A 72,089-nucleotide genomic window follows, 5' to 3' on the forward strand; every position below is an offset into this window, starting at 1 on the left:
CTATTTAAGTTTCCCCCAAGTCTAAGTAGTCGGGGCTTGGGCTTGGATGAGGGTTGTCGGTGTCAGACACACCTCCCCTTTTTCCTCCCCACTCCCGGGTGACCTCGTCTCATCTGGGCCATGCAGTCCGTAGTGTCTCCTGTGACCAAGGCCATCTTCGTGGCTTTGTTCCTCTTTGCCATCCTGCTCATCCTCTACGTGATCCTGTGGTACATCTGCAGAGACGTGGACAACGACTACATCTGAGATACGCAGGCTAGATGGCTGCTGTCTCCAGCACGAACAGGTAGGAGGACAGCGGGCCACCTCCTCCAGGTACCGTAGCACACCCCCTGCCCCCTTGCCCTTTGCCCCACGCCTGCCCTCCATGGTAATGCCCTCTGCCCCCTCCCCTGCAGCCCCGCGCCGTGCCCCTCCCCTTGGAGCAGAGCTTATCACCTGTTCCCCTCCCCATACACCACACCGAACCTGCCCCCTTATACTTCCCTTTCCATTTTTCTTCCCCACCTGCAACACTTCTGTCCTCCCTCCCCCCCCCACCGCCCCACCCCCGCCCCCTCCCCAGTTTACTGTTGGGGGAGTTGACAGCTCATTCATTCCTGTTGGTTCGGGAGGGTTTTCCCGTGGCCACGGGCATCAACTGCTCCTCTCCTTCTCCTGGCTTGGGTACCTCGTTGTGGGCTACTCCTGCGGCTGCTGGCCCGAAAGAGACTGCGCTGGAAGCTGGACAAATGTGGCTTGGAGCGGGAGGGGTGCCAAGGACGAGCGCGGACTGCATCTGCAATCAGGACCTGGGGTTCAATTCGGTTTCTGTCACTTAACTCCCTTTGTGACCTAAGACAAGTCTCTTCTCTCTGGGCCTCAGTTTCCTCATCTGCAAAATGAGAGGATTAGACTAAATCATATCTGTGAGATAGATCTCTTCCAGCTCTAAATCACTGACCCCTGCCTGCAACTGGAAGGCTTATCTCGGAAGCTGAATACAGTTTCTTCCTTGCCCTTCCCCCACAAATCCCCTAGAGCAGTCTGTTCAAATGTTATGATAGGCAGGCAAATCCACTTTACAGAATATACAGTAGTAATTCATGTCCATTTTATAACCAGTCTGGTTGGTTGTCTTTCTTTTTCAGTATCCGTTAAGTTCAGATAGAAGGTGACACTGAAAGAGTGTGTGGGTGTGTGTAAGGTTTAATTTATTGGGGGGGGAGGGGGGAAAATGTTCCAAACCTGTGACTTCATCTTAATGGGAAACTCCCTCTACTAACTGGCAATACCTCGGTAACTTAGTGTTAAAGAATTGCCAGGAATATTGAGAAGTGAAGAGACCTGACATGGTTACATAGCCAGTATTCGCAAGAGGCAGGACATGAACCCAGATCTTACTGAGCCTAAGGCAAGACCTCCATCCAATAGGCACTGCTGCTTGCCCTGTCAGTATAGATATGTCAAGATATATAGAGACATCTCAGAACCACACATTAACATTTTCTGTAACTTATTTTCTAAAGCTTGTTCTACTAGTCTAGTCAGAAATGAAATTAAGAAAAGGAGAAAATCAGTGATTAAATATCTAATACAATATAGACATTTCCTTTTCTCCATGCTTAGGTTCCTGTTTTCTGTGTCCTATCCATCCGTTGGAGGAGTAGCATTCTGATCCAGTAAGTACTTCCCCAGCTCAGATGTTTATAGTTGTCATTGTTATTCAGTCATTTCAGTCATGTCTGACTCTATGTAACCCCATTTGGGATTTTCTTGGCAAAGATACTGGAGTGGGTTGCCAATTCCTTCTCCAGCTCATTTGACAGATGAAGAAACTGAGGCAAACAGAATGAAATGACTTGCCCAGGATCACACAGCTAGTGTCTGAGGCTAGATTTGAACTCAGGAAGATGAGACTGATTCCAAGCCCAGTGCTCTATCCATTGTGCCACCTGTTTGTAGCACTTTGTCATATTGCTGCTATTTCTGTCACATTTGATAAAGAAATAGGAGATTTTACATATCTCTAATCATGAGCTTAATAATCGGTGGCTCATCTGAATGCTCACAATGAAGGATACATGCTAGACTTCTGGTTAGGAAAAAAAATAGAACACATACCTGGAGAGTATCAAGTAAAATCCATTCAGAAGTGGTAGCGAGGGAGATAGTACAAACTGATGATTGGAAATGTTAAGAGTTTGCTAGTCTCTTAAGAATTTTTCTCATGTAGAATTTCTCTACATTCTTAGGAATTGTTTCTGTATAGAAATCCTTTCTGGGATTCAGGGGCAAAAAGAATGGTAGAGCTACCTCTTATCTTTTGGAGGCTAACCAGAATAGTGCTAAAGATGATCAGTATCTGACTATATATGACCTTGGGCCATTCCTTTCCTTTCTCCAGACCTCACTTTCCCCTTGGTTAAAATGGTGAGATTGGACTTTTTCATCTAATGTACCCTTCTACCCCTTTTCCCAATCCCAACTCATCACTTTAAGGAAGCACTGTCTACTTTGGAAAGAGGACAGAACTTATTTGTGTTTCAGGAGTGTTGTAAAGGTTATGTGTTTTGAGATCCTCTTAATAAAGGTGCTATATGAAGTGCAAAGATATTCTAAAATTTCTAGCAGTAAGTACCATGCATATGTACAGGAGAAGGTCTGCCTAAGGTGAGAGGCTTCAGTTTCTGGGTGTCCCAATTGTCTCCTTGACGTGCCAATGACACACCCTCCCAAGGCACAGAGCAGAAGAAACCTTCCCTCTCTGTGTGGCTGCTAGCTCTCCCCTGCTGCTGCCACCTATACCCCCCCCCCACCATTTTGACTGCTTAATTAGAGTTATCTTGAGGCGCAGGACCACCACTATATCACAGCACTCCAAATGTGAGTTACTTTAGTAGGTTTTCACAGCACCAGAGGGGAGCAGAAAGCTTCTTCTCTGTCCCTTCATCTGAGTCTAACTCCATAGTGCCTTAAATATTTCAGCAAAACAGAGCAAAATCAAGTGTGGGATTCAGTTACACAGCTTGATTTGTTAAAACATTTATTAATGAAATTGTGACAGGCTTGCTAAAATATGCTAAATTTAATAAGTGTAATATAGTAATCCCTGGATAACTCGAGGTGCTAGATGAAAAGTCTCTGGTTACAGCATGGTACTAATTAGGCCCCAGCAGGGTCTCTCCTCATGTGTCCCAATTAGTTTATTCTAGCCTAAACAAAAACTGACTGTAGCATTTCCCTCAAACATGAAAGGCAGATTCTAAAAAAAAAAACCTTCTATTTTAAAGAGACAGGACAGCTATCCACAGTATCACTGTTTGTTTAATGAGACACTCCCCCTCCCACCCCCATCCCCTAGCACTTTCCCAAGCCCCGGTTATTTAGGGAATAGCTGTGAGACCAGAATAAGCTGTGAGACTCTATGTTGCCCAGAAATAGAATATATAACAATTTCACTTCCTAATTGATATCATTCACTGAGAAGAATGAAGTCATGTTTTGTCACATTGAACAAGGAAACTTCATTCCACAGTGGGACAGTGTGAACAAGTGGTTGTCTGACCTTGGACAACCAACTTGATTATCTGCATGCAAATTACTCACTTTGTGGATTGCCTTTGGCCATCAGTGGGTGTGTGCTCAGAGAATGTAAATTAATTTGAATCTTTGCCCCAGTGAGATGCATTTATAATTCAGATGCTTTAAAAAGATCTGTGATTTAACCAGTCTGAGTGTTCTGTCCACCAATGCAGATTTTAATCCCTTCACAACATAATATGCAGTTTCATGCTTCTCTGTGGCAAAAAAAAAAAAAAATTCACCTAGAGTCATACTTACTGATGGTGAGGTCACAGATTTCTGAAGGCAAATTGGTTGCTGCTGCTACCAAAGTCATCTAATGCATTTGTAAACTCAGTATGTGTGAGTTCTAGAATGGAAAGAAAGGCAAGAGATTTTGTAGAATTAAAATCAACAGGGCCAGTTGATCGAACTAGATGTGTTGGGTGGTGGAGTGGTGTAGAGGGCCAAGAGAGTGGTTTCAAAGATGACTCCAGTGTTTCATGGAGCCCATGACCTCAGTTACAAGTCCAACATATACCTGAATAAGAATCTGCTCTACAGCTTACTTAACAAGTGGTCATCCAGACTTTGCTTGGAAATCTATAGTACAGGAAATTCTGCTATTCCTTGAGGAAGCCCATTGCACTTTGGGTTAGTTCCCTCGATTAGGAAGTTTTTTTCTTCCATCAAGCCGAAATCTGCCTCTTTTTCAACTTCTACCCCTTGTTCATAGTTCTAACCTCTGGGGCCAAGCAGAATAGGTGTAACCCATCTACATGACAGGCCTTCCATTACTTGAAAACAGTGACTTCACTAAGTCAACAAGGTGCATGGAAGAAGCTATGGATTGGAGACAGGCTATGGACTGGATGGTCTGTCAAGATCCTTTCTAGCCCTCTTCCTACCTTAAATCTCTCTCCACTCCTATCAATCCTCTATATGGCTGTCACAATGACTTTCCTAAATCATAGGTCTGACAGCCTTCTACCTTTTCAGCCCTCTTACATATCACTCCTCCCATGTGCTCTGTGATCCCTTGATATTGGCTTCCATGCTGTTCCTTGCCCAAGACTCTCCATCTTCTGCCTTCAGGCATTTTCTCTGGCTGGCCTCCCTGCCTGGAATGCTCTCCGTCCAAATCTCTGTCTCTGTCTTCCCTGGCTGCTCTCAAGTCCCATATCCTGTTTGTATGTAATTGTCTTCACATCTCCCCCATTAGACTGTGGGCTCCTTAAGAAGAGGCACTGTCTTTTGGCTTTCTTTGTATCTGCAGCACTTAGTATTGTGCCTAGCATATTCGTTGTTCATTTGTCTCCTACTCTTTGAGACCTCATTTGGGGTTTTCTTAATAAAGATGCTGAGAGGTTTTCCATTTTCTTCTCCAGCTCATTTTACAGATGAGGAAACTGAGGCAAATAAGAGTCCAGTGACTTGCCCAAGGTCACATAGCTAGTAGTGTCTGAGGCTGGATTTGAACTCAGGTCATCCTAACTCCAGATCCAGCATGTAGTAGGCGCATGATAAAATCTTGTTGATTATCAGTTGTCAGACTGATCACGTGCATGCACATCTTCCACATACTCTATAATCTAGTTATACTGGCCTATTTGCTGTTCCTCACACTTGACAATCCATCTCCTAATTATATTCCCTTTTGTACTCTCTCACTTCTCCCTCTTAATGTCTCTGAAGACTTAGCTTAAATGCCAATTTTTGCATTCCAAATTCTTCCCATCCCTCCACCTCCCCAGTTTCTAGAACTTTCCCCACTAAGATCGCCTTGCAGCCACTTTGTGGATATCTTGTATAGACTTACTTATGTACATGTTGTCTCCCTATTAGAATCTAAGCTCCCCGACGGCAAATTCCTGTCCTTTTTACCTTTCTTTGTATGTCTAGAACTTAGCACAGCTACTGGTATATAGTAAGCATTTAATAAATGCTTGTTGATTGATTGTCTTTTGTAAAGAACTCCAAGTATGAAGGTTGCACCTGAATATGACTCAATAGCTAACTCTTAGGAAGTTTGTCCAGCACCTTATCCACTTCACCATGCTGCATCTCTTATGGTATAGTAGGTTTCAAACCATTCCTTGGAGTATCTCTAGGGAATTGCTAGTCATAGTTACCATATTCAATCCATGTCTGTTTCAGCAGTCCTTGGCTCCACCCCTTCATGAAATCAATATTTTCGAAGATAGCATTTGGTAAAGGATTATTGTTCTTATACCTAGATTTCTACCTAATCTCATTGACCATGCAGGAAATGATATGAAAATTTATCATCCGAAATAATGTAATCTTGGCTGCATTGTTGGAATTTTGCTTTTTTTTTTCTAGAATGGAAACTTCCCATCACACTCCTTTCCAGTCTTTTATGGTGACTCTGAAACAACACTGGAAGGATATGTGGAAGAATCTTGTCGATATCTTTAACTCAATGCTGTCAGAGACCCACATAAAGTCTTTTTTGAGGGGAACAAATCAGGAAGGGAAAACAACAGTCAAAAATGAAGAGGTGAGAGAACCCTCTCAAAATTGTTCCTTGTCTAGAATGCTTCTTACTAGCTGGGAAGAGCTGGTTGCTGGGATGGAAATGATGGGAACCCTAGAGGGAATCAACAACTCTATCCTAGAGTTGGTAATAGAGGAAAGGATAACTGGGCACATAGTCTGTCATTCATCCTAGATTTTGAAAAAGAAGAGATTGTGAAGGAAGGGTTCAGAGGAAAGATAGGTAGGATCTCATGGAGTAAAATGCCTCAGGGAAAGCCAGTTCCCAGGGTTGGGAAATGCTCAAGAATGAAATTCTGAAAACACAAGGTAAACAATTCTAATGAGGAGGAAGAATGGAATTCATCTAAATAGATTAATTTGGAGATGCACAGAACTCATCAACCAACTTAGATTTCACAAAACAAATGAAGAGAAGATGGAAACAGGGCCAAGTAACAGAAGATGACTTAAAGAAAACAGCATGGTACTATAAAAATACTGTCAGTAATGCTAAAGCTTAAAATGAGCTGAGGCTGGTGAGTGAAGCTAAGGACAACAAAAAGAGTTTTGTCTTTATTTGTTTTAATTGTACTGGGAGAAAAATAAGGATCAAAGGAGGTATAGGACTTTAGCTTAGGCTGGATGGGATGCTGAGAACTGACAACAGAGAAAACATAGAGCTGCTTCATTCTCATTTTGTTTCCATTTTCTCTGCAAAGGAGAATAACCTTTACGTTAGAAATGAGAGAATGCAAATGACTGACAGAGAGTTGATACCTAAGATAAGTAAGGAGAGGAGACAGTGAGAGAGCACCTAGCTGTTCTTGATGAATTCCGGCCACCTGGTCCAGGTAAATGCCATCCTGAGGTCCTGAAAGACTTGTCAGTTGTGATTGATGAGTCACTGTCAGGGATAGTTGAAAGACTATGGAGAACAGGAAAGGTTCCACAAGATCAGAAAAGGGCAAATATCCCAATTTAAAAAAATCCCCAATCCCCCCAAAGTCTTCAAGCTATAGACAAGTGGGCCTAATTTTGATTCCTGGGAACATTCTAAAGTTGATCATTAAACAGTTGGTCAGTGAATGTCTATAAAGGGAAGCAGTCATTACAAAGGGCCAACATGGCAGCTTCATCAAGGACAGATCATGTCAGACTAATCTCATTTCCTTTCTTTGACAGGATAACTAAACGTGTAGATGGAGAAATGTAGTGGCTATAGTTTGCCTACATTTTAGAAATACTTTTGATAAAATATCTCATCCTATTCTTATTGAAAAAAATAAAGAGATGTGGATTATATGATTATACAAGCAAATGGATTCAGAACTGGTTGGATGGGCAGATTCAAAGCATGCTTGTGATGGATCAATATCAATGTGGCAAGAGGTTTCCAGGGGAGTACCCTTGAAATCTGCCCTTGGCTCTGTACTGTTGAACATTTTTATCATTGATTTTTGTAAAGGCATAGATTGTATGCTCATCAGGTTTGTGGATGGCACAAAGCTGGGAAGGATAACTAACAACACGGAGTAATAAGGTCAGGATCCAAAAAGATCTTGACAGGCTAAAGTATTGGTGACAATTCAATATGATTAAACTTAAGAAGTGTAAATATAGTTTTGTGCTTGGGGACCAAAGAATCAACTTTACAATTATAAGAAAAAGGAGGCATGGATAGATAGCAATTGTTCTGAAAAAAATGGGGGGGGTGGAGTTTGTGGCCTTGAAGCTTGTATTACAAGCTCAATATGAGTCAGTGGTGTAATGGTGCAGCAAAAAAAAAAACAAAACCTACTGTGATCTTGGGCTGAACTAATACAAGTATCACTTCCAGGAAGGGGGAAGTGATAGTGCCACCTTTCTCTGCCCTCATCAGACCTCATCTGGATTGTGTTCAGTTCCAGGCAACACCGTTTAAGAAGGACATTTCTAACCTGGAGTGTCCAGAGGAGGGCAACTGGGATGACTGAAGATCCTTGAATCCAAGACATATGAGGATCATTTGAAGGAACTGGGCAGGTTTAGCCTGGAGAAGGGAAGACTCAGGGGAGGAAAGAATATCTATCTTCAAACTTTTGAAAGGGTGTCATGTGGGGGAGGGATTAGGTGTCATTCTGTTTGGCTCCAGAGGACAAAATCAAGAACAATGGGGGGATGTACAAAGGGGCAGGCTTGACTTCAGAAAAGCCTTCCTCAGCATTAGAACTGTTTAAATGTAGAATGGCATTTCTCAAGAGGGTTTTTGGGGGAGGCAAGACAACCACTTGTCCAGTAAATTACAGTGGAGATTCCTTCTGTGTGGGGGTTGATCCAGATGGCTTCTGAAATCCCTGCTGCCTCTCAAATTTGATTTGTGCTTATGTGAAGAGAGATGCAGGGTGGGGTGAGGGCCAAAAAGGCAAGTCATAATGTCAGTTTGCTGGTGTTAGGTCATGAGTTTTGGGCTGTGAAAGTGACAGTTTAATGTGATGGCACCTTCTGTAGTTTTGTTAATTAGATGGGGGGGAGAATATCACTTTTGACTTCCTTTTGAACTTTTTGTTCCCTTTTTATGAAATGAGAATGTCAGGGTATTAACAAATGCTTGAATATTTTAAAATGAATACTATACAAATACTAGTCATATTTCTTATGATACTGAGAAATTTCCATATATTTTCTTAATTGTTTATTAATTATCAGTAAGGGTTTACTGCATACTCCAAAAAGAGGACCCAAAAGAGCAGTACGGTACCTGGCATATATAATGTTTATTTACTTGGCAGCTTTTGAAAGACTTCCGGTACTACTTTTCACTAGTATTCTAGTAATAGGAACTCAAGGCACTTATTATATTAGTAAAAGTTCCTAACTTTTCACATGGAAGTGGAGTCAGAAGACTTAGGCTATGTGCTTCCAGATCTGCTAGCAAGCCACTTATCTGCTCTGAGCTTCATTTTCCTCAGCTGTAAAATGGCGATAATATTTGTTATGATGATCAAATGAGAGTGTTGCAAATTATAAAAAGCTGTATGAAGGTCAGCTTTTGTTTTTATTTTTCATTTCCCAGGTTATTTGTGAAGCATTATATTGCGATAAGGACAGCTAGGTGGCACTGCAGTAGACAGAGCTCTGGACCTGGAGACAGGAAGACTCATTTTCCTGTGTTCAAATCCAGCATCAGACACTTACTAGTTGTGTGACCCTAGGCAAGTCACTTAACTCTGCCCCAGTTTCCTCATCTGTAAAATGAGCCAGAGAAGGAAATAGCAAACTGCTCCAGGATCTTTGCCAAGAAAACCCCAAACAGGCTTACAGAGTCTTACATGACTGAAATGACTCAACAACAAATATTGAGAGAAGTAGGAGTCTTCCACTAAGGACATATTCAGTATGGGGCCTGATGTGGGGAAGAAGGGAATTTGCTTATTTCTGTTTTCCCTTCAGCCCTGATCACACTCATAAATCTTGATACTCACTCCCACTGCTTTGAGATTTCGGAGCCTGGAGAAGAAGTAAAAAAAGTAAGGAGGGCTAAGTGGGACCCATTCAATGGAAGGAGTGATTAGGAAAGGAAAATAGGAAGAGTGCTCTGAAGCAGTTTGTACTAGCTCTGAAAAAAATGAAATCACCTATGTTTTTATAAACTGATGAAAAGCAGAGTAAGTCTGACTGCATCACTCAGTCCTGTGCTCAAGAAGGTTCAATGGCTCTCTATTGCCTCTAGGATAAAATACAATCTCCTCTGGCACTGAAAACCCTTCACAAAATGGTTCTAACTTATCCTTCCTGACTGATAGCATATTACTTTTTGACATACTTTATATCCCAGCCAAATTGTTCTAAGTATGTGATGTTCATCTCATACACAAGTTGTTTCCCATGTGTGGGATGCTCTCCTGCTTCATTTCCACCTCTTGGAATCCCTAGCTTCTTTCAAGGCTTAGCTCAATTGCTACCTCCTAGCCAAGCAAATCAATACTGATATCCTCACTTATTAGTGTCTTCTCACCAATTACTTTGTATTTTATGTATATATGTATATAATTTAATTATTTCATTAAAAGCTTAACATTGACTATGAGTACATCCAACTAAACTTGACTAAATAACTATTTACACTGAAATTAATAACTGTAACATATGAAGTATCTTAAGAAATTTTCAGTTACTCTAAGGCCTTATCAGGATTGTTAGTCAATTCTTTCTAATTTGCTTTTCCTCTTATATTTAATGTGTGCTCCATTCTTCTGGGTCTGTTCTTATCACTTCACTATTTATGTAAGTCTTTCTAGATTTCTTTGTATTCCTCATACTTGGCAGTCTTAATGGCGATATAATATTCCATTACATCCATGTACCGTATTTCATTTAACCATTTCTCTATTATTCAACATCTAGTCTTTGGGTTTTTTTCAATAACAAGTAATATTCCTACAAAAATCTTAGAACAGGTAGATTTTTTTAAATAATGCTTTCAGGGTATATCCTCAACAGTAGAATTATTGAGTCAAAGGATTTGATTATTTTTGTAGCTTTTACCGCAGAGTTGTTCTCCAAAATAACCACAAGTTTGCCGTTTCAATGGATGAATCTATCTCTTCTTTACAATTCTACCAGCTTTGAGTTTGGTTGCCTTCATTTGTTGGCAAATAAATTGAGGGGGGACTTCAAAGTTGTTATAGATTGCATCTCCTTGATTCTTAGTGAAGCTGAGCATTTTCCCAAGTAATTATTAATAATTCTCATTGTCTCTTTTGAAAACTGCCTGTTTATATCCTTTGACCATTTATGCACTATGGACTAGGAATTACTTTTGTAACTTTTTAACAGTTCAATATATATTTTAGATGTCTAGCTTTTATCTGTCATATTTTCTGTAGATATGTTTGCCAATCTATGATTATTTTTCCTTTTAACTACATTGCTTTTGGCTAGAGAGAAATTTTTAAATTTCACATTAAGTCAGTCCGTTTCTTTCAAATAATTCTCTCTGTTTTTCAATTGAAAAATAATCTCATTTCCACAATTATTACAAATACCTTATTCTGCTTTCTTCCATATTATTCTAGTTTTTATGTTTGTCTCATCTAGTCAGCATTTTAATAGGCTGTACATTGTAAGATGTGGGTCTAAATTCCTTTTCCATCTCATTGCCAAGTAATTTTCCTGCATACATATATTAAAAAATAAATCTTTTCCAGTCTATTGAGTTGCATGTCTGTTGTACCTATTCTATTTCATTTGTATACTTTCCTCTAAATGTTTTTTTCCTCCAATGCTAGTTTTGATAATTAGTTTCTGCAGCTTCTCTCTCTGGTGTGGCCCTTAATATTCCTGCCTACTTGTTTATATAAATTTTCTTATGATTTTGTCTGGCTCTATAAAGAAGCATTTTGATATTTTTATTGTTCCATTAAATATGTAAAATCATTTAGGGAGTGTTATCATGTTTGTTGTCTTAATCAGGCCCATCTATGAACATCACTAATCCCTCTAGTTATTTAGGTCCTCCTTTATTTAGCTGCCCTTCTACAGGTCCTGTGTGTTCCTAGGTAGGTGGATTTCTACATATTTGATAGTCTCTGTTATTGTAAGAGAGATTTCTTTTTATTATGTTTTCTTAATCTCTACTATTAATAAATAAGAATGCAGATGACTTTATGCATTAATCTTGTATTTTTCAGCTTCGCTGAACTCATTTATTGTTTCAACTACTTTTTTGACTGAAGGGGTTTATTTGATTTTTCTAGATACTTTATCATGTTATCTACACATGATGATATTTTGATCTTTTCAATTCCAATGTTAATCCTTCTAGTTACCCTTTTCTCTCTTGTTACAGTTGCTAGACTTTTTAGTACCATTGCTATAATTTTTTTATATGTTCTATTGTTTTGATAGCTTTCCTTAGGTTAAGCCAGCCCTCCCTGCCTAGTCATGATGAACAGAGTGCTTAATGAATTGCTGTAGTCTCTTGACTAATATTTTATTTAGTATTTTTACATCTGCATTCATTAGAGGAATTAGCCTATAATTGTCTTTTTCGATGTTATCTTTACCTGGTTTTAAAATTGATACTATATTTGCCTCATGAAAGGAGTTTAATAATCTTTCTTTATATTTATGGATAAGTTATGTAACATAGCAATTATTTGTCCTTGGAATGTTAGACAGAATTCTGCTATGAATCTGTCTGGGCATTTCATTGCAAACTAACTTTTTAACATCTTACCTTTTTTATCCAAGAATGGTTTTCTGAAATTATTAATTTCCTATTTGGCCAGTTTCCACAGTTTTTATCTTTGTAGATATTAATTTGTCACCATATAGCTGTATATAATATATCTAAAAGTACTTTTGATTTCATTTGTATTATTATCATTCCTCCTTTTTCAGTTGTAATTTTGCTGATTTGCATTTTCTCTCTTTTTTTCTTTAAATTAAGTTTTCTAATGGTTTTTAAAATATTGTTGATATTTTTAAAAACAGCTCTTGGTTTTAGTTATCAATTAAATTGTCATTCTCTTATATTTCTGATCTTACAGGCTGATTCCTATAAGTAGTAGTATATATGTAGTAATTGTTGTCCTTGTCTTTTTAATATTCTTTTACTTTTTCTAATTTCTTCTTTAACCCAATCATTGTTTATTATGTTATTTTTCAATTTCCATATAGTTTTGTAGCTATTACTCCTGCTTTGCACCACTAGGATGTAAGATGCTTGAGGGCAGGAACTCTTGGTTTTGCCCTCTTATCACTGGCACAGCGCTTAAAGCCCTTGTCTGGCCATGTCACTTCTTTTTCAGTGTCTTCTTATTGCCCCTAGGGTAAAAGAAAGATTCCTTGGACACTTAACCCTTTCCAGTCTGCTTCCACCCGCCTTTCCGGGTTTATTACTCTTCTTCATGCACTCTGCATTTAGCTAGTTAGCAAATATTTCTTACATACAACATCCCACCTCATATTTCTGTGCTTTTGCACAGTACTCAATGCCCAGAATGCACTTGTTCTCCATAGAATCCCTAGCCCCTTCCAAGGTTCAGTTCATGGGCCACCTCCTACAGGAGTTGTCTCCTGATCCCTTAGTTGTTAGTACCCTCCCTCATCCCAATTACTTTGTATTTACTTTATAAATATGTTGTATTATTTATCCATGTACATTTTTTTCTACCTAATATAATGTAAGCTCCTTGAACACAGGGACTATGTTATTTTTGGTTTTGTACCTCCAGTGCCTACCATGTATTAGGCACTTACTAATGAAGTGCTAAATAAATGCTTAACAAATCAAATGTTGTAGTTATTTAATTCTGTTTATTGCATTATGATCTGAAAATACAGTATGTATGATTCCAGCCTTTTGAAATTTTGCAGGGCTAATTTGTAAGCCATCTTGTGAGTATTTGATAATATACTTAAAAGAATGTATATCCATCTTTATTCCTCCCCCTGCCCTCCCCTGTCCTCTCTCTCTCTCTCTCTCTCTCTCTTTCTCTCTCTCTCTCTCTCTCTCTCCCTCCCTCCCTCTCTCTCTTTCCCTCTTTCTCTCTCTCTCTCTCTCTCTCTCTCTCTCTCTCTTTCCTCTCATTGGTAGGGATCTCCCAGGATAAAATCTCTCCCTACCAGAGCAGAATGCAGATTGGCAACTGTTCTACAAACTTAAAGTCTTAGAAAATTGCCTGGAGCATGAGAGTTTAATTGACTTGCCCAGGGCCACACAGCCAATATGTGCAAGAAGTGGAACTTGAATTCACAGTATCCTGACAATGAAACTGGCTCTCTAACCACTATGAAACGCTGCTTCTCATGTTCTCTCTAAATATCTATTAATGCCACATTATGTAAGCAGTTCAAATATGTGATTTCTTTATTTTTCCTTCATATGTATTTTGTGTATCTGTTAAGAATTTCTGCCCGATAGAATGTAAGCTGCTATAGGGCAGAGACCATTTGATTTTTGCTTTGGTATCTCCAGCCCTAGCACAGTGCCTTACACGTGGGTGGCTCTTAATAAATGCTTGTTGTTGAGCTGAATTGATTGAACTGAGTATTCATTTCTTGGGTATGTTATGATGGGGAGTCATTCTTGAGGTGTGGGGATGGACTACATGATCTCTGAGGCAACTTTCAGTTTTGATTTTACATCATGGAGGGGATTCCAGCACAATGTGGAAGATGAGGTGAGGCAATATCTGGGTTCCTGTCAAGTTCCTGGATTCTGTGATTGATTTTCTAACCAACCTTCTCCAGGTGCACAGTGGTCCTGAAGGCCACAATTGATTGGCTCAGAAGAATGAGCATAACGAATGCAAAACTCCTCTATCTTTCTTCTCTCCCTTCCAGTTGCTCCATTCACACCAGATGCTCCCTTTTGTGATTTCTGTCAAAAGGGATATCCTGTGTGAAAGGGGCTGCTGGGACTGAATCCCTGAGCAGGAAAACTAAAAAGAAGCAATGACCCTACTGGGAGGAGAATCCCAGATTTTCTTTCACAACCTCACCAATGAGTATTCACAACATCCTGACAATTTCACCAGCCTATGCTTGAAGACTTCCAATGAGAGTTGGCTCCTTTCAGAATTGTCAGCAGTCTAGAGTCAACATTGGCTGTGGTATTTCTGCTAAATTCCATTATACTTTAGTATCGTATTAATTTCCATTATTGTGTTCATTGTGTATATTCTTTTAATTTTGCTTATTCAATCTGTAGTGGATCCTGTATTTCTTTTAATTGTTGATACTTATTCCTTATAACACAACACTATTTCATTTAACACAATTTGTTCAGCCATTTCCCAAGTAATAAGCATGTAATTTGTTTCCAAATTTTGCTATCACAAATAGTGCTGCTTTGAACATTTTGGTACACGAGTCCTTTATAGATCTCTTAGTTCTAAGGTTATGGTTCTAAGGTTATGACCAGTTTAGTAACTTTTCTTTCATATTTTCAAATTGTTTTCCAGAATGGTTAGAGTAATTCCTATTTCTGCTGAGAGTGAATTAATGTGTCCATCTTTCCATAGTCCCTCTAGCCCTGACTTTTTCTTTTTTTAATAATTTTTTTTCAAACAAATATCTGCCTTCTCTTGCTCCCATCCTCCACCCCTAGCAAGGAAGCAAGAAAAGCAAAACCCCCTCTTACAAACATGTAGAGTTAAGCAACACAAATTCCCTCATTAGCCATGTTCTGAAAATGTGTTTCATTCTGCTAAGTCCATCACCTTTCTCTAAGGAGGTGGATAGCCTGTTTCATCATGTGTACTCTGGAATTATAATTGGTTATTGTGTTGCTCAGAGGTCCTAAGATTTACAAAGCTGATTATCTTTCCAATATTTTTGTTACAGTATAAATTGTTCTCCTGGTTCTGGTCACTATCAATTGATATGAGTCTTCCCAGTTTTCTCTGAAACCATCTCTGTCATCATTTCTCACAATCATATACCACAACTTGTTCAGCCACTCCCCAATTGATGGGCACCCCCTCAGTTTCCAGTTCTTTACCATCACAAAGAAAGGTGCTATAAATATATTTGTACATATAGGTCCTTTTTCCTCTTTCTTTGATCTTTTTGGAATATAGACATGTTATCACTGGTTCAAAAGCAGAACTACGGTGGTAAATACTTAACAACTGATTCTCAAAAAATGCATTCGCTATACACTTTGAAGTTTAATCTGCATTATTAACATTTTCTCCATCACTTTTTAACATCCAGACAATTTGTGAGACAATCAGTCAAGCCCTGATTTGTAACATTTGCTGATTTCTGAGGTGTAAATACTCACCCTGAAAACTGCTGGTTTGATCTGGCTCTAGTACACTCCAGATGAATGTTATACACAGTTTAATAGCTTTTTGGGTATAGTTCCAAATTGCTTTCCAGAATGGCTGGACCAGTTTGCAGCTCTACCAACAATACGTTACTCTACCTGTTTTCCCAAAGCTCCTCCATATGTCATTTTCCTTTTTTATTTTTGCCAGCTTTGCCAATCTCAAGGTGTTAGGTGGTACCCCATAGTTGTTTAAATGTGTTTCTCTAGTTAGTAATTTAGAGAATTTTTTTCATATGGCTATTGAAAGCTTGAATTTCTTCCTCTGAAAACCACCTATTCATATCCCTTGACCATTTATCAATTGGGGAATGGCTTTTGCTCTTATATATTACAGTTCCCTATGTAGCTTAGAAATGAGACTTTTATCAAAGAAGCCTGCTGCACAGATTTTTCCTCCCATTTACCTGCTTCCTCTAATTTTAGCTGCATTGGTTTTATTTTAGCACTGACTTTTTCATCTTTATGCATTTTTTCCAAATGTGATAGGGAAAAGCTAATACTTCAGAGTTTTCTTAATATGCATTTTTCTTATGAGTGATTTGGAACATTTTTATATGGTTGCTGACAGCTTGTAGTTCTTTTGAAAACTATTCTTATATCTTGGTCACTTAGTTGAGGATTATCTTAATCTAAGATTTCTATCAATTCCCTATAGATTTGGACTTCAGACTTCTATCAGGGGTGTTTGATATAAAGATTCCCTTCCCCACAATTCATAGCTTTTCTTCTTTTAGCACTGACTTTTGTTCAGGCAACTATTTTTGTTTGTATGTGTGTGCCTGTATATAATACGAATGCATATATATTACACATATAAACATATACATGTCCATAAGTATGCATATATGTATGTATATTTTACTAGAACTCCCATTTTATTGGTACAGGGTCAGAAACTTCCTCTACCAATGCCAATATGTACCTTCTTTGTAATTTATAGTCTTAGTTGTCTGGGGCATTAAGAATTTGTGACCTTCCCAGGGTCATTGAGCCAATATGTGTCCCAGACAAGACCCAGGTTTTCCTGACTCTGAGCAGTTTCCTCTTTTGTAAAAATTTCCTCTATCCCTTTTCTAGCTATGAAGTTTCCCCTAATCACAATTGTGAAATATATGACTATATACTTAGATTATCTACATAGAATATATTATGGGCTATGGTGTAATCTGTTGATACAAGCCAATTTTCTTTTTTAGTCCTTTCCAGTTTTCCCACCAGCTCTTGTCATAATTAAGAGTACTTCTCCCAGTAGTTTACCTTCTTGGGTTTATTTAACAGTAGATTGCTTTGTGTTTGCGTCTAGGTCTTGCTTTTCTCCAGTCTGTTCCACTGATATAGTTCTTATAGAATGTAAGCTCCTTGAGAACAAGGTCTATTTCACTTTTTATATTTGTATTTCCACCTCTTAGCACAGTGCTTCATATAGAGTAGGACCTTAATTGATTATTGATTGCTTATTGATTTATATACTATTCTGTTTTTAACTAGTACCCGATAGTTCTAATAATTACTATTTTCTAATATAATTTGACATCTGATAATGCTAACCTTCTATCTTTCATATTTGTTTTTGTTATTGCCTCTTAAATTATTGACCTTTTGTTCCTGCATATGCATTTTTTATTGTCTTGTCTAATTCTGTGCAGTATCCCCTTGGGATTTTAGTATAACTCTAAATCTGTAGATTAATTTAGGTTGTATTATTTTTATTATAATGGAGTTTATTGACCATGAATAATGTATGTATATATACAATTATTGAAGACTTCTCTTATTTCTGTCAACATTTTTATATGTACTTATAGAAGTCTTTTGACTTGTTTTAACTCCTAGATGTTTTACTCATTTAGTTATTTTAAGTGGAATTTCTCTTTTTGTCATTTCCTAATGATTTCCATTAGTTCTATATAGATATGTTGATAACTTTCATGGTTTTAAAGCAAATATTTTTCCACTTGGCTTAATTTAAAAAATTTTAAAAATCTGTTGATTCTTTAGGGTTTTCTAAGTAAGTCACTATATTGTCTGCAAAAAGGGATAATTTTGTTTTTGCTAATGTTTATTCCTTAATTTTTTCCTGTCTTATTGCTATGGTAAATATTTCTGGTACTATGCCAAATAGCAGCAGAGACAGGGTATCCTTGCTTCACCACAGTCTTATTGATAAAGCTTGTATTTCTTCATTACAAACAATGCACTTTATTGTTTTAGATGACTGTTTTTGATAATATTAAGAAAAGATCTTTTCATTGCTATACTCTTTTTTAAAAAAAATAACATAAAAGTACCATATTTTGTTGAAGGTTTCTTCTGCATCTATTGATATGCTCATATGTTTTTGTTACAAGCTCAGTACAACAATTTGTGGTCTACCACATATTTTATGTAGAAGTAAAAATGAGAATAAAAAGAATGTAAAGCATAGCGAAGAAACATTTCAGAAGTAGATACCAGGTAGTGCCCAGTTAGGAGGAGTGAGGGGAGAGTTGGAGAGAGAGAAAACTTGATCTTACTTGGCTCCTTGGAAAAGGGTCTTTCACTTCCCGAAAGTGAGTTCCTTTTTTCTCCGCAGAGCCAAGGCTGACTGCCAAGGCAACATTCTATGCCCAGTCCCTTGTCCTGGACTATACACTTCAAGTTTTTCTCAGGGACCAAATTGTTATAGCTGCCATTTGAGGCCTAACTGCCCAGTCATGTCCATCAAGTCACAAAATGCTCAGGCTGAAGAGGCCACTCTTTTATACACTAGATTACAAATCCTAGCAGTCTATGAAGCTAGGCACTGGAGACTTGCTTTGCCTGCAGATCTGTCTCCAAAGAGCACTATGTTCTAATTCTTGTGTTGAGTTTCCAAATCACTTTGGAAATGCTAGCAGTTGTCCCATTATAATTTATGTGGGTCTCATTATTATTGCATTATCACTCTTCTGGGATTTTTGCATCCCTTTTACTCCATAATATTTATTCATTGCAGTAACGCCTCATTTGGGCTTTTTACTCATTTGGGGAACCATCTCTCATAGTTTTTCAGTCATGTTTTTCTTTCCCTTTATTTCTTGTTGTTATTTTTTACTTGGCACATTTCATGTTGTTTTAAAACAATGAGAGGGAACTGGATTTAGACATGGCCTCTCATTCAGCCATCTTGTTGAAAGTTCCAATTTAGACTTTAGGAAAGATATATACAAGAGATGGACAGTCTCTGTGCTCCACTGATAGTCAAACAGTGTTAAGAGGTCTAAAAGAAATCCCCTATCACTCTGGGTGAATCCCAGTCCCGACCCCTTAAGATTTGCAGGATAAAATTGACAAGTCACACATGAGAAGGCATAGATAGGTTATAATCTGCACTGTTGGAATGAAGACACATGACATCACAGATAAACTGTATGTGTAGAAGATGGAAGCAAGGGCTGGTGGTAATGGAAAATGACTACAAAGTCTAGCATGGTCATGCAAGAATACTATTATTAGGAGTGCTAAAATTTGGAATGATCTGAAGATGCTGAAAAAAGCTAAAAACAACAGAGCCATATTTTTAGCTATATGCAGGAAAAGAAGAGGTATAAAGAAGGGGATAGTACTGCTTGGGATGGAAGGGATAATGATAACTGACAGCAGAGAAAAGGTAGAACTGTTTAACCCTTATTTTGTTTCTGTTTTCTGTGTCAAGGGGACTACTTTTTGGATTGGAAAGGATAGAACAAAAATGACTAATAGGGAATTCAGTACCAAGATACATGGAATACAGTAAGAGAACATAGAGTGGCTTTCAATGAGTTCAAGTTACCAGGCTCAGATGCATTATATTGGAAGAACTGGTGGATATGTGCATAGTAGGTAGTTTAATAAATGTTTGTTGAAGCAAACATGATCACTAAATCACTATGAGTGAACTTTGAAGGAACATGGAGATTAAGAAAAATGACCAGGCCACCTTCAGGAGAAAGATGTAAGCCTCTTTAGGACACACAGCTTTGCTATTTGTATCCACAATGCCTTGCATATAGTAGGTTCTTTATCAATTCTGTTAATTGAATGATGATTTCAAAAGGACATATATTTTTCTGCTTTTCAAGCCAAGAAAGAGAGTAGAGTCTGCAAACCATAGGTCTATAAAAAGACTTTACTGGCCAAATTCTCGAGTATATCTTTTTTTATTCTTTCACAGATTTACCATCTTTTCATCCCAATTAATTTAATAAGGGAGATCACCTATCTTATTCACACAAGAAAGTAAAAGTGATAAGCCCACTTGAATCTTATATTCCAAAACAGTTTGATATTTAACAGTCAGCTGCCAATAAGCCACCAACTCAAGCATGACTTTATTCTTTTCCCAATGTAAAATGGTTCATATTTCATATTAATTCAGTATCAGAACACTGAGCTATAAGTCAAAATAGAATGGTTCTAGTAAATACCTTTGTGACCTAATGCAAGTTTAGAAAGTACTAAAGGATGGTTAATAATCCCCTAGAAAAGGAAGTAGTGATCACAAAGAGCCAGTATGGCTTCATCAAGTACAGGTCATGCCAGGCTGACCTAATTGGTTGGTTGTCCTTCATTCTCGAAGAGGACCAAAATGACATCACTATGTTAGAGTCAAGTTTCAATGTGTCCAACTGTGGCTGATCAGACCAATATGAGCTTGGGATGTTCTACCACAGGTCGGGCACAAATAGTCCATGTGAACATTTGGTGTAGATACTCTAAATTTGAGCATCCTGCATTTCCTTTGAGCTGTTTCAATTCTGCTTTGCTCATAGAGCATAGAACCTTCTCTGATGTGCGCACACCATGCTGAGCAGTCCTGTGCCAGTGTCTCCCATGTCACACAATCAATTCCAAAGTTCTCAAGAGAGACTTTGAGAAGTGTCCTTGTATTGCTTCTTCTGACCACCATGTGAACGCTTGCCCTGTGTGAGTACACTAACAAGGGGAGGGAGAGGAATGAGGAGCATTTGTATTACATGTACTTTACACAAATGCATACATTTTAGCTGTTTTCTCAGGCAATTGTCAAATGAAAATTTGGTCATTTCTTTCTGCTTGGTGTACCTTATGAAGCTAGGGCAGTTTGCAAAGCCCCTGAAGCAGCCAGGAAATGAGCGACTGACTATTGAAGCACAATTTCTAAGGTTACCAAATTTAGTCACCTCTGTCCTCTCATCTTGTGCATCTTTTTCCTGTAGTTGACTGGTAAAATAAAATTTAGCTTTACCCCTTCTCTGAGACAATTGTTGCCTCTGCTCTTTGGAACACATTATTCCATTCCTTCCTGCTATTTAGGATGGGTGTAGAATAGTCTTGTGTTCTTCAAATTTCCTTTATATTTGAAAATTTTTCTTGTGGTTGCTTGCAGAATTTGTTATTTGTGAACGGAATTGTTCAATTTAACCACTATGTGTCTTGGAGTTTACAACAAGGGTTTGTTTTTTTTGGTTTTGTTTTTGGAGTGAATCTGCAGATTCTTTCAATTGGTACTTTGTCTTCTATGTTTAGAAATTATGTGCCATTTTCTTGTATTATTTCTCTCATTGTGGTGCCTGTCAGTTCTTTGACTTGTCATGTTCTTTTAGTAGTCCTATAATCCTTAAATTGTCTGTATGTATCCTGTCTTTAAGATCAACATATTTTGCATGTATGGAAGTCATGCTTTCTTTTGATGTTACTGAGTTGTTTTTTTTTATTTCCCTTTGTCCATATTGTCCTTCAAGTCTCTATATTTGCATTCCCCATAAGGTATCCTCTCTTTTGTATTTTTTTGGTGACACTTGCCACCATGGATTCAAGATTTTCTATTCTCCCAATTCCTTGTTTGATGGTCTTTAATAGCTACTATATTTAAGAAAAGTTCATCCCCCTGTGGTCAACCTGTTGACCAGCCTCTCCAACTTATTTAGGCTTGTTCTTAGACAGTACATGCACTGCCCATCAATGGACCATAGTTTGATACAACCTGCCAGAGCTTGTGTCCAACTACCAGGGCCTTTGAGAACTTAAGATCATCTCCATGCTGTGATGAGGCACTGGAGGAAAACTTTAATAGCATGGTTTCTTACATGTGTAATAAATACACTTTGTTTCCCCATGAAATGGAAGGAGGCAAGATATGTGAATGACAAAATCTAGAGTTATCTGTAGCTAGCCTCACTTCTCTCATCATGATACTCTTACAGTGAAAGAGAACCAAAATTCCATTAATGTTTAGGAGTTTTCTAGCTTTCCTTTCAAACCTAACACTAAGTTTAATTGACTGATGTGATGAGCTGGTTCTCAGCAGTTTTATAGTCACACCATTACTGTAAATGCAGGTATATCTTGTGCAAACATGTTCTCAGTAGTGTGCTTTTAAGGTAAGATGGCTAACAAAAACATTCGCTGCATCCATCTGTTTAATTCACTGTGTGATGGGTGAAAACTGCAGGAACGATTATTTTTAAATGGTGTTTCCCTACTGGGAGAAATGCATCTTTGTAAATACACCCAGGAGATATTTTGTCAGATGTTGTTATCAAGGATTCAGAATTTATTGACAGTGTTTCAAGATACTTCCCAGTTACTAGCATCTCTCCTTGTGAGGCTTTATTGTACTTAATTCTGATAGTGTTATCGGATTCATTTCCCAAGGTATGAAAACAAAACCTGCTTGCTTTCAAATACTGACATTCTTCCAGCAAAGTAATGTCTATATGTTCGATAATCTCTCAGGTATGAAAAAAACCTAGCAAAAGGTATCCTCTGAGAGTGCACAAGTGGGCCTTTTCTCTACTCTGGGAACATGAGATTTGCCACACTTAGCATATGCACTGAGATTGACACAAAGAATCACACCGGAACTTATGTAGCCATAGAACCACACTAATCTTGCCCCATGGGAAGGATGTTTTGATGCAACAGACTTCCCTTGTTTCTGATTTTCCAGGTCTAAAGCTAAGTCTCTGCTGACAGATTTGCTAATCTTTGCTTCTCAAACCACCAGCCCCACTTCCAGATCAGCCCTTCAGCTGTCAAGGGAAACGACAGTTGTGGAGAAGAAACCTGCCATCCCCATCACTACCAACACCAACATCAACTGCTTCTGACGGGCAGGTAAGCCTAAGAGTCTCAAGAATGGTAGTATCCCACAGACCACCAGCTTTACTTTGAGCATGGTCCCTGAAGCCTTTATCCAGGGAAACAGCCCTTGTGGAGATGTGATGTGACAACTGCCTCTGTGGATGTTACAGCTACTAAAAACCCAGAAAAGACAGTTTTTTTTTTCAACTCAAGTCCTTTATACTATCAAACGGTTCAACATCAGAAATGGATATGGCTTAATGAGTGGGAATGAGCTTAAATCTTTTTCCTTTTTTAAAAAAATTATTTATTTATTTTTAGTTTTCAACATTCATTTCCATAAGTTTTAAATTTTCTCCCCCTTCCCCCCCTCCCCAAGACAGCCTGCAATCTGCTATGGGCTCTACACATACATTCCTATTAAACACATTTTCACATTAGTCATATTGCATAGAAGAATTATAACAAATGGGAGAAACCATGAGAAGGAAAAACAAAACCAAATAAATAAGAAAATAGTCTGCTTCGCTCTGCATTCCAACTCCATAGTTCTTTCCCTGAACGTGGATGGCATTTTCCATCATGAGTCCTTTGGAATTGTTTTGGGTCCTTGCATTGATGAGAAGGGCTAAGTATATAAAAATCAGTCATCACACAGTGTGGCTGTTACTGTGTACAATGTTCTGGTTTTGCTCATTTCACTCAGCATCAGTTCATGTAAGTTTTTCCAGGTTTTTCTGAAGTCCACCTGCTCATCATTTCTTATATCACAATAGTATTCCATTACATTCATATACCACAACTTGTTCAGCCATTCCCCAATGAACTTAAATCTTTAAAAAGATGCATTAGCATCTGCTTTGCTACAGTACCTTCCCAGCTAATCCTTCATATATGTATTGTCTCTCCTGTTAGAATGTGAGTTTCTTGAGAGTACTATATTACTCTTCTATTTGTATCCCAAGCCCTTAGCACCATGCTTTAGTAAGTGACTAGCACATTCTTTTCATATTCTTAGTGACTGTTCAATTTGCTAGACATTTATTTATTTATTTAAATATATTTTATTGATATCTTTTATTTTACGTTGCCTAAGTTCTCCCTGTATCACATCCCCTCTTTTCTCCCAGAGAGACATTCCATGTAACAGAATAATTTTAAAAGATAAACATAAAGAAGAGAAAAAAATCATCAAAAACTATTAATGCATCAATCCCCTCCCCCCCAAAAACATGCAATGTTCCACATCTTTAGTCTCTCACTTCTGCAAAGGTAGGAGGGAGTATTCTCATATTTCTTCTTTTTTGTTGTTTTATTTTTTAAATTAGTTTTTTATTTTTAGTTTTCAACATTTTATAAGATTTTGAGTTCTAAATTTCCTACCCCCTCCCTCCACTCCCCCTCCCCAAGACAGCATACAATCTGATATAGGCTATAGACATATGATCATATTAAGCATATTTCCACATTGGTCATGTTGTGAAAGAAGAATCAGAACCAAAAGGGAAAAACCATGAGAAAGAAAAAACAACAAAAGAAAGAAAAGAGTGTGCTTCACTGATAGACACTTATTAAGTACCTACTATAGGCAAGACAGTCTAAGTAGTGAATAAAATGCTTGGAGACAGAAAGACCTGAGGTCAAATCCTTGCCTCTGACATTTTCTAGCCCTGTGACCATGTGCAATTTAGGCAACTCTTTGTGCCTCAGGTGCTTCCTAGGACTCATATCCTAAGTCATTTGTGTGTTGTCTTCTGTATTAGTGAAAGGATTTCACATACCAGGAGTACTCTACACTGATGAAATACAGATCCTTTGTGTATTCCTTAGTCCCAGGAATACAAAGATGAAAAGAGAAATGTCTCTTCCCTCAAGGAGTTTATATACAGATTATGTAAACTATCAAAGGATTTTAAGTGCATGCATTCAGCTCTTTCTGTTTCTTAAGTGACTATGCTGCCCTGAAAGAATTAATACTATTCTCACACTTTCTCTTTAGGTCTTTTTCCTGACATGTTTGGCTTATTTTATGTGATGGTTTTGCAGGCTTCTCTACTGGTTTGTGGTCTTGTAGAAGTAGTCTTTTGTTTTTGTATCACATTAATTTCTAAATGGGGCAGCTAGATTGCTCAGTCTTTAGAGCGCCAAGTCTGGAGTCAGGAAGGCTCACTCCCTGAGTTCAAATCTGGCCTCAGACACTTGCTAGCTGTGTGACCCTGGGCAAGTCACTTCACCCTGTTTGCCTCAGTTTCCTCATCTGTCAAATGAGCTGGAGAAGGAAATAGCAATCCATTCCAGTATCTTTGCCAAGAAAACCCCAAATAGGTCACAGAGAGTCGGACACGACTGAAATGATGACTCAACAATTTCTAAATATACTTTTGCCCCCTTCCCAGCCCAACGAACCATTCTGTGTAAAGAATAAATAAATAAAAAGAGAGAGGAAAAGCAGTTTGGGAAAACTGACCGATACATCATCTGCGTCTGACAAGATATGAATGTTTCATTCCCACAGTTTCTAACCTTTGCAAAGTAGGGAGAAAGATACACTTTTCTCAACTCTTCTTGAGGCAAACTTGCTCAGTACGCAGTGTTCAGGGTTTTTTTTCTGTGCTTTCTCTGAATGTATTGTTTTCCTGTTTCTACTTAATCCTGCATCAATTCATATGTCTAAATATGCTTCTTCATGTTTGATGTTTCTTGTGGCATAGTAATAATTCCTTACATTCATGTACCACAATTTTTTTGACCATTGCTTAATCAATGGACATTTGTCTCTATTTCCTTCTTACCACAAGAAGTGTGGTTTGCTGTATATGGGACTTTCTGTCTTTGATCTTTTGGGGTTTTGAAGGGTGGGATTTCTAGGTCAAAGCTATGGACTTTTGCTTTACAGATCTTATCTTTTCCCCCAAAGCCATTCCTCTCTCTAATTTCAATATTTCTGTCAAGGATACCTCCAATCTCAGCGTAATTCTTGACTTTTCACATCAACCATTAATCTCTTAATTGACAAATCTGATGTCCTTTTCTCAATCGTCATCCCTCTTGACTTCTCTGCAGCATTTGACAGTATCAACTATACACTCACCTGGATACTCTTTCTTCTCCAGGTTATTGTGACACTATGCTCTCTTGGTTCTTCTCCTACCTGTTTGACCATTTCTTTTCATTCTTCTTTTCAGGATCTCCATCAATATTATACCCCCTAAATATGAGTGTCCCTCAAGGTTGTGTGCTGGGCCCTCTTTTCTCTCCCTATGTTCCCACTTGGTCTCATTAATTCCCATTGATTCAATTATCATCTCTATTCAGATGACTCCTAGTTCTATATACCCAGCCCCAGTATCTCCCCTGAACTCCAGCCCCACATCATCTACTGGATATTTTAAACTGAATGTCCAAGATTCATCTCAACTTCAATGTCCAAAACTAAACTCATTATCTTTTTCCCCAAACCTTCCCCTCTTTAAAATTTGCTGTCTCCTGTTGCCGTCATTCTTTTAGTCACCAAGGTTTTCAATATTAGAGTCATCCCTGATTCCTCACTCTCATTCATACCACATATTTTTTCAGTTGCTAAATCTCGTTTTTCTACCTCTACGTCCCTCACGTCCAACCCCTTTTCCATTCATACAGCTGTCACTTAAGTTCAGACCCTCATTAGCTCTGGGTCAGCCAAGCTGGCCCTCCTGCTGTTCTTTACATATAACACTACATTTCCCATCTCTGCTTTTGCACTAGCTATCCCCATTCCTGGAATGTACTGCCTTCTCATCTCTGCCTCTTAGAATTTCTTCTTTTCTTCAATGCTCAGTTCAAGCACTACCTTCTACATTAAGCTTTTCCTGTTCCCCTTAACTTCTAGTGCCCTACCAAAATTACCTCATATTTATTGGTATATATTCTATAAGTACTTACTAATGTACATAGCGTTTCTTTTTTTTAAACATTTTTTGAGTTCCAATTTTCTCCCTCTCTCCAGCCCCTCCCCCACCCATTGAGAAGGCAAGCAATATAATGCCCATTATATACATTGTTTCTGCTGACAGAATATAAGTTCTTTGAAGGTAGGGATTGTTTCCCTTTTATCTTTGTATCATTAGAGCCTGGCACAGTGCCTAGCATAGAGTAGACATTTAATGAATGATTGTTGATTAATTCTGAAGAGAACTTACAACTTGTTTGAGTATTATAGATATTCATCTCCAATAACTTCAATTGGTTTCAATAGCTACAAACTTAGCCCAGTCTCTGCAATAAGATAGAGACTTTATGAAAGATATGAGAAAAGATATGCAATCCATACACTGCAAAAACATTTGCTGAATACTTGTCCCACGTATCAGAAAAAGTGCCAGTACTCCTCCATGAAGTATTTATTTGGCAAGAGCTATGGAAACAAAGAAAAAAAACCCCAAAACCTTTTCTCCATAAAGATTACATATCTTTACATTTTTTTCCACAGAGGTTTCCTGGTTATCTTCTAGCAAGCCATTTTTTAAAAAACTGGTATGCATTTTCTTTTACATAAAGACAAGCTTTCCAAATCTGTTTCTGTGATGACAAGTGGCTATCTGTAGTATGCTACCTCGCAGATATATTTTAAAAAGAAAATAACCACAAACACATGTAATTACATGTAAACATGTAAAGGTGTAAAGGTGACATTTAAAAATTTATTGACATATTGACATATTTTGTTTTTATGTTACCTTCATTTTCCAATATATCCCTACCTCAAAGTCACCCCTTGTAACAAAAAGCAAAGAGGTAGAAAAAGGCACCTCACCAAAGCTAATCAACACCTCAACCAAGTCTGATAGTACAGGGTGTCCTAAAAGTCTTGATGCAGCTTTTAGCTATTAAAGCTTGAGAGTGCATTCAGACTTTTGGGAAAACCTGTATATGTAGTGTTCTGCATCAGTAGTCCCTTTTCCTCTAAAATGAAGAGATATCTCCTCTTTGGGACCAAGACAGATCATTATAATTTCACATTGTCCAGTTTTAATTTTTGTTGCTTTTTTGTTGTTTTTTTTCCACTTACATTGTAGTCATTACGTATATTGATTTTCCTGGTTCTGCTAACTTTATTCTATATCAGTTCATCTAAGTCTTCTCTGAATTCTTTACATTCATAGGTTCTTACAGCACAGTAATACTTTATTACTTTCATGTATCATAATTTGTTTAGCCATTCCCCAATCAATATGCATCTGCTTTGTTTCCACTTGTTGCTACTACAAAAAGTGCTGCTATGAATATTTTAGCATATATGGGGCATTTCTTTCTTTGACCTCCTTCATTGTATATGCCTAGCAATATAGCTCTGGATCAAAGATCATTAACATTTTAGTTACTTTCTCAGCATAATTTCAAATTGCTTTCCAAATGGTTGGAACACTTCGTAGCTCCAGCAACAGTGAATTGGTTTGCCTATCTTTTCATAACCCTTCCAACATTGACTATTTTAATTTTCTCTCAGCTGGGCTGATTTTCTGGGGGTGAGGTGAAACCTCAGAGCTAATACGATTTGTAGTCCGTCCTTTTATTATTAGTGATAAGGAGAAATGTTTCATAGACATAGGCATGGACCTATAATTTAGTTGATATGGGGAATCCATGCAGGTGGAAACTCCCTCTACCAATTCAGATTGGCACATTGCTGCTCTATAATTTATAGTGTTAAAGAGTTTCCCAGAGCACTAAAAAGTTAAGTGACTTGAATAGGGTCATACAGCCAGTAAGTTTCAGAGGTGGAATTTCAATTCAAGTCTTCCTGGCTCCAAAGCCAGCTCTCTCTGTGCTACCTCTATGGTTGTTCATAGTCTGCAAGTTTTCTTTTGTGAACAGTTAGTTCATATCCTTTGACAACTTATCCATTGGGGAATGGCTTTTGGTGTTATATATTTGTTTTACTTCCCTATACATCTTGGATATCAAAGGAAATGTTTTATTTTTTTTCTTATTTAATATTTTTAGTTTTCAGCATTGATATCCACAAGATTTTGAATTACAAATTTTCTCCCCATTTCTACCCTCTCCCCACTCCAAGATGGCATATATTCTGATTGCCCTGTTCCCCAATCAGCCCTCCCTTCTGTCACCCCACTACCCCCCATCCCCTTTTCCCTTACTTTCTTGTAGGGCGAGATAGATTTCTATGCCCCATTGCCTGTATATCTTATTTCCCGGTTGCATGCAAAAACAACTTTTTTTGAACATCTTCTTTTAAAACTTTGAGTTCCAAATTCTCTCCCCTCTTCCCTCCCCACCCACCCTCCCTGAGAAGGCTCACAATTCAATATAGGCCACATGTGTATCATTATGTAAAACCCTTCCACAATACTCATGTTGTAAAAGACTAACTATATTTTGCTCCCTCCTATACTATCCCCCTTTATTCAATTTTCTCCCTTGACTCTGGCCCTTTTTGAAAGTGTTTGCTTTTGATTACCTCCTCCCTCCATCTGCCCTCCCTTCTATTGTTCCCCCCTTTTTTGTCCCCTTCCTCCTTCTTTCCTGTGGGGCAAGATAACCCAATTGAGTGTGTATGTTATTCCCTCCTCAAGTCGAATCCAAGGAGAGCAAGATTCACTCATTCCCCCTCACCTGCCCTTTCTTCCCTTCCAACGAACTGCTTTTTCTTGCCACTTTTATGAGATACTTTACCCCATTCTATCTCTCCCTTTCTCCCTCTTTCAATGTATTCCTCTCTAATCCCTTAATTTGATTTTATTTTTTTAAATCATTCCTTCATATTCAACTCACCCTGTGCCCTCTGTCTACACACACACACACACACACACACACACACACACATATATGTATATTCCCTTCAGCTACCCTAATACTGAGGTCTCATGAATTACACGCATCATCGTTCCATGTAGGAATGTAAACAAAACAGTTCAACTTTAGTAAGTCCCTTATGATTTCTCTTTCTTGTTTACCTTTTCATGCTTCTCTTGATTCTTGTGTTTGAAAGTCAAATTTTCTATTCAGCTCTGGCCTTTTCACTGAGGAAGCTTGAAAGTCCTCTATTTTGTTGAAAATCCATATTTTGCCTTGGAGCATGATACTCAGTTTTGCTGGGTAGGTGATTCTTGGTTTTAATCTCCAGAATATCATATTCCAAGCCCTTTGATCCCTTAATGTAGAAGCTGCTAGATCTTGTATTATCCTGATTGTGTTTCCACAATACTCAAATTGTTTCTTTCTGGCTGCTTGCAGTATTTTCTCCTTGATCTGGGAGCTCTGGAATTTGGTGACAATATTCCTAGGAGTTTTCTTTTGGGGATCTTTTTAAAGAGGCGATTGGTGGATTCTTTCAATTTCTATTTTACCCTGTCGCTCTAGAATATCAGGGCAGTTCTCCTTGATAATTTCTTGAAAGATGATATCTAGGCTCTTTTTTTTGATCATGGCTTTTAGGTAGTCCAATAATTTTTAAATTATCTCTCCTGGATCTATTTTCCAGGTCAATGGCTTTTTCAATGAGATATTTCACATTGTCTTCCATTTTTCATTCCTTTGGTTCTGTTTTTATAATATCTTGATTTCTCATAAAGTCACTATCTTCTACTTGCTCCAGTCTAATTTTTAAGGTAGTATTTTCTTCAGTGGTCTTTTGGACCTCCTTTTCCATTTGGCTAATTCTGCTTTTTAAGGCATTCTTCTCCTCATTGGCTTTTTGGAGCTCTTCTGCCATTTGAGTTAGTCTATTTTTAAGGTGTTATTTGCTTCAGTATTTTTTGGGGTCTCCTTTAGCAAGTCATTGACTTTTTTTCATGGTTTTCTCACATCACTCTCATTTCTCTTCCCAATTTTTCCTCTACTTCTCTTATTTGCTTTTCCAAATCCTTTTTGAGCTCTTCCATGGCCTGAGACCAATTCGTATTTTTCTTGGAGGCTTTTGATGTAGGCTCTTTGACTTTGTTGACTTCTTCTGGCTGTGTGTTTTGGTCTTCTTTGTCACCAAAAAAAGATTCTAAAGTCTAAGTCTGAATCTGAAACCGTTTTGCGTTGCCTGTTCATGTTCCCAGCCAACTACTTGACCCTTGAATTTTTCATCAGGGTATGACTGCTTGTAGAGTGGAGAGTACTTTGTCCCAAGCTTGAGGGGCTGCACTGCTATTTTCAGAGCTACTTCTACATGGCAAGCTCTGCAATACCAGCACTCCTCCTCCCCCAAGAATGGCCAACCAGGAGTGCATCCCAGATCAGGCAGGGCAAAGCAGGCTTTGCACTCCTGCTCTAATCTGCTACTTAATTCCTCCCACCAGGTGGGCCTGGGGTTGGAGGCCACTGCAGCTGTAGCTCTGAAAGCAGCCTCAGAGCTGCACCACCTCCGCCGCCTCAGAGGTGGTGGTGGATGGAGAACTCCTTTCACTCCAAACCAGCAGCTTTTCCCACTAACCTTCTCTGTTGTTTTTGACGTTTGTGGGTTGAGAAGTCTGGTAACTGCCACAGCTCACTGATTCAGGGCAATACGTCTGTTCCGCCTGGCTCCTGGTCTGGTTGGCCCTCACGCGGTCCGGGCTGGGCTCTGCTCCACTCCACTCCCAGCTCCGGGCGATAGACCCTTCCCAGTGATGATCCAAGCTGTCCTGGGCTGGAGCCCTGCTTCCCTTTGCTATTTCATGGGCTCTGAAGCTCTAGAATTTTTTCAGAGCCATTTTTATAGGTGTTTGGAGGGACTTGCTGCAGGGGAGCACTTAAGCAAGTCCCTGCTTTCCAGCTGCCATCTTGGCTCCGTTGCTCAAAAGAAATGTTTTAACAATGAATGAAGTGATATGAGTCAACAGTTCTCGAAAGAATTATAAACTAACAACCAAATGAAAAAAAAGTTCCAAATCATTAATAATGAGAAATATGTAAATCAAAACAACCCTAAAATTTTACCTCACACCCTGCAAATTGGTAAAGATGACAAAAATTGGGAATAGTTTATGTTGGAGAGGAAGATGGGAATAGTAGAGTATTGTTGGTGGTACTGCCGATCAGTACAACCATTTTGGAAAGCAATTGGAATTATGCCAATAAAGTGTCTAAAATGTACCTGCCCTTTGACCTAGAGATCCCATTACTAGGTTTATACCCCAAGGATGTCATTGATAAGTAGAAACTCCCCATTTGCACCAAAACATTTATAGCAGCACTTTTTGTGGTAGCAAAGAATTGGAAAACAAAGTAGATGTCCATCAATAGGGGAAAGGCTAGACAAATCATGGTACATTAATGTAATGGAATATCACTGTGCTATAAGAAATAGTGAATGGATGAATTTATAGAAGCATGGAAAGGTTTTCATGGAATGTTGCAGAATGAGGTAAACAGAGTCAAGAAAACAATGTATGCAGTCATTATGATAAGATAAATGGACAAAATAACTACAAAATGGTCAAACACGAATGTTGTAAATACAAAGAACAATTTTGTCCCCAAAGAAGAAAAATAAGAAAACACTCCTTCCCCTCTCATTTGCAGAGGTAGGAAGTTCATGGGTGTGGTATCTTGCAAATATTTTCAGACGTTTTCAATGAATTGATTGGCTTTTCCGATTTTTTTTTTCTATCTTCCGCTTTTTCTTAACTTTTTTTCATTATATGGAATGGCTCTCTAGAGGGGAAATGGAAGGGAGGGATAACTAGAGAAATTCTGGTGATGTAAAAGTAAAAGATAGCAATAAATATTGAAAAAGAAAACCAAAAAACAGTGAATGAGAAAATAAGTGCCTTTTAAAAGAATCTTGTGGTATGGAGAGAGCATTTTGAAAACAGATGTTTGGAAATGTTTCCTTTGTTATGTGAGTTCATTGCCAAAAATGATGTGTGTAACCTATAAAAACTTTCATATCCACATATTTTAATAATGCGGAAACAGAATTTTCTAACCTATTGAAAAATCTTACAAATAAATAGTTTCAGTGGATTCAGTGGATCCATTTGTTAAAAATACAAAAATTCAAGAATAAATGATTAAGATTAGGGAAGAGGAAAATTTGGTATGATTGGTAGATGGCATTGAGAAAGAATCATGAGTATTATGTAAGCACAGCCATTGAGGCCCTATTTCCTTTTGAAGGTATACAACTTTTTGAGGGTCTTTTTTTCAGCTATGACATCCATTAAAACTGTATATCCAAGTAAACTGAACTTAGAAGAACCGTGTCTATGTATATAATTTACAAATAAATAAATAAACATGTAGCATAACCTCTAGGCTCACTCCCCCAACTCACATTCACACTCACAAGTTGGAGTCCCTACAGGGTGATTAATACTGCTCTCAAGCCAGTGCACTTCCCAATGATGATTAGCCAGTAGACTTAATTAGCTTTTAGAAAACACATTTTATAAGATAATATAGTAAAAATAGAAGGCACAAAACGTCCCCCCAAAACCCTCAAAATGTGGGACACTCTCCCTGAAATACACACAAGCCCATAGGAAGAGTGGTCTCAAACTTAGAATACAGTGGTAGTCAGGTACACATGGAGGATACACGTGTGACAAAGAGGCAATTGACAGCTTGTGCTTTATGGTGCAAGGAATCATGCCCCTTGAAGCTGCCTCCATTCTTAGGTGACTGTCTTTCTTCATCCATTTATCCTTGGTATGTTTCTTTGCCCCTACCTGGAAATATTGCCTCCTACTCATCTGGTCTCTCTAATCCCAGATATAGTCACTATTTAATACTGGTCCAGTCTCTCTGATTCCAACTGTTTATATTGTCTCCCACTGGCCTGTTCGCTCTGATGATATGGTCAATGAGTTAGGGGAGGGGGCGTGATTCCTTCTTAGAGGCCTGGCTCCAACTTTGAATCCTTAACTCCTGAAGTTGCAATCTTCTATACAGAACTGATCCACTGCTAGACTGACTGCTATTTTTATACATAGACCCATATCACAAGATTGTGTGGCATCATCTGCCTTGATTCGCAGCTAGGTGGCGCAGTGAGTAGAGCACCAGTCCTGGAGTCAGGAGGACCTGAGTTCAAATCCGACCTCAGACACTTGACACATGTACTAGCTGTGTGACCTTGGGCAAGTCACTTAACCCCAATTGCCCTGCCAAAAAAAACAACTCTATAATACTATCCACTTGAATAATGGCTCATTCACATATTATTATGGGGATGAAGAAAATATCAATACCTAGTTTACACTGTTTGATTACTTGATCTGAGGTATCTTGGCCTTCTTTGGCTACATTGAGTTGTGAGTAGCACCCCTACCCTTGCACATATATTGGGGGATGTGCTCAAAATTTTTTACCGAAGGGTATATGGCCAAAAAATTTAGAGACCACTGACTTAGCCTATTGTGCCAATGGTGAATGGTCTGCCATAAATCTATAGCAGACCAAAGATGGTTGTTCCAATATAGATATGGTCACACAATTAAATTTTTCTGTTGTGAATGAAAGCTTTGAAAAAAAAACTTTCATGATTTTTTGAAATGCCTAACCAATGTCATCCTTTTCCATGGTTAAATATACTCTAATATTATAATATACCTCTTACTGAATGAGCTACAATGAAGTATAGGAGATCTCACCCTCCGCTTTGCTCAGAAGAGTTTAGAGGCAGCATTGCTGTAGTAAAGATAAGACAAGCATCAGAGCTGGGACCCAGCCCAGTCTCAGCTCTGCTGTTTATCGGCTGCATGACCTTGGGCAAGTCCTTTCTCTAGTCCTCATTTCCATGCGTAAAATGAAAGAGTTGGACTAGATAACCTCTAAGGTCCTCTCATTCCCCCAGATAGAAATCACTATTCCTATGACTGGTTCTAGTCCCCGTTATGCTAAGAGCTAGCTATGGATCCCTGGGTAACTTACTTTTTACCTCAGTTTCCCATGCAAAATGAAGTTGAACCAGGTTATTTCTAAAGGTCCTTTTCAATTCTATCATTCTTTGACTGTAGAACTGACAAGAAAGTCTGTTGTTTGCATTCAAAATGCATGTAATTGTTGCTTTGTGAATTCAGTTGATAAGAAGAAAGTATGAAATGGGAATTAGCATGGCCTACCACCAGCATCCAGTTTTTAGAATGATTAAAAGGAACCTCAGAGGGATTTGATTGATTGTCAGGTAACAAATTATACTGTTGCAGTTCAAAGGAGCTTATATTGCTATGTCAAAATCTAGGGAGTATTTTTCTTTTTGAAAATCACTGTTGGAAATAAAAAAGAAGAAAAAAATTTCCACAAAAATATTCAATTTAGGCCAAACTGTCTTCCCAAGTGACTTCGACTCGAGTTTTATTTGAGAAAGCGATAAATTATAGTTAGAACCAGCAGAAGCCCATAGGGATGATTGCCCAGTGCCACAAATGGACCTAGGTTCTTGATTCTGCTGTGGGGGGAGGGAGCGGGATTAGACAGTGGATGAGAATGGAGGTTCATTGATTGAAGTATGCAGAGGCTAGTCATGTTGGCCTCCCAGACACCTTCTACTGCACTCAGTCTATCAGGCCAGTGAGGTGACACCGCTGCTCCTATTACCGCAACCATCCCTACCACTATGGCAGCCCTGGGAAGATTAATTTCATGGGCAGTAGGCTCTCACTCATGGTTGGAAATTGATGGCAAGAGAATGTTCTTCTCACTTTTCAGTTGAATAATCATTCTTTCAGGGGAGCAGAGAGTCACTTGATGACCAATAGAGGGAATTGATTTTTTTTGAGAGGGGAACTAGACCTGTGATTGTATTGACATAGGGAACTCCCAGGTGAGGAGGCTCCTTTTAATGACAGGTCAGCACCTATTCCATAACTTACAATGTTAGAGAATCCCATTGAGTCACTGAGAGGTTATACGAATTGCCCAGGATCATACAGTTAGTACTGGGGCAGCTAGGTGGCGCTTCAGTGGATAGAGCGCTGGGTCTGGAGTCAGGAAGACTCATCTTCCTGAGTTCAAATGTGACCCCAGACACTTACTAGCTATGTGACCTAGGCAAGTTACTTCACCCTGTTTCCCTCAGTTTCCTCATCTGTAAAACAAGCTGAAGAAGGAAATGGCAAACTGGCAAGAAAACCTCAAGTGGGGTCACGAAGAGTCTGAAACAACTGAACAATGAACAAAAATACAGTCATACATGTCCAAGGTAAGATTTGATCTTAGGCCTTTCTGATTCTATCTGACTCCTCTTTCCACTACACCACAATGCCTTGAATTGAATGTACTTATAATAATAATGTCTAATTTATATAGATTTTAAAAAAGTTTTTAAAAGTGTTTTCCTCATAACAACCCTTTGAGCTTATAGTACCTATGATATTACTTTCACAGAGGAAAAATCTGAGACTTCCAGAAGTGAAATTCTTTGTTTTTCCCTTGTGTTGGGAAATATCACAGATCACTGAAGGGTGGTAAGTACTTCACGTAAACAATGCATTGTGACAAATCATCCCTATTCACATGGAAGTGGGTGAAATTTTTAAAGTTTTAGTCTGACCTCTGCAGTCCAGCAAGTTAGTTGCCTTAGTTCTCTGGTATGGGTGATGTATTTTGATTCATGCATAAATTAGATTGAAGTGAGGCAGAGTTGCCTGAAGTCTTTTCCTCACCCTTTCTTCCAGAGTCATTGAAGTCCAGTGACAAGACAAAAGTCAGGACAACTGGTCATTGCCAGGGATGCAGAGGATGACCTTGGCATCTTTGATGTCTGACCAAGCTCTAAGTGCTCCACAGTGCCTGTTTCAGCCACCTTCATGACTGTTGGAATAAATTGTTTTTGTCTGCCCATTCTGCCAGGGGAAGTCTTTATATACTTGGGGTAGACACCCCTCTGACTCACTGACAGGTTTGAGACCCCTTAGCTTCAACCTGGTTTAGCCCATCTTCTGAAACAGGTGAGATTTGGGTCGATCAAGTGGACACCGAAGATGGAAAGCAGCCCTGAAAAGGGTTCAGCAAGCCCTCACACCAGAGGTGCTAGGTCTCTCGAACACCCTATACACCCTCCAGTTCTTTGATTAAAGGCAATCAGGGAAGTTAATTGAATATCTGAACTCCAAGGTTCCAGCTCTAAGCAACTCACTTTCTCATTCTCTGGACTGCACCAGGACTCAGTACTTTTCATTTTGTGACCCTTACTACTGTGGACAGTAGATTTTTCTTTATGAGAAACAAAGACCAAATTAATTCAAGAGTCATTATCTCTAGTGAGATGTTAAAGTCGAGGGTTAGAAGATTCTGGAGAAAATAGGTGTTAGCATTTTTCCCAGAGCCCACAACCACTTATTCCACAGCTGACAACCTGGTTTGTCAGGACTCCACGTCCCAGGTACGTGGCTGTGTACAAGAAGCTAAGCCGAGGCACAGAATAGTCTCATGTCTGTGGGAAGAATGCTGAGAAACTTTTCTAATCCAAAGTTTGGCTGCCCAGGAAGGAAGCATAATACTGTCAGTATTGCTGTATTCTAAATTAATCCATTAGCCAGAAAGAAATGTGATACTTCTTCAGCATGGTGGTTCATTAGAAAGAGCCCTGAATCTTATGTCAGGACCGGAGTTTGAATCCTGATTCTGCTACTTACTACCTGTGTGACCTTGGACAAGTCAAATGTAGAATCTAAAAACCTACTTTTTTTTTCTACTTAAGAATGTGCTTGCCAGAAGACATTCAACATGGCTTAGAAAACATTCTATCTTTTTCATTTTTCTTCACTTAAAACCAAACACTACAGTTTTACAACCTCTTTGTAAATAATTTTCCACATCTGGCATTCATTTTTACTCACATCATAACAATAGCTACATTTTTTTTGAATTTTTTTTTTGTTTTTTTGGCAGGGCAATTGGGATCAAGTGACTTGCCCAAGGTCACACAGCTAGTACATGTATCAAGTGCCTGAGTTGGGATTTGAACTCAGGTCCTCCTGACTCCAGGGCTGGTGCTCTACTCACTGCACCACCTAGCTGCCCCCAATAGCTACATTTTTATAGCACTTTAAGGTTTGCAAAGCACTTTAGAATGTGAGCTCCTTGAAGTCAGGGACTGTCTTTGCTTGCTTGCGTTTGTATCCCCAGCCTTAGCACAGCATGTGCTCTCTCTCCCTCTCCCTCCCTCTCTCTCTCTCTCTCTCTCTCTCTCTCTTCCTCTCTCACTCTCTTTTCTTCCTTCTCTCCCTCTCTTCTGTCTCTCTCTTTCTCCCCCTCTCTTTTTCTCCTTATATGTATGTGTACGTGTATGTGTGAATACATTATATACAGCTCTGTGAGGCAGGCACTAAAAACATTATTATCCCCATTTTATGGAGGAGGAAGCTGAGATCAGAAAGATTAATAGACCTGCCCAGTGATTCTTTTTTGGTAAGAAGGACAACACTTCTATTTTTTGCCAAGAAATCAAGTGCCAACATGTCTGCTGGCTGGTCTTGAACTGATCCTGAAGCCAGGAAAGCCTTAGTTCAAGATCAGTGCTGGACAACCACACAGTGGGTTGCACTGCAAAGATGGTGACAATCTGCATTGGTAGAGGGAGTTTCCTCACTGGGGAGCTGATGATACAAAGGAAATCACATGTCCAGTCTACATCCCCAAGAAAATAATTACTCAGCTTAAAGTCTATCTTCGGTGTTGCTAAAATGACCTGTGATTTTCATGTGGTAGTGTCCTTGATGCAAGTACTCTCGTTCTACTTGGATTACAAGTCCTTCATGCCTTCTCTTGCTATGACTCATCCATATTTTTGTGCATATCAAAGAGTTCTCATATGACCCAGTCCATAATAAAAGAGTCCTTTGATACATGTTATGAAAATGTATTTTATTGTTTATAACCCTTGCTATGAGATAAGGGTTTAAGCCAGTGATTGTAACCTGTAAGCTATGGATCCTGAGTGGATCCTTGAATTCTCATCTTTGGATGAGAATCCATATTTACATGAAGAATTTTTAATCTGCATTTATAATGAGAGGATTAATGGCTTTCTTACCTATATTGTAGGGTTCTCATAACAATCAAATGGTCTCTTATTAAAAAGAGATGTACAATATACCAGATACACCTGTAAAGGATTACCTTGAGCCTTAGCATGACCAAATTGAAGTTGGCTAGTGTAGCAAGGGGCAGCTAGATGGCGCAGTGGATAGAGTGTGGACCTGGAGTTAAGAAGAGTCATCTTCCTGAGTTCAAATCTGGCCTCAGACACTTACTAGTTATGTGACCCTGGGCAAATCACTTAACCCTGTTCGCCTCAGTTTCCTCACATGTAAAATGAGCTGGAGAAGGAAATGGCAAGCCACTCTAGTATCTTTGCTAAGAAAATAGCAAATGGGGTCACAAAGAGACCGAACAACAGTAACAACACAGTGTAGCAAGCTGTACTGGTCTCCACTTCTTGAAGCAAAAAGATTCTTAGGTTGAAACCACAAAAATTATTCAAGATACAGTTTGAAAATAGTGTTCTTGATAGGGTTTCTAATGATCTAGTAGAAGAATGATAGAATGGCATTTGCAAGTCCTTTAGCAACTGATGAAACCTAGAAAGAGATAAAAAAAATTGCTAATGTTTGGTATAGATTCAGAAGTCCAGTAACTGTTGGTGCATCTTTTATTCTTTTACAAATTGATTGCTAAAATTAATTAGTCAAGTATGACCAATCCAACAGAAAACATGCTGATGCAGAATGCAGAATCTTTGCTACTCATCATCTGTATTGTGACCCCCCCCCCACCTTGATGTTCCCTAAGGCTCTGTACTGGGTCTTCTCTTCTCCTCTCTTTATATTTTTTCTGTGGCCTCATCAGTTCCCATGGGTTTAACTAGCATCTGTATACAGATGACTCCCAGATATATGTTTAGATCTAGCCCCAGTTTCCACTTTGAGCCTCAGTCCTGCATTATTGTTCATTTGTTTGATTGTGTCTGACTCTTTGTAACCCCTTGGACCACAGCACACCAGGCCCTTCTTTCCTCCACTAACTCTGGAAGTCTGTCTAAGTTAGTCCTGCATCACTAATTATCTATCGGATATTTCACACTGGATGTCCCAAGGACATCTCAAACTCAACATGTTCACAACAAAATTCATTATCTTTTCTTCCCAAACCCTCCTCTCTTTCTGCTGAAGACACCATCATTCTTCCAGTGTCCCAGGTTTGTAACCTCAGCATTACCTCCAACTTCTCACCTTCCATGTCCAATCAGTTACCAAACCTTGACATTTCTCCCTCCACAATATCTCTCACATCTGACCCCTTTTCTCTACCCACACAGCTACCACCTTAGTTCAGGCCCTCCTTTCCTCTTGTCTAAATAATTGCAATGGCCTCCCAATTTGTCTCTCTGCCTCAAGTCTTTCCTGGTCTAATGCATCCTCCCAGGGCTGACAAAGTGATTTTCTTTAAATGCAGATCTGACTATGTCACTGCCCCCACTCAATCAACTCCAATGGCTTCCTATTGCCTCTGAGATAAAATACAAACTCCTCCTATTAGCTCTGAAAGCCTTTCACAACCTGGTCCCAACCTATTATTACAGCCTCATCTCTCTCCTGTGGATCCAGGCAAACTGGCCTTGTCTTTGTTCTTCATATGTGACCCTGTATTTCCTATCTTCGTTCACTTGCCCTGGCTATTCTCCATGCTTGTAATTCCCTTCCTCTCCCTCCCCACTCCATTTCACAGAATTTTTCTCTTTCTTCAAGCACTACCTTCTACATAAAGCCTTTCCTAATCTTCTCAAGTGCAAGAGCTCTCCCTCCCAAACTAACTTGTATTTCAGTACCTTGCACTCATTTGTACTTAGGCGCTTTCTCTCTATGCTCTCTATGCTTATCTGTTGTCTGCCCCATTTGAATCTAAGGGCCTCAAGAGCGTTGATTGGTTCATTCGTTGTTTTCGCATCTCCAGCACCTAGCCCAGTGCCTGGCACACGAATGTTTGCTGATTGGTTGATTGATCTTGGCCGTTACAAATTAGGTCTGTGGCCTCTTTGTCACAAACTGCTGAGAGTCTGTAATTTTTCCAATGACACTTGTTTCGTAGAAAAGAAAGTAACCTCCTAGTTAATTCCTTCCATAACACTGAGTTTATTCACTGCTCCTCTGAGGCCTCTAAACAAGAACAATATGTGTATAGATGTTGTTTTCATTCAGCAACATACTGATCTCTAATTCTGCCTGCAGCTGTGGCTCAAGGAATTGATATATGAACAGCCTCTTCCAGGCCCAGCATTCACACATTGAACAGGAACATGAGAAGTTACGGAACTTTCTGATTACCAATACAGGTAAACCATGTATTAAAAAAAACCAAATCTGATATGTGACTGAGTTCACAAAACACTTACTGACAAAGGATACCCGGGAAGTCACTTCTCTAAAAAAATGTTTCATAAATATTTGTAAAATAAGTCTGGATTTCTTCTGTAAAATAAGATGCGTGGATCAGATGGCTCTGGATTGGGAAGGAGGAAGGTGAAGGTCTAACCTGTAGCATCTGAGGCTGTTAAATTTGCAACTAGAAGAATAGGTTAGTGACCCAGGGGTGGGGAACCTACAGCCTCGAGGCCACATGTGGTCTTCTAGGTCCTTGGGTGTGGCCTTTTGACTAAGTCCAAGTTTTACAGAATAAATTCTTTTATTAAGGGTATTTATTCTGTGAAGTTTGGATTCAGTCAGAGAGCCATACTTGCGGATCCAGAGGGCCACATGTGGCCTCGAGGCTGTAGGTTCCCCACCACTGGGTTAGTTTCAGTTCAGTGGCCCAAAAAGAATGGAAGGTGGAGAGGGAGAAGCACTATGTAATCTGATTCATCAGAATTGCCCACTCTAAGCAGGTCCCAAAGACCACCACAGCATACCAAATGTCTGCTGGTAAAATCCGCGAGTGCACAGAAACTTTCACATGTGAAGACTGGGAAGACTTCCTGGGCAAGGTGACTTTCTAATACCCTGAAAGCTTGTTTGGTTTAGTTCCTCTTTTCTGAGTGAAGCCAGTTTTGCTCAAAGGCAAGAGGGTTGGGCCCTGACATATCCATAGGCCATAGTCACTGCTTTTCCTTCTTGTTAACCACCCTCCCTAAAAATGGAAAGGACTGGGTATTTACTCTTAATGAAGTCAATCTGCTTTCTGGAGTGTTTCTACTAGCTTTCCTTTGTGACAGTGTCAATGCTGACATAGGCTGTCCTGGCCAGACCACATGGAGAGTACTATATTCAGTTTGGGGGGCTACATTTTAGGAAGGTCAGAGACAAATATTCAGAGGAGTGTGATGGGACTTGGGGCCATGCCACACAGAGATCCACTGGTGAAGCTGGAGTTTTTAGCTCAGAGAAATGAAAATGTGGCGACATGATAGCTATCTTGTATTTGAAGGCCTGTCAATGTGTATAACAGAAAAATCTCTGGACTTGGAGTCAGGAAACCTTTAACTTTTATTAGCTACATGACCTTGGGCAAGTTGCCTACCCTCTCTGAGACTAGTTTCCTCATCTGTAAAACACAGATAATAATACTTGTATTTTGTTCTTGTTTTGTTGTTTGGTCATTTTGCAGTCATGTCTGACTCTTCATGACCTCACGTGGGGTTTTCTTTTCTTTTTCTTTTTAATTAATTCCATAAACTTTTGAGTTTTCAATTTTCTCCCCCTCCCTCCCCTATCCCTTCCCCAAAACAGCATGTAATCTGATATAGGCTCTACATGTACTTTCATATTAAACATATTTTCAAGTTAGTCATGTTGTAAAGAAGTGTTAGGACCAATGGGAAGAACCATGAGAAAGAACAAAAAAAAAGAGAGTGAGAAAGCAAATAGTTTGCTTCGATCTGCATTCAGACTCCAGAGTTCTTTCTCTGGATGTGGACAGCATTTTCCATCACGAGTCTTTTAGAGTTGTCTTAGGTCCTTGCATTGCTGAGAAGAGCCAAGTCTATCAAAGTTAGTCATCACACAATGTGGCTGTTACTGTGTACAATGTTCTCCTGGTTCTGTTCACTTCACCCAGCATCAGTTCATATAAGTCTTTCCAGGTTTTTCTGAAGTCCACTGGCTTACCATTTCTTATGGAACAATAGTATTACATTACATTCATATACCACAACTTGTTCAACCATTCCCCAACTGATGGGCATCCTCCATGGGGTTTTCTTGGCAAAGATACTGGAGTGGCTTACCATTTTCTTCTCCAGCTCATTTTACATGTAAGGAAACTGAGGCAAACAGGGTAAAATGACAGGGTCACAGAGCTAGTAAGCATCTGAGACCAGATTTGAACTAAGGAAGATGAATCTTCCTGACTTCAGGGCTGGCGCTCCATTCATGGTGCCACCTAGCTGCCTCTGTATTTGTACTACCTGCCTCATAGGGCTAGTTTGAGGAAATCAGGTTTTTAAACTTTAATATGTTGAGGGGCTATGAAATCATAGGCCTGACAATTCCCTCTACTAACACAGATCACAACCAGTCTACAAGCTAGTAGATCAGCTTTGGAGCAAGGGTTCTTAACCTGAGGTCCCTGGGTGCCTGTGGATATAGCTTTCAAGCAGTCTGTGAACTTGGAAGGGAAAAAAATTACATCTTTAATCTCACTAACCTCTAGCCAAAATTTAGCATTTCCTTTGGTTATGAAAGTAGACAACACATTACTCTGAAAAGGGATTCATAGGCTTCACCAGACTGCTGAAGGAGTCCATGACATAAAAAAGGTTAATAACCCCTGCCTCTGAGGATTGTCTAAGGCTCCAAAATGATACATCTACTAGATAGATAGAGATGGCTAAGGCTCAGAGATGATAAATCTAATACATCTCAGGGAGATACATGTAATAAACTTCAGAGGCAGTATTTCAACCTAGATTTTCCTGATTCCAAGTCCTAAGCTCTATCCATTAAACCATGTTGCTTTATAAATGGGAAATATTATCATTTCTTCGGGGGAAGATGAAAGTTTCAGAGATCTATTTGAGTTTGGTGCAAGCAAAGTATTCCTGATGGTTAGATGTTGAATGAGGCACCCACTGTAGGAGGTAGTGAGTCTCCCCTCCCTGGAGATTTTCAAGCAAAGACTATATGATGGCTTGTCAGGTGCATTGTAGGGAGGATTCCCATTCAGGTACGAGTTGATTGAGTTTGCCTCTGAGCCAGCTCTGAGATTCTGCGATTCTAATGAATGTTTCTAACTTTCTGCATGGATGGAAAGAAGTTTTTTTGGTTCTCTTTTATCTTTCTATCTATGTATCTATGTATCTATCTATTTTGCCGCCCCTCAGGCAAGAAATTTCAAAAGATGAATTGGAACAACACATCTATGGATGATGTTCCAATTACATTTTGTGTAATTTTCTGTCAGTCTTTTTATTACTAGTGCCTTTTATGTCTCCTGATTTGTCTGTCTCCTTTTATTTTGTCATCAGATTATTATTTCATGTTTCTTCTTGCTAGCTTCCTCAGCTACATTCAGTCATCTCTCTATCCTAAGATTCCCTTTGGATTCTTATTTTTGCTGTTTTGTCTATGGATAGGGATAGGGAATGGACCTGTGATTTCATTGGTATAGGGAACACTCAGGTGAGGGAGCTCCCTCTCCAGATGCAAGTTGGCATCTTCTCTGCCCCTTAGAATCTGAAGCCAGAGCACTGAGGGGTTAAGACACTTGCTAGTGCATGTCAGAGGTGGGACGTGGACTGTACAATGCTGCCTCTTTAAGACAGGTACAGTAATCTCCTCCATCTCCATTTTTCCTGAAAATAACTATTGAGGAAATGAGCATCTCTTGTACCCATCAAACATTTTACTGGTATTTCTGAAGTCATTGGGAGGTTTGCCAATCCAAATCAACAGGATGAAGCATTCAAAAGGCAGTTTCTGAACAAATATTTACCTGATGAAATCTCCTTTTCTCCACTGCCAAAGCCCGGTCAAAAATTGTCTCCAAAGTAGCCATTATACTGTACTATCCTGAACTTTTAAGCTTCTAGCTCTGCTGAACTTACCTTTATCCAACAACCCTCCCATCCTCCCCTCAGTTTCTTGGTGCTTCATATTGTCTGACTTATCTCTTTCATTTCTTGGTCCCATGAGGTTGATGGAGTGACAGTGTAACTAGGCCCTAGCTGCTGTCTCTGGGCTCAAAGCTTTACGAACCATTCTCATCAGACCAACCTGAGTTCTAATCAGAGCAGATTAGAATTTTTAAGCTAGAAGGGATCTTAGAGCGCATCTTGTCCAAACTTCTCATTCTACAGACAGGGAAACAGATCCAGAGAGGTGATAGAATTTGGGTCTCAGAGACCATTATTAACAGAGAAAGAACCAGGAGCCAGTTGCTTCAAGTGACCAAGCTGCATTTTGCCTCCTCTTTCTTCCTCTGATGGTGGCAATACAATTGCAATGAGTTTGTGAAGTGGCCTTAATTCAAGCCTCAGGAATAAAGAGAGAGGGAGAAAAACTGGCCCTAGTTAATTCACAAATTCTAGATAATCAGCTTATCTTGATACTTTGGAAACCACTGGAAGCTGAGGATATCTAATTTGTCACCTTGTACACAACTTTCTTACAATGTAACAGAGAACTTCCCTCAGAGCATTTGTGGCCAGAAGGAGATGTGAGAGGGGGAGGCCAGAGCTAGGACGATTTAGCTGAAACTGCAAATCGAAAAGGAATTTTCCTTTTCCTTTTAGTGCTTTCCCATTGCCTAATCTTTCCTTCTAACTGAGCTTGGTCGTCAGTCTGATTTCCTTGGCCAGTGCCTACCTGGCTGCGATCAGTACCCTCATGCCTGTATACCAGCTCCTGACATAGAGGGGCCATTTCAATGCATATACGAAGATAGGATTTTTCTTCCTTTTTAAAAGATCACAATAGTTATTGCAAAATCTAAATCCATTTTTCCTATCTCTTGAGTTTCAGCAGTCATTCATCTCTCTTGGATAAGACTAGCTCAATGAAATTCCAGTTCCCGACAGCCACAGAACCAGAAAAAGATGATGTTGATGTTTAATTCTGAATTTTCTAGCATGTGCTTATGATGGATACTTGTATCTCCATCCAGTTTTGGGTCACGGCATTTTTGGGAAGTCCTCCTATGTGACTGGAATGCCTACTGGGTAGATGACAGTGGCATTCTAACTGCACAGTCTCAGTCCCTTCCCATGCAAGGGAAAGTGGGACAATTCATCAGCCTCATCCATTGGGGAGTAGAAACTTCACTGACTCCCCTTTCCTTATGGTGGCAACCCAACCACTACTGCTCAGGCAACCCAAGCGCCTACTCTTCATACATGGTAGGCAAGGAAAACCAAATCTCTCCATCCTATTTGACCCAAAGGTCCTGTCATTTAATTTTGTCATAGTTTGTTTTATAAGGAGGTTTTATTCTAAAGTCCTGAAATACTATAGTCACTGAATAATAAGTTCTCCATATGGTATTAATGGTTTGTTCCTAAAAGATAAAGGCACCCTTCAAAGGACTAAACATTGGATGATGAATATATGTAGCAAATGTGAGTAATCCACCCACTACCTTGTCTCATAATGCTGTTCTTAATTAACTTCATTGAAGATGTCACTTTTTATAGTTGTCCACAGAATAGATAGGTTCTATCTTTGTTGTCTGGATATTAGACCATCTTTCTTATGAATATATAGACATGTCATATGTATGCTTTTGTTTGTGCTTATGGCTGGCCAAATAAAGTTGTTTAGATCAGGGTGCCTGACTTTGGATGAAATATTGCCTGGAATGTTTTTGTGCTTCATGGGGTAACTAGGACACTGTAGATCGTGAATTATTACAACCTTTGAAAATATGTGTTTGCTCTCCAAAGGAGAGGGGAGCATCAGGCTTCAGTCCTGGGTGGTCCTGGGTGATTCTCAGATCTCCTTGGACCTCCTGGTATATTCTCATATCCTCTTGGACCTCCTGGCACGTCCCAGCTGAACTAGTCCTCAACATTGGGCCTAGAATTTACTCTTTTGTCTCTTGGCATCCCCCAATGGCTGGTCCTGGTAAGGCAGCTCTTGATTTCTTCAACTCACAGTAACATTACAGGATATCTCCTAAATCTTACTGCTGTTTGAAGTTTTAATAGCTTTTAAGCTTTGATAGTAAAATTTGGGGGTCACCCTGTTTAAGAGGACCAAGTGACCTTATAATCCATGCTTGGCCTATTGCTCTTTTGTCCAAATTTCTTCTTCTTCTACCTTCTTCCGTGTGTTCTCTTCCCCAACCTTCTCCAGCACAGAGGACAGGAAGCAACAAGCCCTGCTCCAATTCAGGAGTTATTTAGAGTTCCAGGAAATTGACTCTTGGCATTTGGATTTGAGTGCCCTGCTCCCCATACCCATGTCACTTAAGTCATGCCCCCACTTACCTTCTCTTATGAATATGGTTTTAGTGCTATTTCATAGAATAGTGACCAGAATCACAGTGAGACTCAGACAGAGGTCATTTGGGCAAGGGTAATTCTCATTTTGATGTTAATGTTGTTCAATGTCCTGTCAAAAAGCCCACTGCGTTGGCTGTACCCTTCAGAGTCACCTTCCTAAGTATTCTACCACACTCCTATAGCACACGTGCAGAGCAGGAGATGACCCTCTTTGTACCCATCAGACATTTTCCTGGTATTTCTGAAGTTATTGGGAGGTCCGGCTTTAACTGATGATTCAAAGCAACAGGAGTAAGCATTCAAAATGCAGTCTCTGAACAAATATTTACCTAATGAAACCTTCTTTTCTCCACTGCTGAAGTCCAGTCCAAAACTATCTCCAAAGTCAACGTCCTTGACATTTCAAGGCACACATTGCTTCAGGCCATTAGCAGCCCAAACAATAACACAGAATCAAAAGCTGGCCCAACATTCTATCAGCCTCTGGGTCTGGAGGAACTCACTGGACTGGAGAAGCCCCAGTGCAAACAGCAAGGGAGATAACAAATGACAAATGGAGATGCGCTAGGATAACCAGGTGTTTCTTGTCATGGAAGTCTAGTTTCAGAGACCACAAACCAATTATTTTCAAATTATTTATGAATACATTATGATTTGTTGTGAGTCCAATGGAGCAATATTTTTTAAAAAAATTGGCTGTTGAATCAAAGGAGAAAAATAGGGAAACCACACTATATATCAGCCATATTATTCAATATTGTTTTAGACCATTTAAAATAACTAGACAGTATAAAATATTTGAGAGTATATCTGCCAAAACAGACACAGGAACTATATGAACATAAACATAAAACACTTATACAAATAAAGTCAGATGAAATAAATGAAGTAATATTTATTGTTCATGGGTAGGTAAAGCCAAAATGATTTTCAAAATGACGATTTTACCCAACCAGTCTATTTATGTAATGCCATCCCAATTGAATTATTAAAAAGTATCTTACAGAGTTAGAAAAAATAATAACAAAGTTCATTTGGAAGAACAAAAGGTCAGGAACTGTAAGGAAACCAGGGAAAAAAGATGTAAAGGAAGTAGATTCAGCAATATGAGACCTTAAACTATATTATAAGGTGAGAGCATTGTTGAAATAGAAAATGGATAATTTTTATTATGTCAAATTAAAATTTTCTTGTATAAATAAAACCTATGCAGCCAAGAACAGAAGGAATGCAGAAAATTGGGGGGGAACTTCCATAGACAGTCTCTCAGAGAGAAGGTGATTGGGTTGGAATATTGCTATGGTTAAGGAAATGATGAGATGGTTGATTAAAAAAACATGGAAAGATTTGGGCATATGGAGGAAGATGATGTCCACCTTCAGAGAAACAGATGACAAGTGGAAATAAGCATATTGATATCTTACGTATGTGTATGAGTGTATATGTGTATATGTGTGTGTGTGTATGTTTATGGGTATCCACGTGTATGTACATACATACCTACATACATACATATATATATATATATATATATATATATATATCTACATATATATGCTTAATTATAGCCTCCTTTGGGTGGCAGGGAGGGAGGGAAAAATAACATAAAAAGTGCACAGCAGAGAACAAAAGAAAACCAACAAGGAAGTAAAGAAAAGTTGGGCAGCTTTGAAAACAATGTATAGTACTTATTATATGCATTTTCTTGAAAATAAAATTTATTGTTTTATATTGAATCCTCTCTTATGATCTGCTGTGTACATGGCAATATTTTTTTCTTTTCCTATTTTGTATTTAAGTTTAAAACAAATTTTAAAACTTTAAAAAAACATTGGCTGCACAGACTATGATGTTTATGATCCTCTGAGAAGCATCTTTCCTGATAAGAACAGGGGAGGGTGCAAATTTGATCTTCTTTGTAGGGAAAACCTCTCACCTTATGGTTACTTTCCTTGCTCATTTACTGGTGTTCCCTCTCTTCTGGTAGTGCAGTAGGAAATACTGTAGATTTGGACTTACAGGATCATAAGGCCTGAGTTCAAATACTGCATCTACTACTTACTGTATGACCTTGGACAAGTCATTTCAACTCTTTAAGCCTTAGTTTTCTCCTCTATAAAGATAAGGATAAGGACTGAACCTGGGATTTCATCACTATAGGGAGGTCCCAGATGAGAAGATTCCCCTTTACTATTTCATGTTGGTGCCTTCTCAGCAACTTAGAGTCTTGAAAGAGTTGCTAAAAGCACCAAGGGTTAAGTGACTTGCCCAGGGTTACATAGCCAGTATGTGTCAAGAGGCAGGACAGAAGGATTTGAACCCAGGTCTTCTTGGCTCCTGGGGACAGTGAGAGGCAGCTTATGGCTCAATGGATAGAGCACTCTGCCTGGAGTCAAGAATACCTGAGTTCAAATCCAGCCTCAGATACTTCCTAGCTGTATGACCTTGGGCAAGTCACTTAACCTCTGATTGCCTGACAAAATGGATCCACTGGAAAATCCCAAATCAGGTCACAAAGGGTGGGACACGAGTGAAATAACTGAACTTCTTGGCTCCAGGGCCAGCTCTGTATCCATTACACCACACTGCCTTCCACTGCCTCCCCTCCTTTAACTGCTGTTCTTATCAACAGTGACCAAGGCACAGTTTGAGGGGAGAAGGCTGAGGAGGAGGAAGAAAACAATTTCTTTTTTGCCTGCTCAGCCCCTGAGTAGAAACATACACTGCGTTCAGAATCATTAGTTGAAGTTAAGATAAAAACCCATAGGTTCTGTGCCTGAGTTACAGTGTAATTCAACTAACTACAGACAATAGCAACATTGACAGTACTAATAATAGTTGTCCTTTACATAGGTTATTAAGGTTCACATAAATGATCTCATTTGGTTTCCACAACAACCCTCTGAGTTAAGTATGGCAAACATTTTGATGACCATTTTACAGATGAGTAAATTGAGATCCAGAGCAAAACAGATGGTGTATGGTCAGGTTCTTTGGTCCTAAGCTTTGTGATAATTCTGCAGACAACAGACATCGTAATTAGATCTCAGGAGCACCTCTCCAACTGGCCCAGTTATGCTCCTGCTCCAGTAGTCCTCACTGAATCCACAGCCTAAAAGCAGTTACACTTGGCCCTGGCAGAGCCAGCTTCCCCAGAGCATACAGGGAATATCTTATCCCACCTGCAACTCCTACAGATGTAGCCTTCCCCTTAGGTCACCAAATACCTCTCCAATTGCCCATTTATATCAGATGCTTTTTATTAAGAAACAGCATAGCATCATGAAAGATCCTTAATCTTCCAGCATGGACTCTGAAACTAGCTGTGTGACTGTGAGTGATTCACTTAATCTCTATAAGCCACAGTTTTCTCATCTGTGGAATGGGAATGTCTAACTCAGGGAGATGTTGTCAGGGAAGTGCTTTGTAAACCTCTAAGTTCTTTAGAAGGACCCTCTCAGCTCTAAATCAATGATGTTTATATCTCTCAGCAGTAGGCAGTGTTTTGTTGCCTATGCTTGTAGGAACAGCAACTTAAAGCTAGAAGGGAGTGGAGAAATCTTATACTTGGCTAGGAAGCACCTGGGTAGAGTGGTAGACTGAGAGAAAGACCTGAGTTCTAATCCAGCCTCAAACACTTCCTAGCCGTGTGACCCTGGGCAAGTCACTTGACCTCCATCTGCCTCAGTTTCCTCATCTGTAAAATGGGGATAATAATTGCACCTACCTCACAGGGCTTTTGTGAGGATCAAATGAGATAATATTTGTAAAGCATTCTGCAAACCTTAAAGTGCTTTATAAATAAATGTTAGCTATTAATTTATTCTACTCTTTTATTTTATAAATTAGAAAGCCGAGGCTCAGAGAGGTAAATAATTTGCCTAAGGTTACAAGGATTAAGAAAAAAGCTGAAATATGAACGTAGGTCCTCTGAATCCCAATTTAGCACCACACGTACCTGACAAATGACTGAATGAATGAATAACTTGTCTCTAATTCAGCAAATAATTCCATTCGAGAAAGTTTCTTCAACACGTATTATATATAAGACCGTGTGCTAGGGCTACAAAGATGATAAATGATTGTCTTTTCCCTCAAGGAGCTAATAATCTCAAAAAACACTAGTAAGTATGGGGCAAGCCACTGTCAGTTTTGCAGTCTGTAAGAGTTTTTGTATGTGGCCTATCAGCCAAATTCCCCTAGTGGAAGGGTTTCATTGTTGCTTCTTCTTAGCTGTTGCAATCCACTGAGCATTACTTACAGGGACTTAGAATTCATCTGCTCTAGCCCCCTCACTTGAGGGATGAAGAAGCTGACACCCAAAGAGATGAAATGATTTATCTAATGTCACACAATGACAAGTGTTGGGACTGGGTCTCAGGTGTCCTGGCTCCCAGCTCTTTTCCTCATCCCTCACATTTTCCCATAGTTCAGCAACAAATAATAACATCCAACAGTTGTCCAAGTAGTGCCATGGAAAGAGAACCAGCTCTGCCAACAAGTAGCTGTGTGACCTTGAACAAGTCACTTCCCTGCTCTACATTCCCATTTTCCTCATCTGTAAAATGAGGAGGTTGGACTAGATAACTTGTGTGGTCCCTTCCAGTTCCAAATCAACGATCCTGTTGAACTCCTACTGTGTGCAAAGCTCGGTGCTAGGTATTGCATGTTCAAGACAGTGCCTGCTGTCAAAGAGCTTAGTATATACTAAGTTCATTACAAAAATGGTTTCCTAGCCTGCTAAAAGTTACTCCACTAAGTACTATCTGAATTTATCAGACTGCTCAAGGTTTTGCCACGAGTGCTGTTTGGGAATCCATACTGCCATCAGACCCATAACTCACTATGCTTGGGGTTTTTGTTCAGTAAGGTAAACTCTTGTTCCATTTTATAGTATGGCTGAAAGCATCCAACTTAAAGCATGCATAGCAATGAAAAATGAATGCTTAATTATGATACCAACTCACTAGGGTGTCCAAATGAACTGCAGTGTCAATAGTCATAACTTTCATTCAGTAGAAATGGAAAACGAAATGTTGGCTTAAAAATAAGGCGCCCACTTCTCGACAGGCTCTTGGGTTCAACAACAGAGCTTCACAACAGAGCATGTCTCTGTGGGCCAGGCATTTTGTATTATGTGAGGCTTTGGGTGTTGGACAAAGAAATCTTCCCATGGAGTCTTGCTCTAGACAATTCATAGCCCTGAACGGCTGCCCAGTGCAATGGACAGCTCCTTGATACAAGTAAGGAATAAGGCTTTGTGCATTTTGGATTTAAATATCTCTGATTTGGAAAGTTCATATTCAATGTGCAAAGCTTAGTATTCTTAGCTGTTACACCCACAGCTTTAACAAAAACTTCTCATCAAGTACCGAGCAGGAGATGTGGCAGAAGGGACTGGGTCCAAAGGGTACCAAAGATGCTATACATGAATGAGTCAAAACCATAGAACGCTTCATCAGCACGAGGCACTTCGTGTCTCATGTGGCTGGCCTGCTTTAGAACTTGTGAATGACTGGGGTGAGAAAGAGACCTTAAAGAAGGTCTGGTTAGAAAAGTCTTTAATAACCAATGATTCCTAGCAAGGTTTGTCTACTGCAGGGAGTCTGAAAACAGGTTCTATCAGCCTTCCCATTTACCTAAAATCAGCCTAAAAAGCCAAGTTCAAGTGCTCATGGAAAAATGTCTGAGACCAAGATAAGCCAATGTCTCTCTCTCAAAGCCTACTGGCCTAAGTAAAAATTCTTGTCCTTCTCCATAAAACATTGGAGAATATGTTTTTTGGAGGGGGGAAGGCAGGGCAATTGGGGTTAAATGACTTGCCCAAGGTCACACAGCTAGTAAGTGTGTCAAGTGTCTGAGGCCACATTTGAACTCAGGTCCTCCTGACTCCAGGGCCAGTGTTCTACTCCCTGCACCACCTAGCTGCCCTGGAGAATGTTTTTAAAAGGCCTACTAGATTTGTGAGAATGTTCTACTAGAGAGGGGATCAGAAGAACTGCAAAACAAATTTTGCTGCTGAGCGAAATCAGGGTCTCCTTTGAGCCCATTCCTCTCAAGCCCCCTCGCCAAACACTGTTGTCACTACAGAAGATGCCCTTTATGGAGTCGCTGTCAAAAGGAAAGTAGGCCCTTCAATGGACACAAAGGAGAGCATGAGTAACCAAAATGCTATCTTCCAGGCTATGTTGGAGGTTTTTTATGTCTTTGCCCTTCTTACTGAGTATGCTAGTAATGAGATTCTTTGGTCAAAGCATATAAACAGTTGAGTCACTTTCCTTGCATAACTCCAGGTTACTTTCCCAAAGGGTTGGACTAATCTATAGCTCCACCTTTAGTATTTCCTTTAACACTAACGCTTCCACATTTGTCACCTTCCCCAATTTGCGTAGTGTGAGGTGAAATCTCAGTTGTTTTAATTTGCATTTCTCTCGCTTTTATTGGAGCTGGTTTTCATATGGTCATCTGTAATTTGCGACTCTTGAAAAGTCTCCTTTCAAATGGCCCCCAAACACCCAAGAGAATACTAGCATTAGTGGCTTGGATATCCTCTTTCATTCATGGGTCCCAAACAGTACATCAAGAATTTGAACTCTACTCTCTTTTTAGACATGAGCATGAGTTGCCAAGTGCTTATTTGCCATGGCTCTGTCCCTCTTGATCATCCATCATCTCATAGATTGATAGAATATATGAGCCAGATGGGCCCTCAGAGATAATCCCACATTTTAAAAGAGGAAACTGAGACTTGGGGAGGGAAAATGAGAAGCCATGTGGAGTAGTGGATAGAGCCCTTGACTTAGAGGCTGGAAGACCCCTGGGAAGTACTTCAAGTATTTCCTACTTGTGTGACCCTGGACAAGTCACTTAACCTCTGTTTGCTTCAGTTTCTTCATCTTTAAGAATGGTGGTATCTACTTTATACGGTTGTTGTGAGACTCCAATGAAATCATGTCAGTAAGCCTCTTTGCAAACTTGAAAGCGCTACATGAATGTCAACTAAAGTGACTTGTCCAAAGTCACAGTTAGAACCAGGGCTGGGGCAGCACTAGGAATGCAAACAGACTTTATTGTCCCTTCATCTTCAGTGACAAGGCTAGCATAGCAACTTATGTTTGGTGCCTCCCATTGGACACTGACAGTGCTCTCTTTTTACTGATTGCTCTGAGAGATTATCCATTAAGTATGTTGGTACTGATAGAAGAAAAGCACATTTTGGGGGAGTTTTTTTGGAACCAGAAGAGGACCAAATTCCACCCTGATGGTAATAGAAGTTGCGTTGTAATAAATTCACTTTTCTAGAACATTTAGTCTCTTGATACTATCAATCAATTATATAATAATAATAATGATACTAGGAATAATGGCTAGCATTTATATAGCACCTACTACGTGCCAGGCACTGTGCTAAAGTGCTTTATAAATACTATCTCATTTGATCATCACGATGACACTAGAGAATAGGTGCTGTTATAATCCCCATTTTACAGTTGAGAAAACTGAGGCAAGCAGAGGTTAAGTGGCCATCCAGCTAGTAAGTGTCTCAGGCTGGATTCCAGCTCAGATGTTTCTGAATTCAGGTGGTGCACCTCTCCATCCACTGCACCACCTCACTGCCTCGAGGACAATCACCTCAGAGCACAACTATGACAGACCACAAATTTAGCCCTATCGTTTCAATACGCCAAAGATCTGTGGCGATCAGATGTCAGTGATGATGGAGACTGCAACCCTTATATGACCTAGTTGATGGTCTTCTGGCCTTCCTATAGCCAAAAAATCCATCCCCCTTTGCCTTTCCAAACATAGCAAGGTTAGTCCTTGGACAACACACTGGCTCTATCACCTCAAACCTTTCCAGCTAGATAGGATCTCCCAAAATTATGCTCTGTTTGCCTTTAAGAGCCCGAGTTCACCCATTTACCCCAATAATGTCTCAGAAGAGAATTTTAGCGGGGGGCAACATTGTTATAATAAGTAGGAATATTGTGCTGGCTTAGCTACCCTCCCTCTAAAGCTCACAAGTCAAGGACAGAGACATGGGTGTCTGTGTAGGTCTTGGAAGGATACGTTGATTGTTGCATTTTGTTTTTACATCACAGTAATTTCTGGAAACATTCACATCCCTCTCCCTGGAATTGAATCCTCCCTTGTAACAAAAGAAAACAATTAAGCAAAAACCCTAACAACAGTGACCTTGGCTGACAACATTATACAATATTGTATCCCAGCAATGTCCTGCCTCTCTCCTAGAACACAAGATGTTCTCTGGGACCATTACTCCTTTTTCAATTAGCTAAGAATTGGTTCTGCGCCTTGGTCCTAGTTGTTTCTCCCCCTTCCCCCATATGGGATATACTCTTTCATCACCTCCACTTCATAGAGACCCTCTCTTTCTTTAAGATGCTGCCTTTCCTGGGCCCCCCAACTAGTGCTCTTCCTCCAAAACTACCTTGTCTTTATTTTGTATATATTTGCATGTATTCACCTTATATTTATGCTATAAATATTTCTATATGTACCTCTCTCCCCCATTAAAATATAAGCTCCTCATGAGTAGAGATTGAGTCATTCTTTGTACTTGTATCCCCAGAGCCTAGCACTGAGCACACAGCAGGCGCTTGATAAATACTTGTTGGTTGATAGATTGGCTTTCTTTAGCAATCTTTTTATTTGCATGGTTGGAGTTGTGCAGGTTGTTGAGAGAAAGCATTTTTGAAACATGATGCTCATGTTCTGCCAAGTCTTCCCACAAAGACTCATTATGGGATGGAGGTGACCCTGAGGTTTTAAGGCTATGTCAGTGAGACAGGAGCTCTGGCAGGTTCTGCCATATTAAAAAGACATTGACTATGGCCCTGGAAAAAGACAGGGTCTGTTTTCTGAGGATCAGCCCAGTTGTGTATGGAGAGGCTCATCACCAATAGCTTGGCCACTTGGGGATGAATTCTTTGGCCATGGGAATCCATGAAATAAAGGAAAAGGCCAAATAGCTTTCAGTCCTCTGTGGCCCCCTTACATGTGGTGGAAAAGGGGCAGAAGGTGCAAATCAACACATAGTTTTTAGACAACGTAGAAGATTGTTGGCTCATTAAATGTGAGATTCTTATCCATTGACCAATGAGCAGACATACTAGTAAGGGAGCTGGATCATGTCAATTTTGACATTTTTGCTATAAATGAAATCAGGAGAGAGAAGGAAGTTCAAGCTACATGGAAGAATGACTGATAGGAACTGCTTGGAGAGGCAAAGAAATAAGTTGGTAGAGTTGGTTTTATGTAACATCCAAAGGCAACCAAAAATATTAATTCATGGGATTTTTGATCATCTCCTATTACAGTTCTCATGGATATTTGCAAATTACCTTGGAAGTAATTGAAGTTTATGTAGCAACATTAGATACAGAGGATGAAGAGGCAGAGAAATGTTAGAAATAACTCAAGCCCCTCCAATTAATAATAATACTACTAATAATAGCAATAATATTTATATAGCACCTACTGTGTGCCAGGAACTGTGCTAGATGCTTTACAATTATCTCATTTGATCTTTACCACAGTCCTGGGAGGCAGGTGCTATTATTATATCTATTTTACAGATGAAGAAACTGATGCAAAGAGAGGTCAAGTAACTGGCCCAGGGTCACACAGCTAGTAAGTATCTGAGGCTAGATTTGAACTCTAATACTTTGATATTCAGTGACTTCACCAGAAATGGAAAAGGTGAGGATGGCAAAAATTACATATGTATCAGAACACATGGTTTAGGAAAAAGGAATGAGAGAGGTCCAAGACTCGTAGCCTATACAAAAGCCTCACACTTACATCATGAGCTTTCATACAGAAGTTTAAATAATGTAAATCAGTGACTATTAAAAAATCCCAGGAAGTGCCTTAGTCAGTCACCACTTGACTTACTTGCCAAACAGACAGAAATGGTGGTCAAACACAACACTGATTTAAAATATAAACTCGGTTGTAAGGATGATTCATGATTGTGGGCAATGTTGTCTCAGGAAGCAGAGTGAAGCAGTGGAGATTAAAACTAGTTTAGAGAGCTCTCATTAAGCAAAGTCATCCCAATGGCACTTAAGAACCAACATGGAAACAGCACAACAAATCAAGGAAAAATGGAAAAGACCTGCAGAGATTATTATAGGAAACTGTGTGTTTTCCCTCAAGGATGGTGGAACCCCTACACTTGGACTGTAAGATGGGTTTATGGGAGAAGTAGAGATAAAGTAAAGAGAAGAAGGATAAGGAAAGCAGCTAGATTGGACCAACAGTATATTAAGGAGATATTTGGTAGAGAGTATACAATTGTGAGGGCATTGAGGAATCAGTTCACAAGATATCCAAAGGAGGAGGACATTCCAAAGGCACAGAAAAAATCTCAGCCTGAATCTCATACTGAAAAAGGTGTCTGAAAGAACATCAACTACCAACCTAAAGATAGAATGAAAGACCCATGGTCAGTATGAAACCTATCCATAAATGAATTGAGGAATTAGTAGGGAATGGGAAGACTTTTGCAAGTGATTTTCTTTTTCTTTTTTTAATTTTTTTTTTATTTTTAGTTTACAACACTCAGTTCTACATAATTTTGAGTTCCAGATTTTCTTCCCTCCCTTCCCCTCTCCCTCCCCAAGACAACATGGAATCTGACATATCTACTATGTATAACTTTGCATTGAACTTATTTACACACTAGTCAAGTTGTGAAGAAGAATTATGACCAATGGAATGAATCATGGGAAAGAAGAAACAGAACCAAAAATACCCAAAAACAAAAACAAAAGAGAGAAAAAAAACGGGAAAAAAGGCTGGCATAAAATGTGCCTCAATTTGAATTCATACTTTATAGTTCTTTCTCTGGATGTAGATAGCATTCTCCATCGTGAGTCCTTTGGAGTTGTCTTTGCACCTTGTGTTGATGAGAAGAGCAAAGTCTGTCCAGATTAGCCCTCACAGAATCTATATTTCTGTGGTTGTGTATAATGTTCTCCTGGTTCTGCTCCGCTCACTCAGCATTATATCGTGTAGGTTTTTCCGGGTTGTTAGGAAGTCCGTATCATCCCCATTTCTTATAGCACAATAGTATTCCATTACCTTCATATACCACAACTTGTTCAGCCATTCCCCAATTGGTGGGAATCCCCTTGATTTCCAATTCTTGGCTACTACAAAAAGAGCTGCTATAAATATTTTTGTACATATGGGTCCTTTTCCCACTTATGTGATCTCTTTGGGATACAACCCTAGAAGTGGTATTGCTGGGTCAAAGGGTATGAACATTTTTATGGTCCTTTGGGCATAGTTCCAAATTGCTCTCCAGAATGGCTGGATCAGTTCGCAGCTCCACCAGCAATGTAACAATGTTCCAACTTTCCCACATCCTCTCCAGCATTTATCATTTTCCTGTTTTGTCATTTTAGCCAATCTGACAGGAGAGATATGGTACCTAAGAGTTGTTTTGATTTGCATTTCTCTAATCAGTAGTGATTTCGAGCATTTTTTCATATGCCTATAGATATCTTTAATTTCTTCCTCTGAAAACTACCTGTTCATATCCTTTGACCATTTCTCAATTGGGGAATGACTTGTATTCCTATATATTTGGCTGAGTTCCCTGTATATTTTAGAGATGAGGCCTTTATCAGAGACACTGGTGTAAAGATTTTCTCCCAATTTTCTGCTTCCTTCCTAATTTTTGTTGCATTGGCTGTTTTATATAAAACCATTTCAATTTAACATAATCAAAATTATCCATTTTGCATTTTGTAATGCTCTCTATCTCTTGCTGTGTCATGAATTCTTTTCTTTTCCATAAATCTGATAGGTAAACTATTCTTTGCTCTCCCAAATTGCTTATAGTATCAGCCTTTATTCCTAAATCATGAACCCATTTTGACTTTAGTTTGGTATATAGTGTAAGATATTGGTCTATGCCCAGTTTCTGCCCTACCATCTTCCAATATTCCCAGCAGTTTTTGTGAAATAGTGAATTCTTAGCCCAGAAGCTGGATTCTTTGGGTTTATCAAAGAGTAGATTGCTATAGTTGTTGACTTCTCCATCTTGTGTACCTACCCTATTCCACTGATCCATGACTCTGTTTCTTAGCCAGTACCAAGTAGTTTTGATGACTGCTTCTTTATAGTATAGTTTAATATCTGGTATGGCTAGGCTACCTTCCCTAGCATTTGTTTTCATTAATACCCTAGATATTCTAGACCTCTTGTTCTTCCAGATGGATTTTGTTATTGTTTTATCCAGCTCTGTAAAATTATTTTTAGTAGTTCGATTGGTATGGCACTGAATAGATAGATTAATTTAGGTAAAATTGTCATTTTTATTATATTAGCTCTGCCTAACCATGAGCAACTGATATTTTTCCATTTATTTAGATCTGACTTTATTCACGCGAAAACTGTTTCATAATTATGTTCATATAGTCCCTAGGTCCATCTTGGCAGATAGACTCCCAAATATTTTTTAGTGTCTACAGTAACTTTGAATGGAATATCTATCTCTTGCTAACAGCAAGATTTGTTAGTAATGTATAAGAAAGCCAAGGATTTATGTGGGTTTATTTTATATCCTGCAACTTTGCTAAAGTTGTTTATTATTTCAAGTAGCTTTTTACTTGATCCTCTAGGATTCTCTAAGTAAATCATCATATCATCTGCACAAAGTGATAATTTAGTTTCTTTTTTGCTTATTCTAATTCCTTCAATTTCTTTTTCTCCTCTTATTGCTACAGCTAATGTTTCTAGTACCAAATTGAATAGTAGGGGTGATAATGGACATCCTTGTTTCACCCCTGATCTTATTGGGAATGCCTCTAGCTTAGGTAGATGCTATTTATAATTTTAAGGAAAGCTCTATTTATTCCTATGCTTCTAGTGTTTCTAACAGGAATGGGTGTTGTATTTTGTCAAAGTCTTTTTCTGCATCTATTGAGATGATCATATGGTTTCTGCTAGTTTTGTTGTTGATATGGTCAATTATGCTGATAGTTTTCCTAATATTGAACCAGCCTTGCATTCCTGGAATAAATCCTACCTGGTCATAGTGTATTATTTTCGTGATAAGTTGCTGCAATCTTTTTGCTAATATTTTATTTAAAAATTTTGCATCAATATTCATTAGGGAAATTGGTCTACAATTTTCTTTCTCTGTTTTGACTCTATCCGGTTTGGGTATTAGTACCATATTTGTGTCATAAAAAGAATTTGGTAGGACTCCTTCTTCACCTATTTCCCCAAATAGTCTACAAAGTATAGGAATTAATTGTTCTTTAAATGTTTGATAAAATTCACATGTAAAACCATCTGGCCCTGGAGGCTTTTTCCTGGGGAGTTCATTGATGGCTTGCTCAATTTCTTTTTCTGAGATGGGGTTATTTAGAAATTTTACTTCTTCTTCTGTTAACCTGGGCAATTTATGTTTTTGTAGATATTCATCCATATCCTTAAGGTTGTCAAATTTATGGGCATACAATTGAGCAAAATAATTCCTAGTTATTGTTTTAATTTCCTCTTCAATGGAGGTGAATTTACCCTTGTCATTTTTGATACTGGTAATTTGATTTTCTTCTTTCTTTTTTTTGATCCAATTGACCAAAGGTTTATCAATTTTATTGGTTTTTTCATAAAACCAGCTCTTTGTTTTAGTTATTAATTCAATAGTTTTCTTGGTTTCAATTTTATTAACCTCTCCTTTGATTTTCAGTATTTCTAATTTGGTATTTAATTGGGGATTTTCAATTTGTTCTTTTTCTAGCTTTTTCAGTTGCATGTCCAATTCATTGATCTCCCTTTTCTCTATTTTATTCATGTAAGCATTTAGAGATATAAAACTTCCCCTAAGAACTGCTTTTGCTGCATCCCATACTTTTTGGTATGTTGTCTCATTATTGTCATTCTCTTGAATGAAGTTATTAATTGTTTCTCTGATTTCTTCTTTGGCCCACTCATTCTTTAGAATTAGATTATTTAGTTTCCAATTAATTTTTAGCTTATTTTTCCGTGGTTCTTTATTACAAATAATTTTTATTGCATCGTGATCTGAAAAGTATGCTTTGACTACTTCTGCCTTTATGCAGTGGATTGTGAGGTTTTTATGCCCTAGTACATGGTCAATTTTTGAGTATGTGCCAGGTACCGCTGAGAAGAAAGTATATTCCTTTTTATCCCCATTCAGTTTTCTCCAGAGGTCTATCATATCTGCCTTTTCTAAAATTCTGTTCACTTCCTTAACTTCTTTCTTATTTATTTTGAGGTTAGATTTATCAAGTTCAGAGAGGGGGAGGTTGAGGTCTCCCATTATTATAGTTTTGCTGTCTATTTCTTCCTGTAACTCCCTTAACCTCTCCTCTAAGAATTTGCATGCCATACCACTTGGTGCATATATGTTAAACAGTAATATTGCTTCATTGTTTATGGTGCCTTTTAGCAGGATGTAGTGTCCTTCCTTATCTCTTTTAATTAAATCTATCTTTACTTTTGTTTTGTCTGAGATTAGGATTGCTACACCTGCTTTTTTTTACTTTAGCTGAGGTGCAATGTATTTTACTCCAGCCTTTTACCTTTACCCTGTGTGTATCACCCTGTTTCAAATGTATTTCTTGTAAGCAGCATATTGTACGATTATGGTTTTTAATCCATTCTGCTATCTGCTTCTGTTTTATGGGAGAGTTCATTCCATTCACATTCACAGTTATGATTTCTATCTGTGTCTTTTTCTCCATCCTAATTCCCCCTGTTTATGCTTTTATTTCTCCCTTTCCCCTTCCACTCCTCAACAAAGTTTTCTTTTGACCGCCACCTTCCTCAGTTTACCCTCCCTCTCGATTACCCTCCCTTATCTTACCGTTTCCCACTTGCTACTTCTTCTCTCCCTTCTGACCACCCCCTCCCTTTTTTCCCCCTTTCCCCTCCTACTGCCTGTAGGACAAGTTAGATTTCTATACTTATCAGGGTATGTTATTCCCTTCTTGAACCAGATCCGATGACAGTAAAGCTCAGATACTGCTCTTCTCCCTCCCTTCTTTCCCTCTACTATAATGTGTTTTTGTGCCTCTTCATTTGATGTAATTTACCCTTTTCTACTACCTCCTTACCTCTTCTGCCATAACCCCCCTTTACATCTCTTAATTATGTTTTTTATCCTTATATCAGTTATTTTATACAGACATTCACAGTCTATGTGTATCCCTTTCAATTGTCATAATAGCTCTACTATTCTCAAATTTGACATATATATGTACATACATATCTATCTATATCTATGTCTATATAACATACATAAGATGATATAATCCCATACAAAGATGTAACTAATTTGCCCTTATTGATTAATAAGGTTCGTGGGGTTTTTCCCTCCCGTTTACCTTTTTATGTCTCTCTTGAGTTTTGTATTTGAAGATCAAATTTTCCATTGAGTTCCAGCCTTTTCATCAGGAAAGTCTGGAATTCCCTTATTTCGTTGAATGTCCATCTCCTTGCCTGAAAAATTATGCTTACTTTTGCTGGGTAGTTGATCCTTGGTTTTAGTCCCAGCTCCTTTGCCCTTCGGAATATCATATTCCAATTTCTCCTTTCATTTAATGTAGAAGCTGAGAGATGCTGCGTGATCCTGACTGTAGTTCCACGATATTTGAATTGTTTCTTTTTGGCTGCTTGCAGTATTTTCTCCTTTACTTTGTAATTCTGAAATTTGGCTATAATATTTCTCGGTGTTTTCAATTTGGGATCTCTTTCAGGGGTGATCGGTGGATGCTTTCAATGACTATTTTACCCTCTGGTTCTAGGACCTCTGGGCAGTTATCTTTGATAATTTCTTCAAAGATACTGTCAAGGCTCTTTTTTCATCGTGGATTTCTGGTAGACCAATAATTCTTAAATTATCTCTCTTGGATCTATTTTCCAGGTCAGTTGTTTTTCCAATAAGATATTTCACATTTTTTTCCTATTTTTTCATTCTTTACATTTTGTTTGACTCCTTCTTGGTGCCTCATAGGGTCATTAACTTCCACTTGCTCAATTCTAATTTTTAATGAGTTGCTGTCTTCATTTTACTTTTGAGTCTCCTTTTCCAATTGGTTGATTTTACCTCTCAGGGTGTCATTTTCTCTATTTAGATTCTGAATCTCCATAGCCATTTCACCAATCTTATTTTTTAAGGACTTAATTTCATCAGTTTTTTTCCCATCTTTTTCCATTTTTTCTTTTACCTCCCTAATTTGGTTTTTAAAATCCTCCTTTAGCTCTTCCAGTAATGCTTTTTGGGCTTGAGACCAGTTCACATTCCCTTTTGAGGAATCAGATATGGGTATAGTGTCATTGCTATCCTCTTCCAAATTGGTATTTTTATCATGCCTGTCTCCATAAAAAGAATCAATGGTCCTTGGTTTTTTTTGTTCTTCATGTTGGTTAGCCTTTTTCTGGCTTTACAATGAATTTCTGCTTTTGGCGCTCAGGGCTCTCTGTCCCAGGTTTCTTATTCTGGGGATTGTGAGTCTAGTTAACTGGCTTTGTGTATTATAGCCTTCAGTTTCCTGAGGTGTGGGGGAGGGGTCTGGCTCCCTTGAAGTCTCCTCTTCCCCTGTGGCTAATCTCCAGCACTGTTGCTCTTCAGCAATGGTTTCAGCTGTCTGTTGTTTGTGCTGGTGACTGGCACTTCCCCTGGGGGTGCAAGGGTATGTCTGGGTTCCTGGTGTTGACCCCTGCTGGCTCTGCCCCTCTGGGACTCAGGAACTCCCGCTGCTTGGCTATGTCTCCTCTATTCCAGCGTTTTTTCCCGAGGAATTCTCTGGGTCGGGGGGTGGGGAGGGATTAGAGCTGTTTACTTGGCCATTATGTCTCCCAGAAGTTCAAGAAGACGCATTTCATACCTTTGGGCTGCAAGCCCCAGGAGTTGATGTCTCACAGCCGGTGGCATTGTGCTGCTGCCTTTCATCACTTCCACAGACTGCCATCCTGTGTTGGGAGGCCTGGGGATCTCCACCGGTTTCGGGCGCCCAGCTTTCTCCCAGCCTGTCTCGCACGTTGGTTTCCGCAGCTGCTTCTGCTTTGGTGCTGTCTGGAGCAGCTCCGCACGCCGAGTGCTCTCCCAGCCTACAGATTTGTCCCGTCGGCCTTTCGGACTCTTCTGGCTTGGAAACTTGCCTCACTCAGACTGCTCCTGGTTTCTAACTCTCTCAAATGTGCTCAGATTCACTTTTTTATAGGAATCTGACAGAACTTGTGAGAGAGCTCCAGTGAGATGCTGTTTTCATGTGGCCATCTTCTGCAAGTGATTTTCAAGTCATGGATTACATCTTTCTCTTTTTTGCAATTGACAAAAAATGTAGAGAATATTGGATCCTACTGTGTTTATGTGTATTGTACCAAAAATTAATACAGTAGAGGAAAAAAGAATTAAAGACTCTTGCAAGTTCTTTCCTATCCACAACTGCTCTAAAGAGATTGGTTTGACCATCTGCCCAAGAAAGACCAAGTGGATGATGACTTGGCTAGATAACACATAGAGCTTGCCCATCAGGATGTACACCTGGAATAGGGAGTACAAATGGACAAGGAATTGGGTTCAGTCAGGAGGAGCAAGAGAGAAAGCTAGCTTGCCTTCAGAAAATTGCAAAACTCCTTTAATAACCCCAAATGTCTCTTGGAAACAAAGGTCCACCTTTTAAAATAATATTCAATCATTGCTGCTATGTGGCAACAATACATGGAACACAGGAATCTGTGAAGAATTAAAAATGAGTGTCATATGCAATATAGAACCACTGAGGAACTTTGAAGAAGAGTAGGAATAAAACATGTCATCAGGGAAATATATGATAGGAAGAAAAGACAGACTAGTTATGTGGTAAAGGTGAGGGATGGCAGGTGGACAGCCAGGCTGTTCTACAGTAGAAAGTTTGGAAGGCCTCCCCACACTGGGAAGACACCCTGTGGTTAATTTATGGACAAGAATTGCACACGATGGTCAGGAATGGATTGGTTGCAATTCACATTGTGGGAGGGAAAATTCTAATTGATGTTATCACAGATCCATTTGAGTATTAAGTAGTTATGTTATTCTAAGGTTATGGTTCTGTTACAAATATTAATATGTTTGTACTTTTGCAAGATTCAAAGGCAATCAATTGTTTTCCAAGTTTTGGGAGAAAGATCTTGGCTGCTGGCTTTGAAAGCATATAAAAATGCATTTTATGGGTGGATACACACATCTTTTAGTGAGAATCCTCTATCTAATATTCTACCCCCACTCTAAGTGTTGGACCTTTGTTGATTCTTAAGAGATTTTCTTATATTGATAGACATTTTAGAGCTATTACAGAAATCTCACACATCACATCAATTCAATTAGGGGCAAAGTCTGCTGCTTCCCAAATTCTTCAGTGTCAAAAGCACACAGCAGAGTGTAACATACAGGAAATTAATATCTTGGTAGAGACACAATGAAAATTCTTGAAAAGGGATGTCAGCTCTTTTAATAACTAGTCTCATATCATAGAACATACATGTTGATTATCTTAAGTTAGTCAAGACACAAATACTCTTCTCTTTATTCTCCCTCTCTATAGCTTAGTCTGCTAAGACACATGCACCAATCTAACACTGTGCAAAGCTATTTTGCATGCTCTAGAGTTTCAGCTTAACTTTGCCATCCAATGGCTTCCTTCATATTTCAGTATCATTTTAGGCACCAATTCTACGCATGAACAGTTCTGGAGGCAGCCCAACTGTAACTGACATCCTGCCCCAACTGCCCAGTTGTCCTACTATGTTCCAGACATCGTGCTAAGTGTTTAAAAAAATTATCTCATTTGATCCTCACGATAATCCTCACTTTACAGTTATGGAAATTGAGGCAAGCAGAGGTTAAATGAGTTGCCCAAGGTCACACTACCAGATTTGAACTCAGGTTTTTTCTGATTGAAGGTCTAGCATTCTAACCACTTGACCACCTAGCTACCCTTTTGGTTTAGTATTTGCATTCAAGGTGCCCAGGACAATACTTGGCACATAGCAGATACTTAATGAACACTTTATTCATCCATTCATAAAAAGAATAGGGAGAAAAGGAGTGGAGGTGAGGGACCCTATACCCACAGAGGAGGGAAGCGCAGGGTTGGGTGCCCTGGTTCTGCTGAGGGACTGTGGAAGAAAAGGAGATAGATGTGCAGTAGCTTTGAAATGTCTGGTCTACCTCCCTCCAGGATACTCTGAGGAATTCAATTTTCCACTAGGTCTGGAAAGCTGAGGTGTGTTGATTGGGGCTGAGGGTTGAGGGGAGGGTATTAGGGGAGGAGTCATTTGATCCACATTGCACTGAGACTATGTGATTTTATACAACTAGGGACAGTAAAGTTTGATTTGGGATGAGGAGATCAGCCAGGACACATGCTCATTCTTCCCCTGCCTTTAGTGCCAACCAGTGGACAAGAACATGGAGTACAAGCACCTGTTTTTTGGGGAATCTAGAAAACAAGCATGAGGCCAGCCCCTGGGGAGGGGGTGGGAAGGTCCTAGCAGAAGAGCCAGAGAACAGTGAGAACAGTCATTCCCAGAGAGGACTGTTATCATCAGTCCTAGAGACCACCTGAAAACAAGGGAGCAGTGCCTCCCAAGCAAGGCCACATGCACATTTGTCCTGTGGAGCAGTCATAGTGCCCCATACTGCTAGGACCCTGGTTGGCAATGTGCTGGATTGCATGCTGCTGGGGACCCTTCACCATCTGTGGGGGCTCAGTGTTATAATTGTTATATGACTGTTATGAATGTTGGGTGTTTGTTTTAATTTCACTCTGTGTCTCCTGGTTGGAGAGCCCAGTGGGCTCCAAAATAGCAGTCAAGTGTTGAACATACAGAACAGCCCTGAATGCCAGGCTTCAGCCTTAGCCTCCTAGTGTGGAGGCTAGTGATGTAGTGCATGACACTGCTTTTGAGGAGAGGAGTGCAAAGGATTTTCAGTAACCAAAACACAACTTTCATGCCAACAAGCTGCTGGTTAACAGAACTTGGCCCATGAACATATAAGGATTAGGGAGGGAGTCTCCAGGTTTTTCTCAAGGAATGATGTTCTCTGGTGTACATTTCAGGAGACAGTGTGGGGTAGTACATCTTGGTCTAAGTCCAACTTCTGACACTAGCTGTGTGGCCCTGGGCCAATCATTTAACCCCTTGGTGCTTAAGTTAACTTGCTAAGACTAGAGGAAGACGTACTAGCTTGGGTGGTCCTGGACAAGTCACTTAACCTTTCTATGCCCTAGACGATTGTTTAAGACAATAATTTATAAAGGAATTGCTGATCTGCACTCACGCAGGCAGTTTCCATACCAGGAGTACCCTACATGGTTCAGAATCTAGGCTTATACTCTAAACCAAGGACTCAACCTGAGGTTTGTGATCTTAAAAAATGTAGATAACTATATTTCAATATAATTCGTTTCCCTTATAATCCTATGGATTTTATTTTATGAATTTTAAAATGTTATTCTGACCCTGACTCCCCAAAAGTATATTGTAAGTATCACTGAGTGAAATCTTGTTATGTTGAATTTCTCAATTCTTCAGTTTAGGAAGTTATGGAAGATTAATGCAGTTTTGGAAATACCTGAATCAGCCTACCTATTCAAAAACTTAGCTCCATCTTGCTAGAGTAAAACCTTCCTGTAGAAAATTATGGCAAAGATTAAGAGTTCACCATGTGTATTTGGCCATTATCATTTCAGTAGTCAATGATATGTCACATACTAAGTCAAACGTAAATCAGAGGTGTCAAACTAGATCCCTGGAGCTCCCTGTTGACTTAGAAAACCACAGATTAACATTATCTATGTTGTATCATATTTTTATTTTGTTAAACATGTCACAATGACATTTTTATGTGGTCACAGGCTATACTGGGGATTGCATTGGGAGTCTGACACCTCTGATTTAAATCATGACTTTGAGAGAAGTGATGAGAAGTGGATATGTGGAGAACTATCTTGGGTGGAGTGGGTTAATGGCACTTGTACATTAAACAGCTTTGATATAGAAGACAAATAAATTGTCTAAAGCAATGACTACTAATGAACATGTGTGGTTAGCAAAAGCACAAGTTACATGTACTTAAAGGATATTCCATTGGACCAGTGCAAAGCAGACACTCACCTGAGCATGGTTCACTGTTTTACCTGGAGTCAGGCTAAAACTGAGTTCAAATCCAGCCCAATAGTAGGTTCAGAGAATCCACAGATATCTGCAAAATAGAACCCATACCATCAAGCTCTTTTTGTTAATTGAAATTTTATTGATAGCTTTTGTTTCTTTTATATCACAATAATTTCTGAAAGTTTCCACCAAAGCCACTCCCACCTACCCAGTAAGACTTCCCTTATGACCCCTCCCCCACCAAAAAAAAAGTTAAGCAAAACCAGTTGATATAGAGCAACCATATTAGGTGTACGGTGGCCATTTCTGGCAACATATGCAGCATTTGGCACTTATAGGCCCCCCCCCCACCTTTCCAAGGAAAGGAAAGACATCATCACCTCTTGTGAAACATGGCCTCAAGTTTTAGTATGTTCCATGTTTAGTATGGCTTCAAGTTTTAGTATGTTCCATGTTGTTCAGTCATTTTCAGTCATGTCTGACTCTTTGTGACCCCATTTGGGGTTTTCTTGGCAAAGATACTGGAGTATTTGGCCATTTCCTTCTCCAGATCATTTTACAGATGCGGAAACTGAGGTAAGCAGGGTTAAGTGACTTGCCCAGGGTCACACAGATAGTAAGTGTTTGAGGCTATATTTGAACTCAGGAAGATGAGTTTTCCTGTCTCCAGACCCAGCGCTCTATGCACTATGGTGCAACCTAGCTGCCCTAGTATGTCCCATGACTAATCATATTATGAGCTCTTTCTGTATGATCATGAATTAATTACTGTAAATGGGAAAGATAATATTTGAAAGAGACCCTAACCATTGAGCTGAAAATTTTAATACCCTCTACATTTTCTCTACATACTATAAATTGGAACAAGGATTCAGTCTCTCATCCTCTGATAGCAGAAAAGGTTGTAGCCAGGACAGATCTTATCTTTCAAGAATCTGGAACCAGCGGCTCTGGGTTCAAATACTGACTCTAAAATATATCAACTTCTTAGGGGACCTTGGAAAAGTAATTTCCCTTCTCTGGACCTCATTTTTATGATCTGTAAAATTATGGAGTTAGGCTAAATGACCTTGCAGTTCCCTCCCAGCTCTCGATCTGTGAAATCTGAGGCGCTGACCATATATAATAGAAGTGAAGAAGAAATCGCCACGTCTTTGGTTTTCCTTTTCTGGGCCTCTCCATTGGAGGTATATCAACTCCAACTTGCAAAGCTCTGCTCCCAGAGAAGAGAGTGTTAGTGGCAGGTGGAATCCCTAAGAACCATTACACATGCAGGAGGGCATTCTTGCACAAAAAACCATTGTCATTGCCCAAGTAGACTACGCCACTGGTAAGAGACTTTTAAGCCCTAAGGCCACAGAAGGCCAATGTTTGATAGGACTCTTTATTATCTTACTACAAGCCAGTTACAATATGTTACATGTATAATTTTGTTGATACAATGAAGTAAAAAGACAATGATGAAGATACTAACTCTAAGGCTGAGGCCCATAACAAAGAAAGTTACCAATGTCTGGAGCATAGAGAGTTAAAACCTTGAGGCCCTTCTCTACAAGGGTGGAAGGAAGACAACAGAAGAACATCTTGGGAGTTTCCTAGAACACATCCTAGGACAAGCCATACGGAAGAGAAGGCAAGAAAGTTAACTATGTATCACATCTTGCAAGTCAATGTCTTAAGTTAAAAAAAAAGCAAAGCCATTACACTGTACCATTTGCTCTAAGTTAGATATTTAATATTATATGATGCATGACTAGTAGCCAGCTTTGTCCTGGAAGAGTAGAAATTGGGTATGACCCCCGAAGACAAGGGACCCCTCAAGTTTAGTGTTAGCAACTGGGACGCCTATCCAGATGCTAAAAAAGGACATCTTCAATGTGCAGAGATTTGGGCAACAGGAGAGCAGTACATAGATCCTACTTAATGGCAGTTGTTATTGTCTAATCCATGGGTGGGAACCTGTGGCCTTGAGGCCACGTGTGGCAGGTTCCCCACCTCCCCCAGATTCTAATAGAAATCCTTTCCTTAAGACCCTTTTCTCTTTTAAAAATTATCACTATAAATATAAGAAAAAAAGGCAGTGTGATATAGTGGATGGAAAGGTGATAGCAGGAGTCAAGAAGTCCTGAGTTCATATCCTGCCTCTGATACATACTAGCTGGATGACTATGAGCAAGTCATTCAGCCTCTTAGAATCCTAAGCCTGTAAGTTACAGAGAAGGCGCGGACCTGCATTTGTAGAGGGAATCTGCTCACCGGGAAACTCCCTACACCAATGAAGTCACAGATATATTATTCTTTCTCTCCCTGTAACTGTAAGCTAAGTTCCTTTTCCATTTAACTGAACTTATGTTTATGTCCTGATTCTTGCAAATCTCAAGAAACTCACTGACAACAAGCACATAAGATTTACTGTCTGACTAGTCCCAAGACAGAGATATTCTAGGAAGAGATATATAACATTGGGTAGAAGATAAGCAGCTTGAGGACAAGGACTGTTGTGTGTCTGTCTTTATATCCCCTGCACCTAACACAGGGCCTGGCACATAGAAGGCACTTAATAAAAGCCTAATAAATTGCTTCAGCCTTTGTGACTACCCATCCCTCTTCTCTATGTGCTCATCACATATGAAGAGGACACAAAGGCCTCATGGTTAGTAGGGAATATCCTTTGGGCTATTTTGCTGGGAGTGAGATGAATTTGACTTGGGTCATCTGCATTCTTGCATGAACTTATGAAACATTTTCTGGAATCAAAGGTGTAGTCTGTGACCACAAAATGGAACTAACTAGTCTTCTGGGGACCAAACATGTGACCTTAGGCCTGTTAACTCCATGGTGTGGCCATCTGAGCTGGTCAGCCAGAACCTACTCTCTATTCTCAAACATCTGTTTCTAGCATAGTGAAAAGACCATTGGCTTTGGAGTCAGAAGACCTGAATTTTTAGACCCAGTTCAATTCAATCAATTCAGCTTAATTATATATTAAGAACTTACCATGGGTAAGACACCGTATTAACTGTAACCTTAGGTGTAACCTTCATTTTCTTTATGTGTAAAACAATACTGACCCAGCCTGCCTACAGGGTTGTTGTGGGCTTCAAAGGAGACCATGCTTAAACAATGAAGTTCTATATGAGTATTGGATGGTATTATTGCTGTTGGATTCTTGCTGAAAAGCGTCTTCAAGGGTAAGAAACCAATTCATGATTTTAAAAGTAAGATTAGATTTACACGAGCAAAAGGAAATGATGTACTCAGAAAAAAATCAGTATATTAACTATTACATTCCCATTATCAGGAAGGCTAAATAGTTGAGTCATGGAGGAAGTCGATGAAGGAAGCAGCTGTTAGCAAAGGCCTCGAAAAGGGTGTCAATCTTTCTCCTACCCTAGTGGGACCGCCAATCAGCAGCGACTTGCCATTATAATTCTGCATCTTGTTGACAGATTTTGTGTGAGAATAATGAGGACAGGAAACAAGTGAGGCTTGATGTCTGGCTATGAATAGTGGTTGTCTTGGTGAGGAGTACCAGGAAAGTTGCTCTTGTATGTAATATTTGTGTGCTGTCTCCCTCTCCTTCTCCCACTCTCCCTCTCTCCCTCCCTTTCCCCCTTCCCTCTCCCTCTTTCTCCCTCCCTCCCTCTCTCTCTC

Source organism: Trichosurus vulpecula, chromosome X (assembly GCF_011100635.1).
Source record: "Trichosurus vulpecula isolate mTriVul1 chromosome X, mTriVul1.pri, whole genome shotgun sequence".
Taxonomy (NCBI): domain Eukaryota; kingdom Metazoa; phylum Chordata; class Mammalia; order Diprotodontia; family Phalangeridae; genus Trichosurus; species Trichosurus vulpecula.